At 38.0% G+C, this 72,089-nt stretch overlaps 2 protein-coding genes and 1 long non-coding RNA gene across 3 annotated transcripts; 1 reads left to right on the top strand and 2 right to left on the bottom strand.

Annotated features, from left to right (window-relative positions):
• The first annotated feature begins 37,260 nt into the window (after positions 1–37,260).
• Positions 37,261–38,373, top strand: LOC124259864. The gene is made up of 2 exons (XM_046694079.1): positions 37,261–37,592; positions 37,873–38,373. The coding sequence occupies exons 1-2, from the start codon at positions 37,363–37,365 to the stop codon at positions 38,204–38,206; spliced, it is 564 nt and encodes a 187-aa protein (XP_046550035.1). The 5' UTR covers positions 37,261–37,362; the 3' UTR covers positions 38,207–38,373.
• Positions 38,374–39,571: 1,198 nt separating this feature from the next.
• On the bottom strand, positions 39,572–41,751 carry LOC124259883. Its single transcript, XM_046694104.1, has one exon. The coding sequence runs from the start codon at positions 41,693–41,695 to the stop codon at positions 40,766–40,768; it is 930 nt and encodes a 309-aa protein (XP_046550060.1). The 5' UTR covers positions 41,696–41,751; the 3' UTR covers positions 39,572–40,765.
• On the bottom strand, positions 39,572–57,679 carry LOC124259884. The gene is made up of 3 exons (XR_006893944.1): positions 57,668–57,679; positions 52,059–52,064; positions 39,572–39,676 (listed from the first exon to the last, which is right to left on the bottom strand). It is a non-coding gene; the product is annotated as an uncharacterized LOC124259884 (long non-coding RNA).
• Between the last annotated feature and the right edge of the window lie 14,410 nt (positions 57,680–72,089).

Here is a 72,089-nt window from a genome sequence, read left to right as displayed (position 1 = left end):
GAGCTGTAGGAATTCATCATATCACAATAGCGTTAAGTCGTCTTGCTTTTGCACCTAATTTGTTCTAATATCGTGGGGTATTGTGGTCTGTAGATTTTCATACACATTTCATTTTTAGAGCCTCAATTCGTCGAGGACAGTATTTGACGGGATACGTATAACCATGAAGCATATATTTTTCCATTAGTACTAATTCAATACATATTCTTAAATGGACCCATAGCTATGAAGCATTAGGGAAATGTTCGTGAATAAAATATCAGCCAGTACAAAGATGTTATTCTTTACTATTCATCAGACATTTAATGTCATGATCTGTGACCTTGTGGCGACAGGTCATTGGACTTAATTGGACCCAAACGGGGGACATTTTAACCAACTATCAATGCATTGCAGTTCACTGTCCAAAGGGTATGTGGCCATGTGCCATTTTGCCATCTTTAAACGTATCTGTGAAGCAATTAGTTGCATCGATACTGTTGTAAAGCTTGTAGGTCTGAATAGTAAAACTGGGGGAAAATTTTCTCTCTTAGCTACGTCATTATAACCTAACTTATTCATTTGTTTGTTTTGTTTGTTTCTTTGTTTTTTGTTTAACGTCGAATTCAGTAATATTCCAGCTTCGGTCTGTGAATAATGGAGTCTGGACCAGACAATCCAATAGCATGAGTATCAATCTACGCAAAGGATATGATGTCTTGTGTCAATCAATCCCGTTAATCGCCTCTTAGTGAGTGAGTGAGTGAGTAAGTATGGTTTTACGCCGCTTCTAGCAATATTCAAACAATATCACGGCGAAGGACACCAGAAATGGGCTTCACACATTGTACCCATGTGGGGAATCGAACCCAGGTGTTCGGCGTGAAGAACGAACGCTTTAACCACAAGGCTATTCCACCTTCCCAGTCTTCTCTTACGACAAGCATAGGTTATTCAAAACCAATTCTAACCCGGGTTTTTTCTCTTGTTTTCAATTCTAAACATAAACGTGTTCAAGTGAAAGTATAACTCTCATTCATAAGTAAAACATTTCCGTGGTCTTCCGTGTATAGCCCACAATCAAACGGGACACTCTGAGATGGTTAGCAGAAGAGCATTGTTCTGGACACCTGGTGTCATGGTGTGATGCAGTCCGTGTTGGGATTTGTTCCATTCTTTACTTTCATTTGACAGCGATACCAGTACCCCTATTCCGCAGTTACTGCGTTAACCTGGATTATTGCAGTTTCTTCTCACACAAGACGGACGCGCCATGATGTTCCTGGAGTATTGATCAGTTTGGCGTTAAGTCTCACTCCTTCTCCCACTTACTCACCCACTCACTCACTACTCCTACACTTTCTAGTTTGACAATATAACCTTGGTTGACAGCTTCAACTAACATAGTCTTCTAACAACAGTAATCTGACACTTCAACAGCATGAAACATCAACTACCGTAAATACCATGAACTGTAATCAACTTAATTCTCACCACATTTCCTTTTATTTTAGGTGTGTACGGACACGACATTTTTTAAATAATTCTGGCATCGTTAAAGGACACGGTTCTCACGAGTGAAAGATTGTCCTCGGGCTTTCGAAAATAATCACCATGTGCGTGAATGAAAATTGATGGCATTGTAACTTCCTTTGTAGAAAAAGAAAGATGAACAAATCTGACCAAGTAATTACTTGGCGATAGGAGGCAACCTGTGACCGACATCACACTACGCACGAAAAGATGAAAATAGTAACTTAGATGTATGTTTGGAAACTTGTAATTTTCACTTGTATTTTTGTTATTTAGTACTGTATATTTACTTTTACAATTCCGATGTGGACACAATACGAAGCATGTGTACGAGAATTGTTCATTCTATAACGTTGCGAAAAATCGTGGAATGTAATATGAGTTGTCTGATATTGATTGACAGATTGAACAAATGAGTCATATATTTTTCGGTCGACGGTTTTACTGTCCTGCAGTGAATGGGTAAATGTAGAGGACATATTATGCATATTTGGGGGTACGGTGATCGTGGTACAGTGTAACAAATTAAAGGTTTTGGTCGTGACTAAGAACTATCATTTAAATCATCAGTAGGTACCATACTCACGTGCTTCAGAACACAATTCCGCTAATTGGACAAGGTTCAAACATACCAATAATAACTCACCCACTTCGAAGATACATAAAAACCATTCCCCATTAATGTTGCGTCGGTGACATTATGGTGGCTAATGGTATTATTGCTCTTATGGAATGTCCATACGTCAACAATCTCTTGATATTGTAATCAGAGACACCAGTAGCGGATAACGCAGCTCCATGTTCAGACTAATTCCTGTGAGAGCGACATGTTTCCTGATGGATTCCCATAACGTGATGTTTTGCTCTTTACTCTTTTTGCAGAACAGAGCCATTCATGTCAAACTCTCTGAAATCCAATTATTGAGTTTTAACGCTTAGATCGTGAAAGGAAAACCCTCCCCACAGACTTTCCTTTCCTCCCCACGATGTTGATATTAAATTTGTCGCGATCGATTACGATCAATAGCATTCATTGTTGTGAAATAGACTGACGGCAATTCCGGCTGAAATCTGCTTTCGTTGACAGAAGGAAATCCTAAAACTAACAGAAGAGCAACTAGAAGAAAGTGTGTGCATGTTTTAAACAATGATTTCTAACTGCAACCACGAGAATGTAAACAACGTTTATCGATGTGAGAAATACAGATTTCGTGATTTCTTTGGATGACAGTCAGCAGAGGTACGTAACCTTGTTCAAATGATATGCTTTATGATAGCATGTAGCGGATCCATTCACAAATATTTCGTAGGGATTTGACGGTGGTAACCCCAATATCTCAACGTTGACTTACGACAGTCGCTGGTTGCTCGACATCCAGACACTGTATCAATATTTCTACTCTATCTTCATCATTGTCATCGTTATTTTCATTATTGAGTTTACTCTGATTGTGGATACAAATATAAAATGTCTGTGAGATTATGTTGCCCTCAAGCATTCTCCATCACTCAAAGTATCGCTCAAAGACGCATTCTACTGTAGACTGAACAACCACGTCTTACCTCAGTTGATGTGTAGTGTTTTCAACAGAAGACTAATTAATATAATGCTCATTATAACTTACGTAACGCTGAACATTATACTGTGCCCAATACAAGACTTAAATATTCAGCCTCTTCATTTATTCCCTCAACTCTAAAAGCCATCAATCTCCCATCAACTATATGAAACTGTAGCTCCATTCCATCATTTAAAAGAACTATTGAAACATTGTGTAATAGTGCCCATCATACTATTCATCTGGTATACGAAAGCTAAATATTTTACATACAAGATAAGATAAGATACAATGTACGCTCAACTATGATTTGTACAAAATCAACATTATAACCGATCCATAATGTTCTTGTGGATGTCTTTGTGAAAATGTATATCATTATTTCATGGCTTGACCCCGTTTTATAAAAAATAGAGAGACTTTGTTAGCTGACATAAGTGACATTTTACAAAATAGATATTTACTAGATATATGTCTTATTTTATATGACAATGCAGACCACTCAATTGAAGAGATCTTACTATCTTAGTTGCTAATTTATTCTACCGATTATAAGATATCATTTATCTATTCACAAAACATACAAATCAAAATTTATCAATCAACTCTATTTCTTTTAAAAACTCAATTATCAAATGATAGTTAAACTTTACTAAAATGATCCTTCACAGGTTTGACATTGAAATATTTATCCCTTGTGATGGAAAAATCAATACAGTCAAGCAGGACATGCTCGCTCGGGATTCTTTCATCACAAGAGATACATCACAGAGGATCCTTATTCGTGGGTGTATCTTGAGTGGCAAATGCAACATCGTCACATGATGACTTCTTCAAATGGGATTGGCAACCCAAGTAGGTGTAACCGATAGTTGGTTTAATTTCAGGAAACTTATTTATGCCTACTTGGGTTTCCCACTTCTTTTGCATTAGATCACGAATGTAGAATCGAATGGTTCCTTTGTAATTGGAGTATGGAATAAGACGTGGTGTCACAGATTTGTTGAGTGCTGCCTTAGCAGCAAGATCGGCCATTGTGTTCCCAGAAATGCCAACGTTGCTGGGTAACCAACAGAAGACGATGTCGTATTGGCCAGAAGATCATTATATAATTCAATTATTTCTATTAAAAGTGGATGTTTACAAAAAAGATTTTTAATATCCTGAAGGCTCGAAAGGGAGTCTGAAAATATTATATATTGTTTATATTTAGGATGTTTTTATATATTTAAGCGCTGTTAAGATGGCATTGGCATCTACTGTAAAATTAGAGCTGTTATCCGGTAATCTAAAAGATATTGTTCTGGATCCAATGACAGTGGCACAGGCCACTGCGCCACCGTCCTTTTACCCATCTGTAAAAAAGGATTTGTATGTATTATATTTAGTTTTTAATTGATTAAATTCTTGTCTATATTGTAAATCACTAGTTTCTGATTTTACCACAGAACTGAAAAGACAAAGATCACTGAAAATATAAAACATGTCAGATGAGACGTTATACAGTAAGACCTCGTTAGGAAATCCTCTCTTATGGACGACCTTGATAAGAATGGCCACATTACATATTCTAAGTTAATTAGTCACTATTTTGGCCTTTGCGCTCAATGGAATCGATTTCCGCGGATGGTTGTCCTCTAGAGTTTTATATTTATCTGTATTGTATAGTTTTTTTTTATTTCTGGTCGTCATATTAAGATTACCTTACGGTCTTCCCTTTTGAATACTGGAGCCAGTCGCCAAACAGCAATTCTTACGAATCAATGTAAGAATGCGTCTTGGCACACTTTGAATATTAGCAGAGAATATCGTGCAGCCGTATATAGACCCACTAGGACATAACACCAATAAATTAACAGACAATCCCTGCTTCCGGTTGCACTGCAGTTGCTCCAGACAGGGACAATATCAGTAGTCACTTATGAAACTTGGGGAACGCGATGGCTTTTCCAATAGCAATGATTATAACATCAAAAACGCCAATTATCATGTGTGAATTATATTCAATATATGTGGTCCCACGTGGTTTTAAGAGACGCAGATTCAAGCTGAAACTATTTCCAAACACCCCTCAAGAAACGAATACCCAAATCATCATATCAAGTAAAATGCATTTACAGTACATCTGTACAATTGATGAGTAACTACTTGTTACAAACAGGACAACCACGGGCACGTTTCCAATATGACTTGCAACCTTCCTGTCATTGTCGACCAGACCCTTGAACATGTTGGCTAGAATTGATCTTAAGTAACCCATGCTTGTCGTAGGAGGCGAGTAACGGGATCGGGTGGTCAGGCTCGCTGAATTGCTTGACACATGTCATCGTATCCCAATTGTGTAGATCGATGCCCACGTTGTTGATCACTGGTCCGGACTCGATTACTTACAGACCACCACCATATAGTTCGAATATTGCTGAGTGAGGTGTTAAACAACCACACGATCACAGTATAAACAGTGAAAGCCCACTTGTCATGTACAGACAGTTGAGGTTAAGGATGACGCTATTGTAATCGTCCCAACTCGTCCCATAGATCCAACGAATTATAAATGAGAGGGTTACGGGAGAACCTGTACATTTTGGTCCAAAGGAATAATCCTGTTTGTACTTTGCATTGTCGTGTTAAAATATCGTGCCCCTGTTTCACAATGGGAATAATGGGGACCTATATGAATTTCACATCACAATAGCGTTAGGTCGCCTTGCTTTTGAACGTGATTTGTTCTAATAGTGTGGGAGAGTGTGGTCTGTAGATGTTCATTCTTGGGGTTGTCAATTTGTCGATGACAATAATAGTAGGCATGATAAACGGAAATCTATCCAAATTCTGGAAAGCATTTATTTGTCCACTGGTGATGATGCATACCATACAATATCCTTAATTGAACCCATGGTTATGACGCATTAGGGAAATGTTCATCATTATCAATACAAAGTTACTATTCTTTATCATTCATCAGACATTTCAGACTAGTTATATCACAGATATGTTTATAGCTGACAATATGCATCATGGACACATTTCCTTTGGTCAGTGAAATGCATCGAGAGATACCCCGTTTTGTAAAGTTCAATACCCTGTCACAGAACATGACATTAAATGTCTGGCGGGTGATAAAGAAAAGTAACATTCTATTGGCTGATAGATAATGATGAATAATTCCCTACTGATACGCAATGCCTTGAAGAAAGCAAAGCATTAAAAGAGGGAAGTGGGTTTCCCAGCAAGTAATTACGCGTGACAGCTCTCCGAAGCGTTGTGTTTTCATTCAAATTAACCGCCTTTTACCCGCCGTCTGTACTCACCAGATTCACTGTGACTACACTCTCCAAAGTGGAGGCAAGAAACCAAGGATTTTCTTTTTCACTTCTGTCTATAAGCATAAACATCTCCCTGTTAACCCCATCGGATCCTGTGCGATGTGGGTAGCCTGGATGTTAAAGTGTTGGATCGTCAGGTGGTAGTGGCGGAAGTTGCACTGGAATTAGTGGTGGTAACCCTACCTACAACTTGTCCATCTAGCTCGCATCACTCTACATAACCAGAGACCAAGCCACTGCTAAATGTGGCTCACCTGAGGGTTAAACATCTTGTTACGTACGCCAAGGCCCTTTAAATAAAAAGTCATGTCTTTTCAAACCCAATCCTCTTCCAGTTGGCCTGAAATTGGTGTGTGCGAGTTCGATAAGCAGTGCCTTATAAAAGGAAAAGCAAAGCATTAAAAGAAGGAAGTGGGTTTCACCGCAAGTAATTAAGTGTGACCAGCTCTCCGAAGCGTTGTGTCATTTAGCTCAACCGCTCTTTACCCGCCGTACGTCTTTTCTCACGTTCCTCCCAGTACCTCTGTGACTACACTCTCCAACATTGAGGCAAGAAACCAAGAGTCAGAATTCATTGACTTTCTTTTTTACTTCTGTGTATAAGCATAAACATCTCTCGGTCTCCATCAGTATAAAAGGAGGGTTCGAGTTTTCACCTTAGGGCGTCTGAGAAATTGTCTTGGCTTACGTGTATTGGGTCTTAATGGGTTTGAATCGATTTCACTCAGCAACACGGATCAGTCTGTAATTTAACTGCCCACTTCTACAAATGTGATTGTTCCATAGCTCAGTGTTTTTCACACTGCCCTTAATGTGGTGTGAGTAAAAGGCTCTGAAATGCTGAAGAAAGGATTGTAGATTTTCAGGCTCCGGTCACCCATGTAGATGAACCTTTATCATGGTCAACGTACATTGTCAGAGCACATTTTCTCTTCTGTTGTGTGCATAGACCCAGTATCGATTGAACATGCGGTAAAATAAGTTTTAAGAACGTTTGCATTGAATACGTATATCCTGACGTCCATGTACATAGAATATAGTAAGATTGGTCAGACATGGGGATATGGAAGCACCTGTGGATTAATTAACAATAGGGCTGACTTCAGACAGATAGTTGACTATTCTCTGCACTTGAAGTTCCATATTAGAATGAGTGCTAGCAGGTGAACAGACGAGGCTGAGGTAAGCTGAAACATTTCAACAAGCAATTTCGCCAATAATTGAAAAGTCAAGCCCTTCAGAGAAAGGGATTTCACCATAACATTGACATTATTTATTTGAATTGATGCTTCATATTTGGCATTAAGTTTCTCAAGTATTCGTCACCCTTGGGGGCATTACTTGATCACATGATGGACAACATGTTAGAATGCATTACCCGTCGCTGTAATGGTTGAAATCATCCATCATCCAGTCACCATTCACAAATTTATTATTCTATGTTGAAAATGTCGACGGAAAGATATTAAATAACTTTAAAAGTGATTTGTTATCTGAATGGGCTTTGATCTTTATGACCATCAGCAGAAATGATAAAAGGTGATGGGATTAATAATTTATCCTTGGTGCAGAAGGCAATGGCGCTCCGTTGCTTCCTTGAAGAACACTAATCCATTATCGTTGGTCTCTTGGGTTGTGCGGCTACCCTCAAGAGAAGAAAATGTGCTCAATAAGAAATGAAAATAATGTGTTGCTGTTTCAGGGCCGACATGAGACGAAACCCGTTCCCCGGGAATCAAGTGTAGAGGCTCCTTTTCAGCAAAAGAATCTTGTATCAAGATTGGAAGCATTTTCTGATTTGCTTGCTCTTTTGCAAGTATCAACAGTTTTTGAAATATAACTTTAACGAATTTCAACAGATCGTGAATATAAATTACCTTTTAGGAGTATTTCCAAAGCATTTTAATTTAAGCTGAAAGCAAAATAATGTCCGTATTGGAAAATACCAATCGTTGGGGATTACTTGACTAATGACATCAAAGTACACGATGTTTTCCCTTGATGGATCACATTTGTTAATGAACTTAATGTTTAATATGCTCTGGTTTCTCTGCACATTGCTCATTGAACCCAAATACAATAAGTGGGTATATCAGTGGATCTTACGGTAATGCACAAGGGATAAATATGTCAGTGTCAAAACAGTGAAAGATCTTTTTAATGTTAATTATCATTTAATCACTGAATTTTTAAAAGAAATAGAACTACTAGTTAAAGTTTGATACATGTTCTTTTAAATTATGGCTTGGTTACCTAACATTGCTAAAACCTGAAAGGGGGGGAAGGGGAGTAAAATCCAGGTAGGGTCCATGCAGAAACCAAATGTACTGTAAGTCCCCATGATCCCTAGTATGGTGATCTACCTTTAGTTGTTCTACCTTCAGGAATAGCCTGTTTTTACATTGTCATGTCATTTCTAGTTCAAATGTTTTAGATTTAATTACTAGTTTTAAGTGAATATCTGCGATGCACTAGTACTTTTACTGTTCTTCGTCAACAGGATTTTATTTTCTAATTTGATTGATTAATGATATAATCATTAATTGTTCTCGTCACGATATGGCTGACATTACACTACGCACGAAAAGATGAAAATAGTAACTTAGATGTATGTTTGGAAACTTTTATTTTTCACCTGTAATTTGTTATTTAGTACTGTATATTTACTTTTACAATTCCGATGTGGATACAATGTGAAGTATGTGTACGAGAATTGTTCATTCTATAACGTTGCGAAAAATCGTGGAATGTAATATAAGTTGTCTGATATTGATTGACAGATTGAACAAATGAGTCATATATTTAAAAATAACTACGTCCTGACCGATATTTCGGTCGACAGTGTATGGGGGTTCTTGACGTCATGGCGGTTTTACTGTCCTGAAGTGAATGGGTTAATTTAGTGGAAATATTATGCATATTTAGGGTTACGATGATCGTGTTACAGTGTAACAAATTAAAGGTTTTGGATCGTGACTAAGAACCACCATTTAAATCATCAGTAGGCACCATACTCACGTGCTTCAGAACACAACTCCGCTAATTGGACATGGTTCAAACATACCAATAATTCCTCACCCACTTCAAAGATACATAAAAACCATTCCCCATTAATGTTGCGTCGGTGTATTATTGCTCTTATGGAATGTCCATACGTCAACAGTCTCTTGATATTGTAATCAGAGACACCAGTAGCGGATTACGCAGCTCAAACACGCTCCATGTTCAGAATAATTCCTTTGAGAGCGCCATGTTTCCTGCTGGATTCCCATAACGTGATGTTTTGCTCTTTACTCTTTTTGCGGAATAGAACCATTCATGTCAAATTCTCTGAAATCCAATTATTCAGTTTTAACGCTTCCCTGGTGAAAGGAAAACCCTCCCCACTGACTTTCCTTTGGCCCAAATGGCGATGTTGATATTAAATTTGTCGTGATCGATTTGGATCAATAGCATTCATTGTTGTTGTGAATGCAGATTTTGTTTTCAATGCTAATTGCAAATTGTTTTTATAATTTTCTTTTCCAAAGGTAGTTTTCTGTCATTTAAATTATATTTCAATTATATTCTAACAAGTTACCAAAAAGCAAGAAGTAATTTCAGTGGTCTTTCCATGTAATCAGTATTTAATAAGAGCCTAGCAGTAAGTCTAGAGGGGAGCCAGGGCAGTGTGTGGTCATGTGACCCAAAGCATGTGCAGTTCATGCAATCCAGCCACATGGCATAACAGTGGAAGGCCTCAAGGTGTACAGATGTGTTAACAGAGATGGTCTCTGGTGTGAATGACAAGAGTGTTGGAACACAAATGTAAGTTTATTTCATGTATTTGAGGTTATCTGTCAATTCTGAAGGTGTTTGAGTAATGACTTATTTTGAGTATAGTATTTTATCATGCTTATGGTTATTGAATAAGAATTTGAATTCTAAAGTAATGTTTGCATTTCATTGCAGAAATAATTCTATTCTCAATTCATGTTTCATTTGAATTATTATTCAGCCAATGTAACTACTAACACAGCAGTAATTATGCCTTAAAGTTATGCTGCTGTAAGTAACTTGTTTCAGAAACTGTTTTATGGTATTGTTTGTCAAAGCATATTTAGTAAGGTATTTTTTGTTTCTTTTTTAGTTTCTGAACCTCGCCATTTAATGAACCTTGCCATTTAATGAACACTGGTCTATCTAAAGGCTAATGGAAGAGACCAGCTTTAATGTTACCAATTCATGGATTTGTGTAGTATTGTGCCGACAGTTTCTAACCGTCCCTTGACATGTGGACTTCAATGTCGTCAAGGTTATATTGCCAAATTGTCATCAGTACAACCAAATGCCACAACGTGAATAAATGAACATGACGAATATGCTCCAGTGAATAAACTTTGTTAAATGGTGCGAGTTTTTCGTATCTGTAGTTCTTGCATCAACAGTTGTAAAATAGACTGACGGCAATTCCGGCTGAAATCTGCTCTTTCGTTGACAGAAGGAAATCCTGAAAAGTAAGAGAAGATCAAACAGAAAAGGAATTATGTGCATGTTTTAAACAATGATTTCTAACTGCAACCACGAGAATGTAAATAACATTTATCGATGTGAGAAATACAGAAACTTCATTCCTGTAACGAGAAGAAAACGAATCTGGAGCTTGGGATTGGGGTATGAAGAACGTGATTACTTTGGATGACAGTCAGCAGAGGTACGTAATCTTGTTCAAATGATATGCTGCTATATGATAGCATGAAGCGGATCCATTGACAATTTTTTCCTAGGGATTGGACGGTGGTAACTATAATATCTAAACGTTGACTTACGACAGTCGCTCGTTGCCTCAAATCCAGACACTGTATAAATATCTCTACTCTATCTTCATCATTGTCATCGTTATAATCATAACTGAGTGTACTCTGATTGTGGATACAAATATAAAATGTCTGTGAGATTATGTTGCCCTCAAGCATTCTCCATCACTCAAAGCATCACTCAAACACGCATTCTACTGTAGACCGGACAACCATGTCCTACCTTAGTTGATGTGTAGTGTTTTCAACAGAAGACTATTTAATATAATGCTCATTATAACTTACTTAATGCTGAAAATTATACTGTGCCCAATCATTATTTCTTGGCTTGACCCCGTTATAAAACACATAGAGAAACGTTGTTAGCTAACATAAGTGACATTTTACAAAATAGATATTTACTAGATATACATCCCATGTTATATGGCAATGCAGACCGCTCAATTGAGAAGATTCTGAATATCTTCAAACATGTCAATCATTACATCAATCAAACTAAACGATTCTTCTGTTCATCTTAAACTGTTATATTCTCAAACTCAAGATCGCTCATGTATAGCTTCTTTGTTTCTGTTTTATGCATATTTCATTTAAATCATGTAAATATAATTGTTGTAAATATTGAGAGAGGGCCAATCAATTTCTTCAGTGAATAAAATATGTTTAAATAAAAAACTAATATAATGCTCGACCTCGGCGGCATTGACACAATCTGCAGGGGGCTAGGACGGCATGTCTGACGTGAAGATTATTGCCAGTTATTATGTAAGTATATTTGTTCGGCTATCTGATTGGTCTACAGGCGGTCACGTGACCGTCGACAGAAAAGCATATTGACTCCAAGCCAGGTCCGACCAAAAGTCATACTGACTTGAGTTACTAAATATAGATCAGCTATGACGTCATTCTATTGTTTACATGTCACAATATTGTTGACATAACGTCATTGGTTTGTAGCGAAAATATAATTACTTTTCTTGACTAAATGGACATGTTTTGGTTCTTAGAAGCTTTTTCGGTAATTACATAATCAAACAATTATGGACTGGTGAATTCGGTCAATACCTGTTTTTATGGACCCGTGAAAAGCAATATTGTCCGAGGACAAAGTCGGTCAATATTGCTTTTCGCGGGTCTATATAAAAAACAGGCATTGACCTCATCACCAGTCTATAATTATATATTATTCCACAGGTGCCTCCACATCCCCATGTCTGACATCAGCCTTAATGAATTCTACATACATGGACGCCAGGATACACGTATTCTTAAAACTTATTTTACCGAGGGCTCAATTGATAATGGATCTCTACACACAACAAAAGAGAAATGTGGTCTAACAATGTGTACGTACACCATGATTAAGTTTCATCTAGAAGGGTGGCCGGAGAGGGCAGTGAGAAAAAAGACTGAACTATGGAACAATCACATTTGTGGAAGAAGTGGGCAGTTAAGTTATAGAACTGCTCCGTCTTGCTGACTGAAATCGATTCAAACCCATTATTATACAACACACGTAAGCCAAGACAATTTCTCAGACGCCCTAAGGTGAAACCTCCAACCCTCCTTTTAGACGGATGAAGACAGAGAGATGTTTATGCTTATACACAGAGGTTAGAACGAAAGTCAATGAATTCTGATTCTTGGTTTCTCGCCTCAATGTTGGAGAGTGTAGTCACAGAGGTACTGGGAGGAACGTGAGTAAATAAGGCGGGTAAAAAGCGGTTGAGCTAAATGACACAACGCTTCGGAGAGCTGGTCACACTTAATTACTTGCGGTGAAACCCACTTCCTTCTTTTAATGCTTTGCTTTTCCTTTTTTCAAGGCACTGCTTATCGAACTCGCACACACCAATTTCAGGCCAATTTGAAGAGGATTGGGTTTGAAAAGACATGACTTTTTATTAAAAGGGCCTTGGCGTACGTAACAAGATGTTTAACCCTCATTAGGTGAGCCACATTTAGCAGTGGCTTGGTCTCTGGTTCTATAGGGGGCGGTGAGGTAGCCTAGTGGTTAAAGCGTTGGCTCGTCACGCCGAAAATAATAATAATAATAATAATAATGTGTCCATTTATATAGCGCCAAACTCCACACCAGGTATGCTCATAGCGCTAACAATCAATAAGGCATTATTGAAGTCCATAGAACTTTTTGTAAAGAAAGGTTTTGAGATGGCACTTAAAGTTTTCAAGGGTTGGAGACAGCTTAAGTTCATCAGGGAGGGAATTCCATTTGACTGATGCCATGTTCTGGTAAGACTTGCAGCCAAATGATTTGAGGTTCCACTTTGGTACATAGAGCAGATTAGCCGAGGATGAACGCAGAGTTCTTGTTGGCATGTAAGGAGAGAGGAGTTCTTGAAGATACACTGGTGCAATACCATGAATGGACTGATAAGCAAGTGTAAGGATCTTATAGTCAATGCGAGCCTCAATAGGCAACCAGTGAAGAGACAACAGGATGGGAGTGATGTGGCAGCGTTTTGGTTGGAGAGTAACTATGCGGGCAGCTGTGTTCTGGATTTGTTGGAGCTTTTGGATGGACTCTTGTGAAGCTGCAACCAACAAGCTGTTGCAATAGTCAAGTCGTGAGAGAATCAGTGTTCTCACCAGGGCAGCCGCAGCATCCTGTGACAGGAGATGTCTGATCTGTCCAATGTTACGGAGATGGAAGTAACATTTTCTGCACAGATCCAGAATCTGTTTCTTCATGGAGAGGTCAGGTTGGAGTAGGACGCCAAGATTTCTGACATGTAGAGAAGGCTGAATGACCATGTTTCCAACTTTCAACTCAACATGTTGTGATTTTACTAACACGTTTCTTGTGCCAACAATCATACCCTCTGTCTTGTGTTCATTTAATTTTAGTTTGTTATTGAACATCCACGAACCAATATGGTCAATGGCATCTTCAATTCTGGTCAAGTCAGAACTCTTGTCATAGCCCATGGTAATACCATCAAACAACTGAGTATCGTCAGCATAAAGATGATGATTAGTAGCTTTCTTACAAAGCAGATCACCAAGTTCTTTGGTATACATAGAGAACAATACAGGACCGAGAACCGATCCCTGTGGTACACCACAAAGAATAATAGCTTCAGCCGACTGAGCATTACGAACAGCAACAGATTGAGTCCTGTTTGATAAGTAGGACCTAAACCACAGAAGAGCCATATCATTTAATCCATACTGGAACTGAAGTCTTGATAGAAGTATTTGGTGATCCACCGTATCAAACGCGGCCGATAAATCCAAGAGAACAAGAACGGCTGAGTTCCCCCTGTCAACGCTCCACTGCAAATCATTAACAACACGGAGCAGGGCTGTTTCCGTGCTGTGGAATGACCTATAGGCGGACTGGAATTTGTGATAGAGGTCATGTTTACTCAAGTGCTGACTAACTTGCATCTTCACAGCTCTTTCAAGAGTTTTATAATATATGTATATTATAAAACCCTGTCGACGAAGGACAGTAAAACAACTAGAATTTCAGAATTACAACTAAAACTAGTTTGGGAAGTTAAAACTAATAGCACTATTGGGACTATACAATATAAAAACAGGCTATAGATCGCCAACAACTGAAGCTAGATCACCACACCAGGGACCGTGGGGACTCACAGTACCTTTGCTACCTGCATGGACCCTGGTTGGATTTACACCATCCCTTCAGCTGCTGGCGATTGTAAGAAATGTTAGCCAAAATTAGAATAACAAGAATACTACGTTTAAAAATCCTGGTAAGTTTCAATTGACTTTGAAAGTTTTGGGACTTACGTACCCTCTCAGGAGGACAATAATTTTACGATACTTCAACCCCCTATGAGGGTACAGCCACTAACAATCTAAGTTACTAATCAAAACTACCAATCAGTAAAACACATCTATCAACAGCACATATTTACAGAATCCGATGAGGTTAACTCGGGAATAGATAATATTATGATGTTTTACTGGGGTAGTGATTGTACACTGTATGGTAAGCTGGGGTAGTGGCTGTAGGTTCTGGTGGTTAACTGGGACTGTAGTAGGTTTTGGTGCTAAATTGGTTATACGTTATGGTGGTAAAGTAGGATAGTAGTAGTTGGTTATGGTGGTAAACTAGGGTAGTGGTTGAAGATTGTGGTAGTGGGGTTGATTATCATCTTTTGTGTTATCAGTGACATTTAGCGACAAGTGTTATTACATAACTATAACTAATTATATATTCAACTCGATCAAACGCAACGACTACAAGTCGTATTTGGATAATTAATTCAGAAAGTTCGAAAGATGATTTTAAGGAAAAGCAACATCATTGAAAGGTTATATTTTTCCCACTTCAGAGGGTTTTTCAGCATAAATTAATAAATTCGTGAACAAAATGCTAAAATACTAAGAGAGATTCACTAATATTTGACTCAAGAAACAATTCCATTGCAGTCAGTACGGTAGACAATTTGGGATGAGAAGAACGCCAAGAGGGCAAAAAGCACTGCAAAACTGGGTCTCACAAAAACAAGAGGATTTATGACCCAAAACTGGTATCGCCTTGGGGAGATGAAGCGGTATTCCCTCGGATGTATCACTGCAATGAAATATTGCACTATATTGCTTTGCATACCATGACGTTGAATGTAAACATCAACTACCTCTCTGCTACTGAACTTGTTAAGCTATATATTTTTTAATCTCAAGAGAGTGTTTATTATCATCATTATCATTATTATACAAAGTGGAATAAAATTGGAACAATGATTTTGGACATAAAATATTAAATACAAATCCCTTGTTTAAAACCCTGGAGATTGGAAGCTTTACTGGATCTTGTTGATATCCTTGACATCAGAAGATCTCGAAGCTGCGTTTCTCTATGTATCAAATGATTTCTGAGAAACTGTTTTGGCAAAAAACCCTTGTTACAAACACAACCATGATTGATTTCTGATAACCAAGTTTTGAGAACATGCTTTTTCGGGAACATCTGGTGTCATTACCGCTTTTCAGTGATCAGTTCGTTTTAATTTGCGTCATTATTTTCACTGTTATGACCAGTGATATCTGTTTCCGCAGAAAACCGAGACTCGTTACTCACTGGCCTTGACCTTTAATATTAAAGTAGCACAGCAGTCCCCTTTCAAGTGAAAGGGTTTAAAATGTATAACGTCAACATTACTCATAGACACATCATTTGGCCTTCACCTTTCAAAACTAAAAGTAAATCACAAGTCATCCATCACTCACAACCATGATTGATTTGTGTGAAAAACCTAGTTTTGAGTACATGTTTTATCGCGAACATCTCATATCGTCGCCGCTTTTCAGTGATCAGTTAATTTAACTTTCGTTACTGTTTTGCTGGTTGCGACCAGTGTTATGACCAGTGGAATCTGCTTCGGCAGAAACCGAGACTAGTTACTCTCTGGCCTTGACGTTTGATTTTTAAGTTGCACAGGTGTCCCATTGTTTGAAGAGGTTAAAATGTGTAATGTCAACATAGTTTCAGACAGACATTGTATTCAGTAATAGGCCACTGGCCCAAAATACATTCATGAATATGATAAGAAGTTACATGCGTTTTACATAAAAATATCTGAATATCTTATTTTCCCAACATTATATAAAAATAGGCATAAATTATTTATAACATTTATGTTTGTTGAAGAGATTATGTTGATAAAGCTGTGTTTCTGAAATAGGATGTTTTAAATGTTTATCCAGAAACATAGTTTCAGGACACATTAACTCAAAATTCAGCCTTCATCTTCCAAACCTGAAAATAAATCATCAATCACTCTTGCAATTATGCTTAATATGTTTCCACAGATAGTTCAGAGTGATAATTCTCTGTCCTTCTCTGTTTTATATTAGATTCAGTGCTAGCAGATGAACAGACGAGGCTAATGAAAGTTGAAACATTTCAACAAGCAATTTCGCCAATAATTGAAAAGTGAAGCACTTCGGGGAAAGGAATTTCAGGATAACATTGACATCATTTAACTGAATTGATGCTTCACATTTTATGGTAGTTTTCTCAAGTATTCGCCATCCTTTGGGTGCATCACTTGATCACAGTGATGGACAAGCAAAACATATTAGAATGCATTACCCGTTGCTGTAATAGCTGAAATCACCCATCATCCAGTCAGTATTCACAAATGTATTATTCTATCTTATTACATAATTATAAAAGTGATTGGTTATCTGCATGGGTTTTGATCTTTATTACCATCCGTAGAAATGATAAAAGGTGAGGTGATTGATAATTGAACCTTAGTGTAGAAGGCAATGGCACTCCTTTGCGTCCGTTAAGAACCACAAATCCATTATCTTGATCTCTTGGGTTGTGCGTTTACAATCAAAAGAAGACAATATGCTCAATGAGAAATGAAAAAAATGTGTTGCTGTTTCAGAGCTGACATGAGAGAAACCCGTTCCCAGGGGATCACGCGTAGAGGCTTCTTTTCAACCAAGGAATCTTATACAAGTTTCAAGACTAAAAGCATTCTGTGATTTGATGGAGCTTTTTACAACGAAGTATCAACATTTGATGAAATCCAACGTTTACGAATTTCAAGAGACAACACAAAATGAATATAAAGTAACTTTACGAGTATTGCCTATTTTTAAAAGCATTTTAAAATTTCAGCTGAAAGCAAAATAATTTCCGAATTGAACAATAGCCAATCGTTGTTTTCCCTTGATGAATCACATTTGTTAATGACCTTGATGTTTAATCAACTGTGCTTTCTCTGCGCATTGCCCATTGAAGCCCTAATTACTATAAGTGGGTACATCAGTGGATCTGACGGACATAAATGTCAAAATTCTTCAGCGGTAATGAACAATCTTGCTGCGCGGCGTGCCATGAATGGACCTCACAACTTGATGTTTTGAATGTTTGTTAAACGCCGCATTCAGCAACATTCTTGCTATACCACAGGGGTATGTAAATAATCAAGTCTGAACCAAGCAAACCAGTGATTGACATGATCTACCAAAATGGAGTGCAATTGCATGCGTAGACCAAGCCAGTAAGTCTAACGATCTGGTCCCGTTAGTCGCTTTTTAAAACAGGCATGGATTGCTGAAGATCAAATCTAACCTGGATTTCCATGGGTCCCACACCTGGACACTAAGCGAACATTGAGCAAGCTGAAAGTACCATATAAAGTGCTAACATTTTTCGAGTTAAAAACTTATCTTGTCATCTTCAGCCAAATGGCGATATGTTAACAGCGAGACAAAAGACAGTCGGCACAAAACACTTTCTAACAATATTGCATCTCTCAGTTCTCATGCGTCAGTTTCCACGTCTGTTGTGTCCTTGAGGTTAAGAGTAAAGTTTCAAATAGTGCATCATTTTCTCACAGGTTTTGCTAGGATTAAGCTTCACTTTGAACAGTCATTTCTTTCCCTAAGTGTTTTCTGCGTTGTAAGCCAGTGTTGAGTTTCTTATCAAAGCAACCCCAGCCTTCTTCGATTATCCAGAGTATTACATCTCCATTCTTTAATGATCAATACCCTGGATCAGGTCGTCCTCACCGCTTCTTTGGGGAAGTGATGTCGCCAGCTCATCTCTCTTTTATCGTATACGTCTTTCGTTGAACAGCCAACAACCAATCAAAAGGCTTTTTGTTAACGCAAGTTCGACATGGATCTACATACAAAATCGCGGTCACATCGGCGCTAGCTGCGGTTAGACTACTTGGTGTCATATCAGTGTTAGAATATCAGTGTTCCCATATGTTATAAGAGCTACGGACTGTAGCAGAACGTAGCAAACGTCTGCCAATATTGGATCCAAAACTCTCTTTGACAACTAGCTACGAATTAGCTACAAATCATAAAACATTTTTAAATCAATTTAACAATTTCTTTCTTAACCTAATCACAATAAACGCATGCTTTCATAGAAAGTGTGCTTCGTTGTGGTAAGGATTCCAGATTGAAACTACTTTTTTTAAGGAGCCGTCATCTTGTTTTCCCAAACCAGGATATAATGTCATAACAGCACCAATAACAGCTCTAAGCATCAACCGGAGTCCTAAAGTCCCGATTCCTGTAACTGACGTATCTAAAACAAAATATCGAGAAAAATAGAATGCATAATTATATGGACGGAACAAAAACAATGTGTTTCGCATTATCAAAGCTTTCAAACCTCTCTGAATAGAAATAAGTCGGTTATGAAAATTCATGAGCAATGTTTCAATTGGAAGCCGTGATGCTTGTGCTCCCAACAGATCGGGTTCTTGCCGTAAAAGGTTAATTATTCATTTAAGTTCTTAAATTGGATAGGGCTCTTCGGCTTTTTCAACAAGTTTGCAAATGTTTTTGCTACACAAAATGTCGAAAGCATAGCCTTCCTATTAAAGATAAGATCAATTATGTAAATTTTACAGCGAAATGCAAATCAGTTTCCAAACTAACATAATATTTCACAATCTCTGTTTGCTAGCATATTGGGCAGCTCAAACAACGGCTGCCTTCTGTCACACTTCTTTTATCTCTCAATTATCATAAGAAACAATAAAAGGAGTTACGTTACCACGAGAACACAACACAAAAATATAGCACTCTCATTATTTAGACTGATTTAGCAAAAAGCTAGCAAAGTTGAAATTTTTTGATGACATTAAATCGCCCAACCTACAACCCAACACTTCAAGACCAGAGGATAGCCGATTAGATGTCTCAATTAGAAACAGAGACAGAGGTCAATGTGCTGAAAAGGCGTTGAAAAATCTACAAATTAATCACAGAAAGTCGGATGAGACATTGCACAGTAAAACATCGTTAGTCCTCTCTTCTGTCCAACCTTGATAAGAGTGAGTGAGTTTAGTTTTACGCCGCGCTCAGTAGTATTCCAGCTATATGGCGGTGGTCTGTAAATAATCGAGTCTGGACCAGACAATTCAGTGATCAACAGCATGAGCATCGATCTACGCAAATGGCATACGATGACATGTGTCAACCAAGTCAGCGAGTCTGACCAACCGTCCATACAATGCCATATATTAAAACATGCGGAATTCATTACTATATTTGTGCCCTTTGCGCCCAATGGACGCGATTTCGGCGGATGATGATCGAAACTGGTTGTTCTCTGGAGTAATGTTATATATTTATCTGCATTATACAGCTTTAACATTTCTGGCTGTCATATTAAGATTATCTTAAAGTGTTCCCTTTTGAATAATGGAAAGCCAGTCTTGAAACAGCAATGTTTACGATTCAATGTAAAACGCTTCTTGGTAACGGTTAATATTGGCAGAGAATATCGTGTAGTCGCATATATGACATGGCCCACTAGCACATAGCGCCAATAAATCAACAATTCTGTTTGCTCGAGACAGGAACGATATCAGTGGTCAATTAGGAATCTTGGGTAACTTCACCTTTCCAATAACAATGATTAAAGCCATAAACCTGCTATTACAATATGAAAAACGCCAATTATAATGTTTCCATTTTCATTCAATATATGTGGTGTTACATTGTTTTAACAGGCGCACATTAAAGCTGAAACTATTTCCGAACACCCCACAAGAAACGAATAACAAAAATCTTTTACGGTACATTTGTACACTTGGTCAGTAATTACATATTACAAACAGGACAAAATGTGCATGTTTCAAATATGAAGACAGTCCATTGATTATCAGTAACCCGTGCTTGCCGTAAGAGGCGACTAACGGAATCCGGTAGTCAGGCTTGCTGACTTCGTTGACTCATATCGTCGTATCCCAATTGTGTAGATCGATGATCATGCTGTTGATCAGAGGATTGTCTGGTCAAACAACAAACAAACAAACAAACCTGGCCGATCACAGTATAAGCAATGAAAGCCCACTAGGCATGTACAGGCAGTTGAGGTTCAGGGGACGTTATTGCAATCGTCCCAAGTCGTCCCATAGATCCAACGAATAAGAGGGTTACGTGAGAACATGTGCACTGATGGTCCAAAAGAATAATGCTGTTAGTGCTCTAGCATTGTCGTACCCATGTTTCATAATGGGAATGACGTGGATGGGTAAGAGGGAGTGAGTGAGTTAATGTTTAACGTCACATCGGCAATATCTCAGCCATATCGGTGGATGGGTAGGAATTCATCACATCACAATAGCGCAAGGTCGTCTTGCCTTTGCAACTGATCTGTTCTAATAGTGTCGGAGATTGTGGTCTGTAGATTTTCATTCTTCAGGTCCTCAATTCGTCGATAACAGTATTGGACGGGATGATAGATACGTAAAACAATAAAGCATATATTTTTCCATTGGTACTGATCCAATGCATTATTTTTACATAGACCCATAGCTATGGAGCATTAGGGAATGTTCATGATTAAAATATCAGCCAATACAAAGATATTATTCTTTATCATTCATCAGACATTTAATGCCATGATCTGTAACCTTGTGGCGACAGGTCATAGGAATATACCAAACGGGGGACATTTTAGCCTCCTGCCGATGCATTGCATTTCACTGTCTAAAGGGTATGTGCCTATGTCCCATATTGCCATCTTTAAACGTATCTGTGATGCAATTAGTTGCATCGATACTGTTGTAAAATTTGTAGGCCTAAATAGTAAACCTGGGGGAAAATTTCTTTCACAGCCACGTCATTATAACCTTACGTATGTATTTGCAAAATGTGCGTGTGTCTTTAATTCTTTTGACACTAATCAAGTGAGTGAGTGAGTTCAGATTTATAGTCACATTGGCAATATTTCAGCCATATCGTAGCTTTAACAAGATTACAAATTATAAAAAAATTAATGCAATTAAATTATAAAAATCTTTCGAAACCAATCAACCTTAAGTCCAAGAGACTCAGAGATGATACATGAAGCCAACACTTATCAGCTTGAAAAACATTATTGCAACTACACGTATTTGCCATGCATCATTTAAAAGGTATACTCCTACTGTTGATCAATATAAAAGTATGAAAGTTAGTTTTAGTATATTATTATAATAATAATTGAATCACAACTCAAATAAGTTTACTTCTAATGAACATACAAGCTGACACATTCATAACATCCAGATATACCACAGAGGAAGGGAAAACTGCTGAGGCTTTTCTCAACTGGAAGGTATCATAATATCATCTTGCCTAATTACCGATGACACATAGCACGATTTGAAGTATTCCTACTGTTGATAAATATTGAACTTATTTTTATCGTATGATTCAAATAACTACAAATTAAATTAATTTTCTTCTAATTAACACGACATACCATACAGAAAGCGAGTCAAAATATCATCTTACCTACTTATTTATATTTTCTTGTTTTCGTAATCGGAAAAAAAATATTCTTGAAATATTTGTTAATGATTTTATTTTTAAAACTGTTGATTTTATTTATTACTGAATTTTATTCATAAAACATCCTTATTTTGCTCTTTGACCGATGTGGACCCATTGCCGAAGCATGTGTACGAGAATTGTTTCGAGAAATCGTTTATGATTTTATGTGATATAGTTTATCTGTTTTAATAACTGAGTCATATGACAGGGAGGTTCATAAAAATATATATCATTTTGATGTGACTACGGTATGGCAAATTTTCGGGCCTGCAGTGTCTGGGGATTGTTGACATCTTGGCAGGTTTACTTTGGTGTTTAATAGGTTAATTTGCTTGAAATATCATACGGTTTAAGAGGTACCATGATCCTGATACAGTGTAACAGATAAGAGGGTTTAGAGCCTGACTGAGTACCTACGTTTAAAACCATCAGCTGCCACCGTGTTCAAACATATCATTAATTCCTCATCAACTTCAGAGATATATAAAAACCTTCCCGATTAAAGTTGCGCCGTGACAGTACGGTGACTAATGGTATTATTGCTCGTCAACAGTATCTAGGTATTGTATTCAGAGACACCAGTGGCGAATTACGCAGCTCAAACACACTCCATGTTCAGACTAATTCCTGTGGAGCGCCATGTTTCCTGCTGGATTCCCATAACGTGATGTTTTGCTCTTTACTTTTTTGCGGAACAGAACCATCCATGCCAAATTCTCTGAAATCCAATTATTGAGTTTTAACGCTTCCCTGGTGAAAGGAAAACCCTCCCCACTGACTTTCCTTTGGCCAAAATAGCGATGTTGATATTAAATTTGTCGCGATCGATTACGATCAATAGCATTCATTGTTGTGAAATAGACTGACGGCAATTCCGGCTGAAATCTGAACTTTCGTTGGCAGAAGAAAAAATAAGTAAGTCTAAAAAGTAAGAGAAGAGCAAACAGAAGAAGAATTGTGTGCGTGTTTTAAACAATGATTTCTAACTGCAATATAAACAACGTTTATCGATGTTTGAAATACAAAAACGTCGTTCATGTAATGAGAATAAGAAGGATGTGGAACTGGGGTATGAAGAACAGTCGCCATAGGTACGTGATTCTGTTCAAAACGGCGCAGCATTGATGTGGCCAATACCACATCAGAGTGAGCTATATATTAGGATACATGATGATGTAATGGCATGTAGCGGACCCATTCACAAATATTTCGTAGGGATAGGAACGGAAGTAACTCCAATATCTAAATACGTGTGTGTAAGTGCAACACCAATTGATTATCATCATCATCTTTATCATTATCATCATTATGGGGGTAACGCTGATTGCGGATACAGATATATAATGTCCGTGAGATTATGTTGCCCTGAAGCTTTCTCGATCACTCAAGGCATCACTCAAGGATGCATTCCACATGAGGCGGAACAACCAAGCCTTACCTCAGTTGCAGTCACGTGTAAACTTGTTTTACCGCATGCTCAGTCGATACTTGGCCTATACATACAACAAAAAGGGAACAAGTGCTCTGACAATGTCTATGTAGACCATGATTATTGTATACCTTGAAAAATTGTAACCATAGCCGGATCCAAAGAATCTACGGACTAGACTACGAATCCTTTCTTCAGTATTGCAGGCGGTGGGGTAGCCTAGTGGTTAAAGCGTTGGCTCGTCACGCTGAAGACCCGGGTTCGATTCCCCACATGGGCACAATGTGTGAAGCCCATTTCTGGAGTCCCCCGCCGTGATATTGCTGGAATATTGCTAAAAGCGGCGTAAAACCAAACTCAGTCAGTCAGTCAGTCTTCAGTATTGCAGAGCCTCTTACTCACACCACATTAATGGCAGTGAGGAAAAGACTGAACTATGGAACAATCACATTTGTGGAAGTGGGAAGTTAACTTATAGAACTGATCCGTCTTACTGAGTGAAATCGATTCAAACCCTTTAATACACAACACACGTAAGCCAAGACAATTTCTCAGACGCCCTGCGGTGAAAACTCGACTGATGAAGACTGAGAGATGTTTATGCTTATAGACAGAGGTTAGAAAGAAAGTCAGTGAATTCTGATTCTTGGTTTCTTGCCTCCACTTTGGAGACTGTAGTCTCAGTGAATGTAGTGAGTAAAGACGACGGGTAAAAAGCGGTTAAGTTGAATGAAAACAAATCGCTTCGGAGAGCTGGTTACACTTAATTACTTGCTGAGAAACCCACTTCCCTCGTTTAATGGTTTGCTTTTCCTTTTTTGTTCAAGGCACTGCTTTTCAAAACTCGCATACACCAATTTCCGGCCAATTTGAAGAGGATTAGGTTTGAAAAGACATGACTTTATATTTAAAGGGCATTGGCGTACGTAGCAAGATGTTTAACTCTCATTGGGTGAGCCACATTTAGCAGTGGCTTGGCCTTTAGTGCCATTGAGCGAGCTGGATGTACAAGTTGTAGATAGGGTTACCAAACTAATTTAAGTACCACTTCTGCCACTACCACTTGACGAGACAACGATTATCATTCGGGCTACCCACATCGTACTGGATCCGATGAGGTTAACTCGGGAATTGATTGTATTCTGATGCTTTACTGTGGTAGTGACTGCACTGTGTGGTAAGCTACGGTAGTGGCTGCTTGGGTGCTACACTAGACTACAGGTCCTACACTGTGGTGGTAATGTAGGATAGTAGTTGTTGGCTATGGTGATAAACTAGGGAAGTGCTTGTAGGTTTGTTGCTAAACCGCACTAGTGTCTGTACTTGGTAGTGGTTGTAGATTGTGGTAATATTATGGTTGGCTATCATCCTTTCCATTATCAGTGACATGTTGTATTACATGACTATAACAAATTATATATTCAACTCAATTAAACGCAACTACTACAAGTCAGAAAGTTCGAAAGGTGACTTTTATGAACAGCAAATCGTTGAAAAAGTTATATTTTTCCACATCAAAGGGTCTTTTGAGTTAAAATTATACATTCGTAGCCCAAATGGTAAAATAAGTTAAGAGCGATTCTTAAATATTTGGATGAAGAAACAATTCCATTACAGTTAGTACGGTAGACAATTTGGGATGAGAGAAATGCCAAGAGGGGAAAAACACGTTTCAAAGCGAAAAAAAAGGTTTCACAAAAAAACAGGATGATTTATGACCCCAAACTAGTATCGCCTTGGGGAGATCAAGCGGTGTTCACTCGGAGGTATCACTACAATGAAATTGCACTACATTGTTTAGCAAACCAGGACGTTGAATAGTAACGATTTCAACTACCACATTGCCACTAACGTTTTGTAGCTATACTTTATCATCTCAAGAGATTATTATATTATTATTGTGTACAGACGGGAATTAAATTGGAATCATTATTTCGGACATAAATATTAAATAAAACTCTCTTTATTGAAACCCAGGAGATTGGAACCTTTACTGGCTCTTGTTCATATGCTTGACATCTGAAGACTGGAAGCTGAGTTTCCGTATGTATTGAATGATTTCTGAGCAATTGTTTCGGTGAAAAACCTCGTTACAAACCCAACCATGATTGATTTGTGTGAATAACCTAGTTTTGGGAACACATTGTTTCGCGAAGATCTGGTGTCATTAACGCTTTTCAGTGATTAGTTCATTTCATTTTCGTCACTATTTTGCCTGTTTTGACCAGTGGAATCTGTTTCGGAAGACGTTTGATATAAGCATTGTAGTCCCATCACGTGAAAGTGCTGAAAATGTATAACGTCTCAACATAGCTACATGCCCTAACTCACTGACCCAACAGTCAGCCTTCACTTTCCAAGCCTGAAAATTAATCACAAGTCATCAATCACACTTTCAATAATGCTTATGTTTCGACAGATAGTTGAGAGTGATTATACTCTGTCCATGAATGTTTCTATTAGATTTAAGTGTTAGCAGATTAACAGACGAGGCTAAGGTAAGCTGAAACATTTCAACAAATGAAGCACTTCGGGGAAAAGGATTACAGCATAACATTGACATTACTTGAATTGATGCTTCACATTTGGCAATAGTTTTCTCAAGTAAACTATTACAATGAATTACAAGTTGCTGTAACAGAAATCATCAATCATCTAGTCACCATTGACAAATATATTATTCTATGTTATTACATGGTTTAAAAAGTGATTTGTGATTTGATTAAAGGTGAGGTCATCAATAATTCATCCTTGGTGAAGAAGGCCATGACGCTCCCTTGCTTCCTTCGAGAACTACAAATTCATTATCTTGGTATCTTCTGTTGTGCATTTTCCATCAATGGAAGAAAATGTGTTCAATAAGAAATGGAAATAATGCGTTGGTGTTTCAGAGCTGAACCCGTGAAGATCCGGGGTAGAATAGATCTTCAGCAACTCATGCTTGCCAAAAAAGGCGACTATGCTTGTCGTAAGAGGCGACTAACGGGATCGGGTGGTCAGGCTCGCTGACTCGTTGACACATGTCATCGGTTCCCAATTGCGCAGATCGATGTTCATGCTATTGATCACTGTATTGTCTGGTCCAGAGTCGATTATTTACAGACCGCCGCCGTATAGCTGGAATATTGCTGAGTGCGGCGTAAAATTAAACTCACTCACTCACTCACATTCAGAGCCGACATGAGACGAAGTTCGTTCCTTGGGGAAACATGTATAAAGGCTTTTCTTCAACAGAAGATTCTTATACAAGTTTCAAAATTGGAAGCATTTTGTGATTTGATGGAGCTTTTATCAACATTTTATAAAATCCAACTTTAACGAATTTTAACAGATCGTGAATATAAAGTAACTTTACGAGTATTGCCAACGCATTCTAATTTACACTGAAAGCAAAATAATTTCCGAATTGAATAATAGCCAATCGTTATGGATTACTTGACAAATGCATCAAAGTATTCATTGTTTTTCCTTGAATCACTGGATCACATTGGTTAATGACCTTAATGTTTAATCAGCTGTCCTTAGTATGCGCATTGCCCATTGAAACCCTAATGACAATAACTGGGTACGTCAGTGGATCAGACGGTAATAAACGTCAATAACTAAGAAAAACCCTTCAGCTGTACTGAACAATCTTTCTACGCGGCGGACCATGTATAGACCTCACAACAGGATGCTTTGAATGTTTGTTAAACGCCGCATTCAGCAACAGTCTTGCTATCTCACGGGAGTCTGTAAACCAGTGATTGACATGATCAACCAAAATGGAGTGCAATGACATGCATCGACCAAGCCAGTAAGTCTGAAAATGCGGTCCCGTTACTCGCCTATTAAGACATGCATAGCTTGTTAGATCCATTCTAACCTGGCTCTTCTTCATGGGTCCCACAGCTGGAACACACAAGCGAAATAAACCAGACTTTTCAGCTCCATGAGCGAAGGTACGGAAAGCTGCAAGTACCATGTAAAATACTAATATTTTTCGAGTTACAAAACTTATCTTGTCATCTTCGGACATAAAGCTGGGTAGTTGTCATTTCAGTATATCAGCCAAATGGCGATATGTTAACAGTAGAAAAAGACAGTCGGCACAACAATATTGTATTTCTTAGTTCTGACGCGTCAGTTTCTACGCGTATCGTGACCTTCAGAACACGAGTAAAGTTTCAAATAGTGTATTATGTTCTTACAGGCGTTGTCAGGATTAAGCTAACTGTCATTTATTTCCAAAATGTTTTCCTGCGTTTATTGTCAGTGTTAAGAATGTACACGTTGAGTTTCTTATCAAAGCAACCGCAGCCATCTTCGATTATCGAGAGTATTACATCTCCATTCTTTAATGATCAATACCCTGGATCAGATCATCGCCATCGATTGTTTGAGGAAGAGATGTCGCCAATTCTATATCTTTAATCGTATACTTCTTTCGTTCAACAGCTTGAAGTCAACAACCAATCAAAGTCATCTTGTGAAGTAGAGTTCAACATGGATCTAGTCAAAATCGCGGTCATATCGGTGCTAGCTGTGGTTAGACTATCTGGTTTTCCGTTTCCCGTCATTGTCCAGTGTCCCTATGCGTTATACAAGCAACGGAGCGTAGCGAATGTAACCAACGTCTGCCAATGTGCAATGTTAGATCTACAATGCTCTTCGACAACTTCAACTAGTTACAAATTATAAAATATTTACAAATCAAATTACCAATGTCTTTTTAATCACCTGGACACAACAAACGCATACTCTATTTCACCGAAAGTGTACTTCGTATCGGAGCTACCTTGCTTTTTCGAAGGAGCCGCCATCTTGTTCTCCTAAACCAGAATATAGTGCCTGAACAGGGACAATAACAGCTTTAAGCATGCAAGACAAAGTCTTCCTTTAACTGGCGTATCTAGAACAAAACAGCGAGAAAGTAGTGCCGACAGAATCAGGTCATCTGTGTCAATTCATTTCCCAAATGGCTTTGTGGTGTTCATTTTGAAATAGTGGCAATGCACGGTCTTAATGGTAAATGACATTAAGCGTCATTCTTCCCCTAATACCGCACTTCTGTATCCTCGGATGACTATGCCTTTGATCCTGCCAGTCATCCTCTCCTGGATCAGAGCTGGAACACACAGGAATAAGACATCGAATTTCAAACCGTTACCATATAGCATCCTTGATATTATGAATGAGTGGCGACCGCATGTTATATTTGATGAGAAGAGACAATACAGGTTTTCAATATTTTTAAATGCACATATTAAAATTGAACTAATATTGAAGTATGTCTGCATTTTTCTGTTAGTTTAGTTTATACTCTGCTACTTGTACATGACACGCAATGGTCGTGTATTTTCAACGGTATCCGCCATGTAACGGAACGGAGCAGCGGTAAAGCATCCTCGATAATCTCCAGGGTATACGTTACGATCACTCTCCACTATACCCTGGATGCATCCACGGCTTAGCCCGATAATTATATTACCTCCCTTTGCTGGCTCCGCATTCTCACAGTAGCCAATCAGCTAAGCCGCCGTTACATCCGAGCTTGCCAGTGTCAACAAAATAGTGGTTGCAGTCGCGAAGGTTTGTTCACAGCGCCACTTGGATTTTTGTGGGGGAAATAATACAGACAACTTGACAGATCTGAAACTTTAAAAGAATGTATGAAAGAACTCTTTCTACCTCTTTCAGAGTACCTCTGCATCAATTGTGTTGCCAAGTTTAAACGGTTGATAATTTAAGAAGCAAAAGTGAGTTGTGATTGTCCGTCAAAGCGTAGACACCTGGTTGGATCAGCATCATCGGACCAAGCCGTGGATGCATCCAGGGACATGATGTAACCAACCCTGGAGATTATCGAGGATGCGGGTAAGGCGAAGGTTGTAGACATTGTCCGTAACAAATATCACATTGCTGCTGACATGCTGCCAACCTGGATTACTAGGTGTATTCACCCTAATGGTCCAGTATAACTTTCCGAATATGTACAGTGAAAACACCTAAAAGACCTTCTTTAAGTGACATTTAGAATCTCTAATGATAAACAGGAACAAGTCTTTTTGTTGCCAACTGCTTCATTGCAATATATGTGACGTTTCGGTATAGATGCAAACACTTGTTCGTACATAAATCGCGTTCCGCTTCACCAAATGGTCCTCTATAACTTCACGGATATCTACAGTGTAAGCACCTACTGGTCCTGTATCACTTCAGGTATATCTACGTATAGCACCAAATGCTCCTGTATTAATAACTTCATGGATGTCTGCAGTGTTAGCACATAATGGTCCTACATATATTCCACAGACAAACAAAAGACCAAAACGAAAAGACTGCAAGGCAGTACAAAAAAGAAACTTGAGACAAAGATTATTTCCTTCTTCGATTACAGTGATGTGTGTTTTTATCAACTGGAAATTCGTTCAAGTATTTCAAAGAGCTGGGTGATTCATTTTCAACCAGGCAAGTAAGAGAATGTAAAAAACATACACTTTTTATTGAGACGGTTATCTATGTCTGGATTCGGACTAATGATATAACTAAAATGAAACTTCAACCTTTCAATAACTTCGTTCACTCCCAATAGAGGCGCGTGGTTTTTATTCGTGAGAAAACGAAAAATTACTTGTATGATACTAGTGTTAACTATCAGATAATAGTTTTGCTATTTTTTAAAATCACTAATTATTCAGACTGTGATGCAGACCAAAATCCAAATAGGAATTATGAAACACAGGGAACGTTAACTATATGATATTGATTTTTAAACACAGAATAGGATACAAATCATAAAACATGTAAACATAATTACATAAATATATGGACCGAACAAAAACAATGTGTTTTTCGTTATCAAATACATCTTAAAGGATATAAGTCCATTATGAAAAGTCATGAACAATGTTTCAATTGGAATTCGTGATGCTTCTGCTCCCAACAGATCGGGCTCTTGTCGTAGAAGGATAATTATTTATTGAATTTCTTAAACTGGATAATGCTCTTCGGCTTTTTCAACAACAAGTTTGCATATGTATGTGTGAAGCAAAATGTTGAAATACCTAAACATGTTCAAGTGAAAGTATAACTCTCATTCATATCAACACAACGTCTATATAACCCATGTTCTTCATTGCATACCTCATACTCAGACGGGACATTCTGTGATGGTTAGCAGGAGAGAGGTGGTGTCACACCTGGTGTCATGGTGTGGTGCAGTCCGTGTTGTGATTTTTGCCATTCCTTACTTTCATTTGACAGAGATGTCAGGGCCCGTAATACTGCGTTCACCTGGACCATTGCAGTTTCTTCTCACACCAGAGTGGTAAATGTTCATCCTACATTAAGCTGACACACTATGATATACCTGGAATACTGTTCAAAGTGGCGATCACTCATTCACTCCCTCACTCACTCCTCCCACACCGTAGTTAGACACCTTGGTAGACAGCTTCAACTAACATAGTCTTCTGTAAACAGCGATTTGACACGAACACAGCATCAACTGCCGTAAATATCATGAACTGAAAGTAACTTGATTCTCACAAGACTTTTCTTCTTAGATGTTTGCGGACATGACATTTTTAAAATACTTCTGGCATAGTTAACGGACACTGCTCTCACGAGTAAGAAAATTATTCCTGAGGCTTTTGAAAATTATGAATGAAAATTGATAGCATTGTAACATCATTGTTACTCAGTGGAATAAGAAAGATGAGGAAATCTGGTTCATTGCAAGTAATTACTTGGTGATAGGAAGAGAATGTTTCGTACAAGAAGAATTCGTGTCCGATTTAGGGCAGGGCTGTAGTACACAGGCATGCTGAAATCCTTTTCCCGGATTCCATGTAGCCTTTCAGGGTAAAATCCAAGCAACTCTTTCACACACTCGTGTTAGGTAGGGTTGTCTAAGAAAACGTGGTTACCGTTTCATTGCTTGAGATTTTTGCATAGTAACTAAGAAAGAGATATATTTTCCTCTTCACATTCAGTATTTGCATCCTTGATGCATCGCAAACGTTTGAGACGTTTCATTCATGGTCGATGTTATTTAATGGTATACGATGCCTTGCATGGTATCCTTGTGACTGATTAGAAAGGGAATATAGTTTAAACTGGTGCCTGATTCTCACAAGCACAAACGTGGTTTCCCCAAATTCAGTTCATTAACCATGTAGTACTTCCGGGCTATAAATGTTCCACAGTAACGTATTCTTTTCGTCCGACAAGATGCACTGCTGGCTCCAGAGTAGTGATTACATTTTAACTTGTATAGATAAGGTTGTCAGGGAAACGTGGTTACCGTTTGAGTTCTGGAATTAATATCACAGAATATTCTGCTCATATTAACTTCTAAACATTATATCTGTCATATTTCCCTCTGGGCACAGTATTTACATCTATCATCAAGTCTTGAGAGCTCAGAGTTTTTATTCAATATTACTGTTAACTGATAACACGTTCTGGCTAATCAGGTAAACAGTGTTGCTTGATAATGAAATGTTGTTAAGATCAACCACTGTATGTCTGGTCCAAACCTGATTATTTACAGACTCGCATTATACATCTAGAATATGTCTTTGTTCTGCATGTACACCACACAAAATGACTGTATTACCCAAATTTACTAACTTTAGGAAATATACGTTTCATCCGGCGGCCATATGAACAACGTTTGAAATCTACGTATCATCTGGCTGTCAGATTTACACACGTTTAAAGGGGTGTTAAAATAAACGAACATTCAACTCTGTATTTACATGGATTTCACAGGTGTGTAAATTTGGCCATTGTTTTCATGTTTTCTAGCATGTGTAACATATGTAAATGTTGTGAGTGATTGAAGGACATGCATTTTAATACCTTTGAAATCTCGTATGACCAGGGTTAGGTTTGTCATATATTTAGTACACGCGCAAATGGTTGGTAATGGGTAAATATAGTGTTACAAGATTAACACTACTTTAACATGTATTTCAATGGTTCTGTAATGTAACTGTCACATCGGGTTCGTTAGCGCGTCGGACCACGCCATAATGCACGGAGATCATTAGAAACACATGGCGAAGTGATACCCATGACTGAGCAACACTATTAACGTGCCTGCCTTTCTTGACATACACATGATGTCTGCTTAAAAGGTTCAAATATTGGGTCTATGGACCAGAGCGATATATATGTTAGGGAGTGTGTGTGTACATGTGTGTGAGAGGGAGAGGGTGTGGGATGAGGTAGGCCTAGGGTGGGTTGGTGGCGGTGGGGTACAGATAAGCCTTTCCGATTAGTAGGTAATACTTTTTGTGATGGAAATTACATTATAGTTTAAATAACTGACCTTAGGTACACTCCTTATATATGACATACAAGGAGAGACTGCTTCTTGCAATAAAACACAGACAGGTGTGTTCACACAGACATGATCCAGTAGGTCCCTAATTTTAGTCCACACTTGTATGAGTTATCATACTCATGATCATAGCTGCACAAATTTTATTATCTATACTTTCAAAAATGATGATTACAATGTATTAATGATTCCCGATGTAAATTACTGTTGCAAATTGGTAAATATGCACATACTTGGTATTAGAGCTGTGTTTCGTAGTCTAAGTGGGGAGACGATATATCCTGATACCAGTTTAATGAGGCGAGACGATATATCATGAGTGAGTAAGTGAGTGAGTTAAAATTTATAGTCACAGTGGCAGTATTTCAGCCATATCGTGACTGAAAATAGTTCTAAATTCATTAAAACCTGTGTTACATTCACACACACACTTAAAGAGCTGTTGATCTAATAACATTTCATCATTTCATGTTGAAGAAGGTACAGCCAAATATGTTCAGCACACCTGAAAATAAATTTGAAACTGAAGTTTCCTTTGGGAAGTTGTGTTTCTACACCAATTATTTCACAAACAATTCAATGTAATTTATATCAGATTTCAAAACTCTTAAGTCTGCTGTCTAAATTGTATCTTATCTTTGTTCTCTTTCTCAACAAAGCTAAGACATCAGTCATAGTTGTGAATAAATGGTGTTATTTGTCAAACAACTATATAGAACATATTTCAATTACTTGTACTTGTAATTACTTGAAGACAAGTATTTTACAGTTCACGGAGTTTGACAAAATGTTCACACTCTATCACTTCTACACCAACTCCTTTGTTTATGTAACAAATACAAACAAATTCCTATAAGGCTCAGTTTGTTTTTAGAATTCACTAGACTCCTTTCCTATTCCTAATGCAATATTCCTTACAACTTTAAGTAGTACTTATGTAGTATCGGGATATATCGTCTCTTGTGGCGATACATCAATGTATCACGGACCGTCGCGCGATATAAATATCCTGATGTATTGCCTAAATGTGTTTTCTATTGATGCATTCGTATCGCATAGTTGACTATGCAAACATCGATAATATCGATGAATCGTTACACCACTACGTGGGATGGCCCCTTTTTGATTCGGAATACAGATATTGTCCCATACGGACGTTTTCTCAAATTTCAGTTACCCAACAGAATATACTGTACACCTATTTTGATTCCATCTCTTGGGTAGTTTATAGAAAACTCTAGTGATTGCAATTAGTTCATAAAGTTAGATAACTAAGCAGTTTCAATAATTATTGAAAGCTTACTACCTGACATCATTTATGTTGCTCATGCGTTTTTAATTTTTGCATTTTGCTGTCTGATTTGTTATATAATATATTGTGAACTTATTAATCTATCAAAGTACCAAAACGTATTATCTGTATGCTTTACTGTTATTGGGTGAAACTGTTAAATGTACCTTCGTACAAAATTTCCAGGAAATAATACAAACTGAAAATTGCTAAATAAATGGAAAACTAAATTGGGTAAAGATTGCAAACAGTTATTATTTTTATACCTGTTTTAATTTTTCAGTGTGCATATCATGTCACAAACATGAAGGATGGGTGTGGAAAGAGTGGGGGAAAACACGTGCAAAGTCTCTGAGTAAGTTGAGATTATCCTTCAAAAACATCATTTGTACATTTAACAATCACTTATCATTAAGTACAACCAAAGCATTACAAAAACGCCATATTTCCAGACAGCATTACATCACCTTTGGCCGGGGTTCCAAATATTTGATACCGAAAGCCTGTCAGTTAACTCAAAGGACATAACCCTTGTGTTTTACAGTGATGGCTTAATCATAGTCACACTGAATTATAGGTTGCTATGTGTTTTCCAATGTGTCAGTGAAATACTAATATTTACCAAATAAAATTTCTAAAGGAGCCTTTCTTCAAGCAGTGACTTAAAGCTTTTAGCTAGACTTGCTTAGATTATAGACTTCATATAAGGCATCATAGATATTTCACAAACATGGTACAGGACCCTTAGTCTCATTGGCGTATTGCCTCCCCACTTGCAAATTCAGAGTTGGCAGATGTAAATGTTACTGAAGATGTCCCCCGCAAGCCATGGGTGTTTGGTATGTTTAGTCTGTAACCCGAACCCTGCAGTGAGTTTTCCGCTGAACCTGGGAATATCTAAATATGCTTCATTTAGGGCGTAAGCATTACAGTAAGGGCTGGGCGGAAGGGGAAATAATATCGTTCTGTGACTATGATACAGGAGAGACAATATAATAGACTATTATATGGTCTCTGGATACAGATTGGGACAAGATATGGAAAACAAAATATTTGGAAAACAGACCATTGTTTGGGTCAACTAGCTTAACCTAGATTTCGTTCTCCGTCGTATGTACATTTGGTTGAAACTGGAAGTATACATTTATCCCGTGACAAGGACGAATGTTTACTCATAATTCAAAAATATAACAGCACGTGTATTCATTTTGTCTACCTGTGGTTTTACCTGTCCCTACATACGCTCAATCACATGTGTCTCCAGGTCACGGAATATAAGTGGTTTAGGGGCCCGTATTGCAATTCTCGTGCGTTTCCATGTGTTGTTGACGCGGCATGGATGCCTTGTAACATGACTATTTGATTATGATTCACAAACACATGCTCATGATATGGTTGGAATCGTGCCACGGATTAGCAGATATTTATCATGAAGGTTTTTTAGGTGGCTTGAAACTCGCCTTTACCAAGGCCTATAGGTTCGATCACATTAATATTCGTTTTACAGCTTCTTTTCTATTATCATGCTCACGTCAAAACTGATTTAAATTCTAATCGCAGATAAAACAATAAGACAATAAATAGTATGTCAAATTATCGTTACCATGACAACCCTGTGATATTTCACCTTATGTAAGAGAGTAATAAATACGATGCTATGTATGGCAGTACTACTGCAGATGATAGTGTATGTCGTAAATTTCAATAAGTTGCAATTGCTGCAGCGCTATCCCTAATCACTGGGTATCTAAACAATTATATGTGTCATGGAGGGGAACATGCGTCGCTATTTTTCTCAATAATCTAAATACATGTATGTAGCGTGAAACCGGCAGATACCTATAGAAGAAAGTGTTTGCCCTACCTGTAACAACCATGTCCCGTGTCTATAAAAGGATATAATGTAGGAATGAATTACATGTACCTTTATCTGGGCCCGTTTATGATGATACATATTGCGATCTTTCACAATAATCTCACTGGCTATCGGATTGAGGGTACTTTTCAAACACAGCGGTATTTCTATGATTGTATTTATACAGCAAGATTCTTCGAACTTTCTCCATATACGTCCGCAAGATACTAACCAAGTTGGGAGAATCCTGGTCAAAGTAGAAAAGCCTTAAGACTATTCCCTACAAATCTGTAACATACACATTGTACCCTAAAAGGGTAGAGCTTCCGTTCGGGGGAATATCAGAAGGACAACAATACCATTATCTCCAATGTTGTAGAAAGCACCCCACTTACTTAGGAAAACAATAACCCACTGTAATCTTGCATTCTTGTCGGAATCAATATTTTCGGCACCTGTCAGATCTGAACTTGAACATGCGAGGTCTGCGTCTATGTCAGGATAAAGGTCTGCAAGATGTTTAGCAACACTGGGGCGTAATTGGCCTCTCTCAAAACGTGAGTTATCTCCCCTTCCTATTTACTCCGGCGCGAAACACCTCCAACTTCCGGGACGTACTTAGCAACAATGGCGTCTGTTGATACGTTGCTTGGTGACCGAGATAGAGGTCATGAAAGTTACAGAGCTGAAAGCGTACCTCCGCGATCATGGCCAATATGTTACTGGTAAGAACTCTGAGCTTGTTGAGAGGGCGAACGGGGTAAGCAGACTTTGTTATCCAACAAATGCAAGCGCGACAAAGCTTGCAAATCTACCGACTCGACCACTTCATAACAAGTTGATAACACCCCCTCGGCGAGAGTATTCCTGATCCGCAGAATCTCACAGTCTGGATACGGGACACTAGTGCCATTCCTGATTTTTCAGAGACTGAAGTCTATAACTACTTTGTTCTCACCATGAACGTGAAGCCACAGCATAAGTCTTTCGTATATTTTGAAGACGGACATGTTCATTCACTTGAGTTTAGCCCCGTCTCAGACGTATGTAGCCATGCCATCGTGCGATGCAAAGTCATACCATCACTGCCTACGAGCAACAAGAAAGAATGCCCAGACCACATTGCATGGATTTGTTTGTCAAAGGTTACAGGCAAGATTCACTCTGCAGACTGCACTTGTGCAGCTGGGTAAGTGGTCCTTCTTTGTCTTTTTCTTATTTAATATTATACCTTATATTTCTGCTCCCTCCATAAAGAATTTCTTCAGCCACACCCCACCAGGAGATATAAATTTCAAGGCAAGCAAACCTTAACAGTGCCCAGGATATGTGTAACATATAATTTGTACTCATAAGCATGAGAATTCATTTCTTAGTAAATAGTATGAAGAAAAGATTTCAAATAATCATGATGTAAACAAAATTTGAGATTTGTTCCTAATTTATTTATTTTTATATACATATTTCAGGGCTGGTGAGGCTTGCAATCACATTGCAGCACTGTGCCACTGTTTAGTTGATGTGACAACAAGGAGGAAAGCCGGTACTACATCATGCACATCCCAACCATGCAAGTGGAATAACCCACGCAAGAGGAAACTTAGTCCAAAAAGATCACAAGATGTTAATTTTAGAAAGTCATCTTCTGTTCTACATGAAAGGAAAGCAGTGATAGAAAATTGTTCAAATTCAGAGAAGTGTGATAAGATTGGTAATGAAAAGCAGATTACATTAAACCCATTGTCAACTGTCAGAGATTTAAACAGAAACTTGAAAGTAAGAATTCCAATGCTGCCTGGTTAAAGTTTTATGCAGACACTTCTACGCCATCAAACATGAAACCCTCTCTGCCTCCCCTTCATAACATTTCCTTTTCATATTGTGACCATGTAGATCTTCATTCCACTGATTGTCAGCAAAAAATGCAGGTATTATTTGATTGTATGCATGTGTCAGAGGAAGATGCCCATTGTATCAAGACATTAACAGGAGGTCAGCATAAAAACGACTTATGGTTAGCTGCCAGAAGTGAAAGACTTACTTCTTCTAATTTTGGAGATGTTGTGTTGATGCGCAGTGACACAAAGCCAGATAATCTTCTTAAAGATATTTGTGGCTACAGAGACATTTCTGATGTTACTTTTTTGTAAATGGGGAACCAGTCATGAACCTGCAGCACGCAAGGTCTATCAAACAGCAAACAAGAACTGTGTCTGTGTGGAACAATGTGGTCTTATTGTTAATCCAAAGTATCCACACCTTGGTGCTAGCCCTGATGGTTTGATACAGACTGATGATGGACATACTGGTGGTGTTCTTGAGATAAAGTGTCCTGCACGCTGTGACTGGAAATGGATGGAGCCCAAGGAGTGTGCCAAGGATCCTAGATTCTACTGTTCCCTAGATGAGAATGACCGTGTTCGTCTTAAAAGGTCTCATAGATATTATTACCAAATTCAGGGTCAAATGGCTATTACTGAAAGACTGTGGTGTGATTTCATGATTTGGACTTTGAATGGGTGGACTGTTGACAGAATCAGATTTGATGAAAAAGTCTGGAATGACATGCTGCCCCAGTTGAACAAATTTTACCTGACTAATGTAATTCCAGAATTATTCTCAAGAAGAGTGAAAAGGGGTATTCCACTGTATAATTAAATAAGATTTCAAGTGTTCCTATAAATGTATCAGTGATTGCCTGTGCTGACCAGTTCACATTCATTGTTGAAACAGTATGGCAATGTTTAATGAAAAAGAGTTCATGCTTGCTTGAAAAGTGTTTGAATACACAAGGTGAAAATGACAAGTGCATATTTCTAGAATGTTTGCCTAAAGTTCTCAAAAGAGTGTTTGAATTAAATGTAGCATGTGCAGAATACCAATCCACTGAGTAGGTTCAAGTGCTTGAATATAACCAAATATAAATATTTTTTCCTATTGTACATTTACAGTGAAAGCAAGTACCATGAAATCACTTACACTATGACACAAGAAACAGACTTGTCTGTAACTAAATTGCTTCATCCCTTGTATTTAAGTGCTTTTATTCTGCATGCTAAATGTTCTTAAAATCTTTTGCCATCTTATTTGATGGCTTATAATAATTATCAGCTTTGAAGATCAATTAGTAGTGTTTTTAAATATGTATATATAACAAAAACACAAACAGATCACTAAAATTATTTTATTGGTGAACTGATAACTGTGTGCAGATCAATACTGACTCACTTTCAACAACATGGATAGCTGTTTAACAGCTAGAGAGATAATATACTTATGGAACTTCCTGAACCATTCAGTGCTACAGAGTCAAGTGAAATCTTTCTTGTAGTATTGAGGCCTCTGTACCAGTATATATGTTGTAAAGACAAACGTTAATAATATGAAACATCACAATTTGGTATTTGCATATGGATACCTAGAGCATCACTAAAACCTGCCACAACTGAAAACGCACTACAAAGTAGTTTTGCTAAATTATCTCCCTTTAAGGTTAACTGTTCACAGTTCACATCCTTTCATAACTGGTGCATTGTATAATAAAAATAAAGAAAGGCACATTTTCAAGCACACTATTATTTCAGTATTTAACACATTTGTCAATATTACATTTGTTGAATGACATGCTCTACCAATAAAGCTACAAATTTGTCAGCTTTATAGTAATGTTCTAATGGCATTCACATACTACAGATAAAGCAAAAAAAATAGGTTTCTTGTAAAAAATGTAAATGTTCTTATTGACAATATATACCTGTGTGTCATTGTACATATGATGGACAATGCGGATGTTGTGTAAAACAACTTACCTGACACTGCATTCAGACAATGTGTCAAGACAGGAATTAATATATTTGTGAATGTAAATAAATATAGAATCTTCGTATTTGTTTTGTCAATTATTAGCAACAGTGATCATCTACTGATCAATAATGATCACTGAGCAGTGATGCTCTATTATCTATACCTATCTATAAGTTCTGTTAGACACCTACTCACAACCAACACCTGACCTAACAAGTTAGTTAATAGTAGTAGTTAATCCAGTTGCAGTGGAGTGAGTACAGCTAACAGAACAGGGCTTGAGGTAATAATTAGTAGCTTGTAATAACAGGGGGTTACCTGACCGTTATCAAAATATTCCTAAGCGTTTCAAAGAGACCAAAGTGAAAAATGTCTGAAAAATATGTTGCAGGCCTAATGAAGGTCTAAAAAAAGGCTGACTATGTCAAACAAACTAAAATAATTCACCAAGTCATTATGTTTAAGTTTTTTTAAGTCTTCTAACATTTCAAGAAATAATCTGCAAATCATTGAAGTTACATGTACTCCGAACCCCGAACAAATTCATTCAAATTTATATCATTTAAGAACAAGAGGTGGTTGCAAATTTGTCAAACAAACACATATATGCCATATTTTTGTTACCTGGGAAGCCATTGTGATGGGAATAGTACCTTGTAAGATGCGAAAGTTTTTAATTCGTTCCATTTGCCGCTCAACATGAATCCTCAAACTGGCAATTTTCTTGGTTACATTCACCTCATGTTGAGTCATTTGTTGCTTTTTAGTTTTAAATGGGGGAATGATTAGATCAATACCTCTAGGTGTAGTAAAATCAGAGATGAGAAAACCTTTGTCTGCCATGATAGCATCACCTTCCTCACACAATTCAACAAGGCCACTAAGTTTGGTGATCTGTTTGTCACTGATACTACCACAATACAAATCTGAAGAAAATGTTACAACACCAGCTGGACTTATCCCAATCAAAGCCTTGTAGGTCATATGTGACTTATAGTCACTGTATAAAAGTGACTGTAGCTGAAGTGAACTAGGTGTCTCTGTCCATATCTCTGTGCAATCTACGACAACTCTAGTGGTTGGGTAATTTGTACTAAATGAATCTGGCATTGTTGCATTAACATTCTCCCTACTTGGCCATTGCACCAAAAACGAGAGTTGAACATACAAATAGTCAAACCACTTGTTGCAGAGTCTGCCGCATGTTGCACGTGAAATTCTAAATCTGTATGCCAAATCATCTAGTAACAGTCCTAATCTCAATCTCATTAGAATCATGAAAAATTCATCTATCTGCCTCAAAGCATGTGGTCTCCCACCATCAGATGTGTCAGAGTAAACCTGCTCATCATCACACATTTCATCAAACAAAGCCTCAAATGTTGATGAATCTGGAACTCCAGTGTAGAACATAACACTTTCATCAGAGCACCTGATATCCTCATAGGTCAATGTTGGTTTGTCAACTTGAATACCAACACTGTGCATCAATGAATCATATGTTTGAGTGCTTGCATTGCAATAGATAATTTCATTGTCAAATGTCTGAGCTCCAGCTGATGTAACAGGTTCCGAAAATGTTTGGGTACATTTATTCACAGAGAGACTGGTCAACATTTGGGAACCACAGTAGTCATGGTGACTAAGGGAACGTTCAAGTCTTGATAAAAGTCCTGCAGGAGAATCTGATTTCTCTGCTGACACATCACACATACTTGTATCCTCCATATGCAAAGCAATCTCATTAACATCATCAATATCCATGTTCTCACCAAGACCATGATCCAAATCGGTCTCACATGTAGTTCCATGGACAAGATGGGACACATTCTGTAAAAGAAGATAAAATGATCACCAATCAACTCTCATTTTTTATTTGGAAATGTATGCAGTAATCAGGGGAAAATGTCAACTAATTTTCCAGAATTTAGAAAATAATAATGACATGAAGGAATTAAAACCGTTTTTTGCAATGCCAATGTTTGGATGGATTCATTGAAAGGAATAAGGTTACCAACTTACCAATATTGTTCTAATAACATGCACGTAATTATTTCATATTTCATTTGGAATTCACATAATAAAGTCAAATTTATCTCAATTCTTGATCTGTATGTGTACTAGTCTACATGATACGATACGACTAACCTCCTAAGCCTTGCTTTATCACTTTGATGGATAATACGAAATACCATCTGCTTTTAAGCTAAATTTTTTCACAAACAATCTTACCGAAAGTTTGAATGTCTTCTTTGGGAAAACAGTTGGCAAGGATGAAGCTTACTCGGTCCCTCCCGCCGTAAAAGTGTTCCGAGCATAATCTGGTGCTGTCATTTCTTGTGTATTTGAAGTTGGAACGGACAAGCTTGCATCTTTGAATCCAAACCCTTCTCAGTCGTATATCTGCAGGGAATCCTGCATAGTGATCTTCCGGCCATTCGCAAATTTCTTACAATGATTACTACAAATACAACAGTATCGCTGTTTTGACAGCATTCTTGACATTTGCCGCACTGGCGCGACACTTCCCGGAAGTAGATACGCGTTGACCAGCACATGCGCATTATCATAGGCCTGCTCCAAACAACGGAATATATATCTTGTGAGAAGGACTTCTCCGACAGGGAAAATTACAGCAATGGAACATCACATTTACGTGTGTGACATTTCCTTTCGGAATCTGGGTTTATGGATCGTCAATCTAAACAGGCCAATCAAGACGAATTTCACAAAAGGCACGGAGGTCCAACATGTCTATGGTATACTCAGAGAACGCATCCGCCTGTGCTATCCGGCCATAATCGCTACACGATAAATGCTATTTTTCATTTCATGTCTCAAAGAATATAATTTTAAATGGCGTTGTTTGTTGTCGTGTACGTTTGTGTTAATGAAACAAATGTGGACAACTTTAATTTTATGTATGGCGTTATTACAGCAAAGGCTGAACGGAAGGAGACATAACATGGTTCAGGCACTGTGAGACTATTAAGAAAGGTCACATGCAGTGCAATAATATTCCAGTTATGTACTGCCAAATAATATTTTACAGTAGTGATGCGACAGCTGAACAGACTTATGAAATTACGAGTTGGTTCGTGTAGCGTATTTGGCTGTGCTCCAGGAGAGATAAAGTGCTATTCTGTTGGGACAGCTAGGGACACTTGCAAGGACAAAGGGGCTGCTCATCGCCCTTTTGTTCACCACTCACAAGATTTGCCAACACCGCAGACAAAGCGTAACTGATACTGGTAGCAAGAGCGAGTGCAGCTTAATAAGCCATGTTAGCTTGCGCAATACTGCTTTCTTAGTCAGGTGATGGTAAGAATAATGAGGTCACGTGAACGTTGATTTCAAACGTACTAAAATGTGTGAAAATGAAATTACATGAACCAAGTAATTCACATGATGGAAACAAATGATCATCTTGCCTGAGCGCATGTAACATGAAATTGTATGAACCGTTCATATACATACCCCCGAAATCCGGTATGATACATAAATATCTATAAGTGTGTAAAAATTTGCAAATTTGAAAATTTACATGTTTCCAACCTGAGTAAACTCGGAATCGGAAATGTCAGCACCCATTGAAATTCAAAGGAATGCATCGGAAATATTGTATGATCATGTATTTACTGGGGTATCTGTTTTGCAATTCATGTTTGTAAATACCTGACAATCCGGTCATGGCATACATGAATGAGGTACTTGTGCATACGAAAATGTACGATGAGCATATGTTTCAATAGTATAGATTCATATGAAATATATGCCCGAAATTAGGAAATATCTGAAAACATACGTAAATCCGGTCATGGCATGTATTTCCTACTGTATTTACGTTTATTTCAATGGTGTACTATCCGGCTTTTGGTGCTATGGTAGCAGCAAACAACATAAATGTACATTTTGTGAAAATTGTATTCCCTTCTTGTCAGTAAAAAATATATCCATATATCAAGTATTAAAAAAAATAAGTTATCACTGGATACATTTGTAAAAATATTGAGTGATATTTTCAAGACAGAAAAGTTTATTGCCAGTAAGAATCAAAACATATTACAATTTGACAGAAAATGGTCATCTCTACTGCACACATTCCCAGCTTAATGAAGATTCCAATATGTGTAATGCCAACCCATATGAATTTCTGTTTTACGGTGTAGAAGTGTTGTTGCATCATGTACTTTGTATATTTGTATCTACTGATTTTGAATGAATAATAAAAAAAAAAAATTAAATATAAAAATGTATTCCTTTTTTATGTGTCCCCGACTGCCTTTGACCTCGCTGCTGCTGCTGCGGTATTGCTACATTTCCCAAGCTCGAAAGTATTAGGGATGGTGTACTGAACACAGTTTGGAGGATTTAGACTTCTTTTCCTTCATGAGAGGATTTCTCACTATGAAAGAAACAAGGTGTATTTTTATCTCTGTCGACACCAGTCAACCAGAAGCTTTAACTGCTGTGCCATGATTGATAAAGCCTACATTTGCAAATCAGCTTGTAACACATCACTGCTACAACATGTCACGCGTCATTTGAAAGGTCTCATTCTACTGTTGATAGATATATGAGAGATATTTTTATCATATCAAATAATACAAGGCACCCGTGAAGAGCCACCTCCTCGTGGTGGGTGCTGGGTAACGCTAAGCGCTCTTCGACCCCCCGTTGTGGACCCGGGGGTATATTTGGTCCACCAACCCGTTTGCCGTGGGTTGCGCCCCTGTGTCGGTGGAGGACGGGATTCTGGTGGTTGAGGGCACTGGGAGCCTGGAACCGTGTTCCTTTTGCCCAACACACCACTTTGGCCCTTACTTCACCTAGACGGGTGGTAGAACTGGCCCGGTTCTATCAATCGGCTGGTCACGCCAAGCCCTGTGCATGGTGACTATGTTTGCACAATACGATATCATTGGGTTTTGGTTATTTTGATCTACATTGTACTAATTTTTGATAAATTTAAATTGCCTAGAGTCCTATGCCAGAAGGCGGTGGCTCATGGGCCAATCTGGTGGTATTAGATCTCTGAAATCTGTGATTTTTGGGAATGATATCATCGGCCGAACCAGCCTGGCATTTATTCTTTTAGTTTTTCATGGCTTTTCATGTCTTTATCTCTGGAGTATAACACCCCTGTATCCCTGGTGTAAGCATCTAGGAGATCCGGTGCTATTCGACACTGTCCTTGTTGACACTCCGTGGTGGGTGGGGAGCAGGGGTGCCGAATCTATTTACACTTATCATGGATCCCACTCCATCTGGTTCATTGCGAAACGAAAAAAGCGACGTTTCGAACATGTTGATGACCCTTCAAAACTGTTTCTTCGAATTCTGACTCATGGGCTCGTTTCCTTGTGTTTGAGGCAACTGATTTTCTGCCTATAAAACTAAATCCTTTTGCGATATCTAAGGCTGTTTCTGGATTTTGTGGAGATGTTAAGAACGTCACCCGTCTCCGTAGTGGTTCACTTCTGGTGGAATGTGCACGGAGACAGCAGTCTCTCAATCTTTTGTCCATCAAAACTTTTGCCAATATTGAGGTTGCTGTGTCTGTGCACAGAACATTAAATTCATGTCGAGGAATCATTCGCGACAGAGCTCGCTGTTTGTTCGACATGTCAGAGGATGATATTGCTGCAGAGCTTGTAGATCAAGGTGTAACCGCTGTAAAACGTTTCGCCGTCAAGAGAGAGGGTACCCTTGTGAAAACTAATACCTATCTCTTGACGTTTGCCCGTGCATCTTTTTCCACAGTCAATTAAGGCAGGATACTTTAATATCGGAGTGGATGTGTATGTCCCCAGTCCACTCCGGTGTTATAAATGCAAGAAATTTGGTCATGGGTCCAACTCTTGTCGTGGCTCTGTGGTGTGTCATCGCTGTGGTGGCAATCATGAAAACACAGACTGTGACCAAGAGTTTAAATGTGCAAACTGTTCTGGTCCACATGACTCTTCATCCAAATCCTGTCCCGTTTGGCAAACGGAATCAAAAATAATGAAGCTAAAATGCGAAAATAACATCCCATACCTTGACGCTAAAAAACTCTTTAAAATTGAGAATTCGACCCCATTACATCTGTCATACTCTGCTGCAGTAACTCGGTCTGTAGTGACATCCTCTGTTACCTGTCAAACAGATCTGACTTGGGTCAAGTCAGAGAAGCCCATGAATTCTGCTTCAGTCTTACCATCGACATCCCGAGCCACTCAATCTCCATCTGCCTCTCAGGATTCATCTGGATCTCAGACTTCATCTGGCTCTCAGTCTTCATCAGACTCTCAGACTAAGACTCAGCCAGAGACATCACAAGCGTCAGCTAAACAGTCTAACACTGGTCATTTGCCCCAAAAGAAAGCGAAAAAATTAAACAGGAAACAACAATTACCAACTGTCCCAATACCTTCAGAGGTTCCTTTTGACAACCCCTTTGAACCTCTAGATATGGAGGTGTCACCGTCCTCTCAGGACACACGGAGGAGCTCCACTTCCTCATATTCACGCGGAAGATCACCAATTGAAGCACCATGACTCAATTGTCCACTTTAATTCAATGGAATTGCAGAGGACTCAAAAAATAATTTCAACGAGATTCAATTACTAACACAGGATTTTCAACCGTCAGCTATATGTCTCCAAGAGACATATCTAAAACATATAGATAACTCTATTCTGAGACGGTATAGTGATTATCCCTCTTTCTCTCCTCCAGGAGACAAAGCAACTGGAGGTGCTTCCATTTTGGTACGGCAAGGGATAATACACAGCCCTGTCCATCTTAGTACAAATCTTCAAACTGTTGCTGTTCGCATCACCCTGCATATTGCATTGACCCTGTGCAGTTTATACATTCCTCCCTCTTCTGATATTAGACAGTCGGATCTTAAAAACCTATATGACCAGCTTCCGAAGCCATGCCTCATCATGGGCGATATGAACGGTCACAACCCACTTTGGGGAAGTGACCATACTAATACAAAAGGTAAAATCCTTGAGGAATTCGTTTCTGAAAATAATCTATGTATTTTTAATGACTCAGCCACTTATTTACATCCAGCTACGGGAACATATTCTTCCCTGGATCTATCACTCGCCGATTCCAACGTATATAATGAATTTGAATGGGGGGGTACATCATGACCTATGTGGGGGTGATCACTTCCCCACCATTTCTCAAAGCGGTCAACCCTGGTGATGATCCGCCTTTATGACGACGGAATTTTGCCAGGGCTAACTGGTCATTATATCAGACACTATGTACTGATCACTTAAAACATGACATTTTTGCGAACAGCGAAGATCCTATACAGTTATTTTCAGATATACTGAACAACATTGCTGACCAAACTGTACCAAAGTCCTCTGCAATTCCACACATTCGTAAGCCATGGTTCAATAATGAATGTAAACAGGCCAGAGAGTGTAGGAAGAAAGCTGAAAAGTATTGTCGCCGACATCCTACTGTCCATAATCTAGACAAAGTTAAAATTTTAAATGCTAAGGCTAGACGTGCTTTTAAACAAAATAAGCGTCAGTCTTGGCGAAATTATGTTTCTAAAATAAATTCACGCACACCTATGTCAAAGGTGTGGAACATGATTCAAAGAATAAAGGGCAAAGGTTCTAAATCTACTGTTCACCATCTGAAGGATGGTGATAATTTATTAACTAATAAAACTGACATTGCCAATAAACTTGGTGAAACTCTCGCCAAGCACTCATCTTCATCCAATTATGTCCCTGAGTTTCAAAAGTTTCAGAAACAACAAGAGAAGAAACGGTTAAATTTTAACTCAGACAGTGGTGAAGATTATAATGAATTACTTTCACTACATGAGCTACATACCGCCCTTGGGCAAGCTCATGATACAGCAACAGGGGCTGACGATATCCACTATCAGCTCCTGAAGCATTTGCCCGAACCATGTTTGGAAACATTGCTAAATATTTTTGATTCAATATGGACTTCAGGGAATTTCCCAACTTCATGGCGTAATGCCATTGTCGTCCCTATTCCAAAACCCGGCCGGGATCATACTGATCCATCGAATTACAGACCAATCTCTTTAACGAGTTGTGTCTGTAAAACCATGGAACGAATGGTAAATAATAGACTAACATGGTATCTTGAAACCAATAACCTTATAACCAATATTCAATGTGGTTTCAGGAAAAACCGTAGTACCATTGATCATCTGGTACGACTAGAATCCTTTGTTAAAAATGCAATAGTAATTAAACAACATGCCGTATCGATATTTTTGATCTCGAGAAAGCGTACGATACCACCTGGAAGCATGGCATTTTAAAGGATTTACATGATTTTGGTTTGAGGGGTCGTTTACCTCTTTTTATATCACACTTTTAACCGACAGGCAATTTCAAGTCCGAATGGGTTCATCCCTGTCTGACAATTATAATCAGGATCAGGGTGTGCCACAAGGCAGTATTTTGTCTGTCACATTGTTTAGTATAAAGATAAATAGTTTATCAAAAGTTTTTAATGATTCAATTGATGGATCATTATTTGTGGATGATTTTAATATCTCTTGTCGCGGTAAAAATATGCATACTATTGAACGACAACTGCAGTTCTGTTTAAATAAAATAAATAAATGGTGTCTTGAGAATGGCTTTAAATTTTCTAACTCCAAAACTAATTGTATACACTTTTGTAGGAAATATAAGCCTCATAAGGACCCAGAACTATTTTTAAATGGTATTCTCATTAAAGTTGTAAAAGAGGCCAAGTTCTTGGGTCTAATTTTCGACTCCCATTTGACTTTCCTTCCACATATCAAATCCCTAAAAACTAAAAGCCTGAAGGCACTCGATTTATTGAAAGTCGTTTCTAATTCAAAGTGGGGAGGGGACCAAACTACCCTCCTATTCCTATATAGATCACTGGTCCGCTCGAAGCTTGATTATGGCTCCATCGTATATGGTGGAGCCTGTAAAAGCAACCTAAAACTATTAGATTCTGTCCACCACCAAGGTCTGAGACTTTGTCTTGGGTCATTCAGAACATCTCCTATTGATAGTCTCTACGTCGAGGCAGATGAACCATCTCTTACCCAACGCCGTATAAAATTATCATTACAATATATTACCAAACTATATTCTAACGAGTCTAATCCTGCATTTCACAGCATCTTTAATCCTCTTTATGAGCATTTGTACAACAAGAAATCTTCTTTTGTTCCGCCTCTTCGGCTCAGGATTAAGCCATTCATTACTGCTGGCGGCATTGAGCTGGAAAATATAGCTCCTTCCCGACTTCTTTCTTCTCCTCCTTGGCAATTGGTTAGACCACAAGTTGACCTTACACTAACATCGTTTAAAAAATCAGAAACTAATGACTTGCAATATAAACAAGAATATAATCAATTAAAAAGTAAATATAATACATATAAATCCTTATTTACAGATGGGTCCAAGGATGGTGGCGCGGTTGCTTGTGCCACTGTCATTGGGTCCAAAACAATATCTTCCAGATTACCCAATGACAGTTCAATTTTCACAGCAGAAGCAAATGCAATACTAACAGCTCTTAAATATATTAATACCGTAAATATAAACAATATATCATCTTTTCATATTCTCTTTCGTGTCTTCAGGCTATTAAAAATCTTTCTTGCAAACATCCACTTTTATTAGAAATTATTGAATTGTACAATGAACTTGCTACTGGCCAATGCGACATCGTCTTTTGTTGGTTACCCAGCCACGTTGGCATCTCTGGGAACACAATGGCTGATCTTGCTGCTAAGGCAGCACTCAACAAATCTGTGACACCACTTCTGATTCCATACTCTGATTACAAAGCTAGCATTAGCACTTACATCCGTGATCTGATGCAGAAGAAGTGGGACACCCAAGTAGGTATTAATAAATTACATGCAATAAAACCCTACATTGGTTACACCTACATGGGTTGTCAGTCCAGATTTGAGGAGGTCATTATAAGACGATGTCGTATTGGCCACACAAGATATACTCATGAGTACCTATTAAAAGGTGAGGATCCTCCGTTTTGTATCCCTTGTGATGAAAGAATCACGGTCAAGCATGTCCTGCTTGACTGTGTTGAATATTCTATCACAAGGGATATCTATTTCAAATTCCAAACGATGAAGGATCTTTTTAGTACTATAAGTTCTCATTTAATTATTGCATTTTAAAAAAAATTAGATTTGTTAACAGATTTGTAAATAGATACATATTTTATTATTGGTAGTTTAGATTAGTAACTGAGATTGTTAGTGGCTGTACCCTCAAAGGGGGTTGAAGTAGCGTAAAATTATTGTCCTCCTGAGAGGGTACGTAAGTCCCAAAACTTTCAAAGTTAACTTTTTGCTTACCCGATTTTTAAACGTAGTATATTTGTTCATTTAAATTTTGGCTAAACTTGTCCTACAATCGCCAGCTGCTGAAGGGATGGTGTAAATCCAACTAGGGTCCATGCAGGTAGCAAAAGTAATGTAAGTCCCCATGGTTCCTAGTATGGTGATCTACCTTCAGTTGTTGGCGATCTATAGCCTGTTTTTATATTGTATTGTCTTCGTAAATAAAATAGTTTTACATGTTCATGCTAGTTTTAGACTCCATCTGTGATACTCTAGTTATTTTACAGTCCTGCGATGACTGATTATTTAGCAACTTTAATTAATTGTTTATTTAAAACATTTATCGTTACTATATGGCTGAAATATTGCCGAGGTGACGTCAAATTCTAACTCACTCACTCACTCACTCAAATAATACAGCCACAACTTAAATCTGATTATAGCTAATGAAAATGCGAGATAAACCATTGATGAAGCAAAAGCTGCGGCGATTTTTCCCAATTGTAAGATATTATAATATCCTCTTACCTATTTCTTATATATTTTCATGTTAACCTAATCGGACAAAATACTATTAAATATTCTAAATACGTTGTTTGGTTTGCTTAATTCCCAATAACAGTGGCTTTCCGCTTGGTAAGATGAGACGACACTTGCAAATACCTCTCTTTTACCGAAGTTTCTATGAATAATACCCGAGAAGATTCATTTGATGTTGGGCATTGTTTGAAAGCTCTGAACATCAATAACATTACCGTTACCTTGCCTGGAGTATTTTAGCACTTGTAACAAATGACGTAAAGATTAGTTCTTTCTCCATCTGCTATAAGGATAGTGACTGGTCAAGAACTTGATCTAAGGCAACCAATCACATTACAGCAATAGATACCGACAACTTTTAGATTGAAAGCTTTGAGTTAAATCGTCTTATCATCAACTTTATAATCAAATTACTACCTGTACTTAAAAATGTAACATAGCTGATGTATTGTGCTGGGTTGCGACCTGTGACCAACACGAAAGATCGCACGGAAAGATGAAAATAGTATCTTAGATGTAAGTTTGGCAACTTTTATAATTTTAACATAAATAAACATTTTTCAAAACATACTTATTTTGCTCTTTGGCAATTCCGATGTGAACCCGCTGCCGAAGCATGTGGACAAAATTTCATATTTTTCAGCAACAATGCGAAAATTGTTAATAACTTTATATCTTTATAACAAATTTGGTGCACTAAAATGTAATATGTGTTGTTTGACATGGAGAAAAGTGGTAGGTTTATTAAATGAGTTTATTAAATGACAGGTAGGTTCCTAAAGATACATATCATTTAGATATGAATTTGGTCCGACCTGACGTGTCTGGGGACTTTTGATGTCTTGGCGGGTTTAATGGGTTAATATACTTGACATATGCGTGTTTTATTAGGAAAATGATCCCGTTACAGTGTAACCCACAAGAGGTTTAGCATCGTAACTTAGTACCTTTAAAACCATCACCTACATTTCAAATCATCAGCTGGCACCATACGCACCAGCTTCAGAACACAACACTGCTAATCGGAGAACGTTCACACATTCAAACAATTCCTCACCCACTTCAGAGATATATTGATAAAAACCTTCCCAATTAAAGTTGCACCGGTGACATTACGGTGGTTAATGGTATTATTGCTCGTCTAGATGGTCTGTAACTCACCAGTCTGTGGGTATTGTATTCAGAGACACCAGTGGCGAATTACGCAGCTCAAACACGCTCCATGTTCAGACTAATTCCTGTGAGAGCGCCATGTTTCCTGTTGGATTCCCATAACGTGATGTTTTGCTCTTAACTTTTTTCGCGGAACAGAATCATTCATGCCAAATTCTCTGAAATCCAATAATTGAGTTTTAACGCTTCCCTGGTGAAAGGAAAACCCTCCCCACTGACTTTCCTTTGGCCAAAATAGCGATGTTGATATTAAGTTTGTCGCGATCGATTTGGATCAATAGCATTCATTGTTGTGAAATAGACTGACGGCAATTCCGACTGAAATCAGCTCTAAAAAGTAAGAGAAGAGCAAACAGAAGAACAGTTGTGTGCATATTTTAAACAATGATCACTAACTACAATAAACAACGTTTATCGATGTGAGAAATACAAAAACGTCGTTCCTGTAATGAGAATAAGACGAATGTAGAGCTGGGGATTGGGGTATGAAGAACAGTCGCCATAGGTACGTGATTCTGTTCAAAACGGCGCAGCAATGATGTGGCCAATACCACATCAGCGTGACCTCCTATCTATTAGGATAAATGATGATGTAATGGCATGTAGCGGACCAATTCACAAATATTTCGTAGGGGATAGAGCGGAAGTACCTCCAATATCTAAATGCTGTCTTGCTACAGTCTTGCTAAGTGGCATAAGATCCAGATATGTTTTAATATTTCTGCTTTGAGCAAAGAGATAAGTGCAACACCAATTGATTTTCATCATCATCTTCATCACTATCATCATTATTGAGTTTACGCTGACTGTATACTATGTACAGGATACTCGTTTTCAATGCAAACGTTCTTTAACTTATTTTACAGCGTGCTCAATCGATACTGGATCTATATCCACAACAGAAGAGAAAATGTGTTCTGACAATGTGTATGTAGATCGTGATTAATGTGCATCTATATGTAAGGTAGCCGGAGCCAAAGAATCTACGGAGCCGGACAATCTACAATCCTTTCTTAAACATTGCAGAGCCTCTTACTCACACCACATTAATGGCAGTGAGAAAAACACTGAGCTATGGAACAATCACATTTGTGGCGGTGGGCAGTTAAGTTATAGAACTGCTCCGTCTTGCTGAGTGAAATCGATTCAAACCCTTAAATACACAACACACGTAAGCCAAGACAATTTCTCAGACGCCCTAAGGTGAAAACTCGAACCCTCTTTTTAGACTGATGAAGACAGAGAAATGTTGATGCTTATAGACAGAGGTTAGAACGAAAGTCAATGAATTCTGATTCTTGGTTTCTCGCCTCAATGTTGGAGAGTGTAGTCACAGAGGTACTTGGAGGAACCTGAGTAAAGACGGCGGGGAAAAGCGGTTGAGCTGAATGTAACACAACGCTTCGAAGGGCTGATCACAATTAATTACTTGCTGGGAAACCCACTTCCCTCTTTTAATGCTTTGTTTTTTGTTTTTGTTTTCCAGGCACTGCTTATCGGAACTCGTATACACCACTTTCCGGTCAATTTGAGTGAGTGAGTAAGTTAAGTTTTACGCCGCACTCAACAATATTCCAGCTATATGGCGGCGGTCTGTAAATAATCGCGTCTGGACCAGACAATCCAGTGATCAACAGCATGAGCATCGATCTGCGCAATAGGGAACCGATGACATGTGTCAACCAAGTCAGCGAGCCTGACCACCCGATCCCGTTAATCGCCTTTTATGACAAGAATGGGTTGCTGAAGACCTATTCTTCCCCGGATCTTCACAGGTCTCCGGTCAATTTGAAGTGGATTAGGTTTTAAAAGACTTAACTTTTTTTTAAAAGGCACAGGAGTACGCAGCAAGATGTTTAACCCCTACTGCCAATATCGCACCGGATCCTATGAGGTTATCTCAGGAACTGATTATATTTTGATTTTTTTTTTTCTAGGGTAGTGACTGTACTCTGTGTGGTAAGCTAGGGTAGTGGTTGTAGATTGTGGTAATATTGTGTTGATTATTATCCTTTACATTATCAGTGACTATGTGTCCCAGTCCACCCAGCTGTGAATGGGTACCTCGTAAGGATGGAAAAGCCACATAAACTCGGTGCGCCTAGTAGGCAGCAAGAGTTGTATGATCCCCAGGGAGTTGAGATTGAAAAAATACGATGTGCCGTTGTGATGGATATCCAATGATCGAGGGAAAACAAAGCGCCTTTGAGCAGTTGTACTGGATATCGGCGCTATACAAATGTTTGTATGCATGTATGTATTTTGCAACAAGTGATATTACATTAAAAAAGTCATATTCAACTCAATTTTGCAACAAGTGATATTACTGTAACAAAGTCATATTCAACTCTATCAAACGCAACTACAACAAGTCATATTTAGATAACGTATTCGGAAAGTAAGAAAAATGAACAGCAAAATAGTTGAAGCGGTCATATCTCTCTCACTTTCAAGGTTTTTGTTACTTTAAAATTGTAAAGTCGTGATCCAAATGCTTAAATATTCGAGATAATCTTTTATACTTGATTCAAGTAAACAATTCCATGCCTCTCTGCCACAGAAGCTTTTAGCTATACTTTTTAATCTCAAGAGAGTGGTTGTTGTTTACAAACTGGTTTACGAATTAGAATAATTAGAATAAGTATTTTGAAACCCTGGAGATTACAACTTTTACTGGCTCTTGTTGCCCATTGTTGATATCTAAAGACTGAAATAAATTACTTGTGAGAAATTGGTTTGGCGAAAACCCCTCGTTACAAACACAACCATGAATAATATGTGTGAACAACCTAGTTTTGAGTACATTGTTTCGCGAACATCTGGTGTCATCAGCGTTTTCAGTGATCAGTTCATTTAACTTTCGTCACTATTTTGCCTGTTCTGACCAATGGTTCTGAAACCAATGGACTGGCCCTGTCGTCATGAAAGAAAACCGAGAGTGGTTACTGGCCTGGCCCTGCCGCTTGATGTTAAACAGCACAGAAGTCCAATCATGTGAATATGTTTAAAATGGTTATAACGTCAACGATAACTCATAGACACTCACCCTTCACCTTCCAAGCCTTAAAGTAGATCCAAAGACATCAATCACTCACAACCATGATTAGTTTGTGTGAATAACCTAGTTTTGAGTACATGTTTTATCGCGAACTTCTCACATAGTCGCCGCTTTTCAGTGATCAGTTCATTCAACTTTCGTTACTGTTTTGCCGGTTACGACCAGTGTCATGACCAGTAGATCTGTTTCCGAAGAAAACCCAGACTGGTTACACTTTCTGGCCTTGACGTTTAATATTAAAGCAGCACTGTAGTCCCATCATGTGAAAGGGATTAACATGTATAATGTCAACATAGTTTCATTACACATTGACCCAACATTCAGCCTTCACCTTCCAAGCCTAAAAGTAAATCATCAACCACTCTTGCAATAATGCTTATGTTTCGACAGATAGTTGAGAGTGATTATGCCCTTGAAGTTTTATATTAGATTTAGTGTTAGCAGATGAACAGACAAGGCTAAGGTCTGCTGAAACATTTCAACAAGCAATTTCGCCAATAATTGAAAACTGAAGCACTTCGGGAAAAGGACTTTCAGCATAACATTGACATCATTTAATTGAATTGATGCTTCACATTTGACAATCGTTTCTCAAGTAGTCGTCATTATTTGGGTGCACCACTTGATCAGATGATGGACAATGCAAAACCTAACATATTAGAATGCAGTGCCCGTCGCTGTAATAGTTGAAATCATCCATCATCCAGTCACCATCCACAAATTTATTATTCTATGTTGGCAATGTCGACCGAAAGATAAGGTAAAGGCGCTCCGTCGCTTCCTTTGAGAACCACAAATCCATTATCTTCGTCTCTTGGGTTGTGCGTTTACCATCAAGAGAAGAAATTGTGCTCAATAAGAAATGAAAATAATGTGTTGCTGTTTCGGAGCCGACATGAGACGAAACCTGTGAACTCAAGTATAGAGGCTCCTTTTCAACCGAAGATTGGAAATATTTTGTGATTTGCTGGAGCTTTTTGCAACGAAGAATTAACATTTGATGAAATACAACTTTTACGAATTTCAACAGATCGTGAATATAAAGTAACTCTACGATTATTGCCAGAGCATCTTTAATTTAAACCGAAAACAAAAGTTTACAATGTTTGACCTTGGTGAATCACATTTGTTAATGACCTTGATGTTTAATCAGGTGTGCTTCTCCACGCATTGCCGACTGACACCCTAATTACAATAAATGGGTACATCAGTGGATCCCAGGAGATCAAGTATAGAGGCTCCTTTTCAACCGAAGAATCTTGTACATGTATCAAGATTGGAAGCATTTTGTGATTTGCTGGAGCTTTTTGCAACGAAGCATCAACATTTCATGTAATACAACTTTTACGAATTTCAGGAGACAACACATAGTGAATATAATGTAACTTTACGAGTATAGCTTATTTTTAAAAACATTTTAATTTCAACTGAAAGCCAAATAATTCCCGAATTGAAAAAGCCGATCGTTATGGATTACTTGACAAATGCATCAAAGTTTACAATGTTTTCCCTCGATGAATGACATCTGTTAATGACCTTGATGTTTAATCAGCTGTGCTTTATCTGTGCACTGCCTCGTAAGAGGCGACTAACGGGATCGGCTGGTCAGGCTCGCTGACTGGGTTGACACATGTCATCGGTTCCCAATTGCGCAGATCGATGCTCATGCTGTTGATCACTGGATTGTCTGATCCAGACTCGATTATTTACAGACCGCCGCCATATAACTGGAATATATAACTCACTTACTCAATGTGCACTGCCCATTGAAACCCTAATTACAATAAATGGATCTGATGGTACTGAACAAGTTTCTGCGCAATGGACCATGATTGGACCTCACAACCGAGGTCCATTAACAAATTTTTGTGTGTTAAACGCCAAATTCAGCCACATTATTGCTATCTCACGGGGGTCTGTAAATAATCAAGTCTGGACCAAACAAACCAGTGATTTACTTCATGCCCCTTGATCTACGCCACTAGGATGCATCGACCAAGCCAGCAAGGCTGACCATCCGGCGCCGTTATTCTCCTATTAGGACAATGTAGCTCTTCATGGATCCTACAACTGGAACACACATGCGAGTTTTCAGCTTCGTGAGCGAACATACTGCAAGCTGAAAGCATTGTGTAATATTAATATTAATATTTCCGAAAACATTATCTTCAAACATAAAGCTTGGTCGTTATCATTTCAGTATATCACCCAAATGACGATAATGTTAACAGCGAGAGAAAAGGCAGTCAGCATAAAACACTTTCTAACAACATTGTATTCTCAGTTCTCACGCGTCAGTTTCTATGCCTATCGCGTCCTTGAGGTTAAGAGTACAGTTTCAAATAGTATATTATTTTCTCACAGGCTTTATTGGGATTAACCTTCACTTTGAACAGTCATTATTTTTTCCTGAATGTTTTCCTGCTTTACAAACCAGTGTTAGCAACGTACACGTTGAGTTTCTTATCAAAACAACAACAGCCATCTTCGATTATCCAGAGTATTACATCCCCATTCTTTAATGATCAATACCCTGGATCAGTTCGTCGCCATCGCCACTCTCTTTTATCATAAGTCCCTGGTATGGTGATCTACCTTCAGTTGTTTGCGATCTATAGTCCATTTTTATACTGTATTGTTTTTCCCCTATAGTTAAAACGTTTTAGATTTAATTACTAGTTTTACAAACATATCTGTGATATTCTAGTTGTTTTACTGTCCTTCTTCGGCAGGTTTTTTATAATATACATATATTTCATTTCAATACCAAATGTTCTCGTCACGATATGGCTGAAATATTGCCGATGTGACGTTAAATATTAACTCACTCGCTCACTTTTATACTGTATTGTCCAAATATAAAATCCAATTTTAGAAAGAAATGCTAGTTTTATTTCTTGATACTGTGATATTCTAGTCGGTTTTACTGTCCTTCGATGACAGGTTTTTATAATTTACACAATTTATTTATGGTGAACTCTAAACTTGTTTTAGTCACGATATGGCTGAAATATTGCCGATGTGACTTTAAATTTCAACTCACTCACTCACTCACTCACTCTTTTATCATAAACCTTTTTTGTTCAACACCTTAAAGTCAACAACCAATCACAAGTCATCTTGTGAACGCAAGTTCGGCATGGATAAACATTCAAAATCGCGGTCACATCGATTTTGGCTGCGGTTGGACTATCTGGTGTTCCGTTTCACGTTAATGTCAGTGTTTCTTTGCGTTATAACAGCTACGGATCCTGGCGAACGTCTGGCAATATGCAATGTTGGAACTACAACAAATCCAAATCTCTTTCTTTATCACCTAAACACAAAAACCGCATGCCTTATTTCACAGAAAGTGTACTTTGTATTAGAGGTGCCTAGCCTTTTCGAAGGAGCCGCCATCTTGTTTACCCAAACCAGGATATAATTTTTCAACAGCGCCAACAACAGTTCAAAACAAGAACTGGAGTCATAAAGTCATCCTTTCTTAAACTGACGCATCTGAACTGAACATCGAGAAAGTAGAAGCGACAGAATCATGTCAGCTGTGTCAATTCATGTCCCTAATGGCAGTGTGGCGTTCATTTTGCAATGGCGGCATTGCACAGTGTTAATGGTAAATGACAGTCAGCATCATTCTTCCTCTAATACCCCACTTCTGTATCCTCCCGTAAAGCATCCTTGAAATCAAATTTGAGTGGCGACCGAATGTTCTCTTTGACAAGACGAGGCAATATGGGATTAATGATATTTTTAAATATCGAAAATTGAAGTATTATCAAAGTATGACTGCGATGTCAATCTATAAACTTTGTTCTTCACCAGACAGCCCTGAAACACACGGATATCTACAATATAAGCAGCAAATGGTTCTGTAAAACAGTGTCTACAGTGTAAGCACCTAACAGTCCTGCATATAGTCTACAGACACACAGAAGAAGACGAAAAATAGGGAAAATAGCTAGGCGGTAAAAAATGAAGCTTGAGACAAATATAATTTCCGTCTTCGATTACAGTGAGGTGTTTTTTAGTTACTGGAAATTCCGTCAAGTATTTCAAAGAGCCGGGTGATACATTTTCAACCGGGCAAGTAAGCGCATGTAAGAAACTTACACTTTTTATTGAGACAGTTATTTACTGTCAAAGAATGGGAACAAATGGAATAATATAAATGGAATGTTGGTTGGTTGGTTGGTTTGTTGTTTAACCCCAGCTTACATTCCAGCTATATGGCGGCGGTCTGAAAATATTCCAGTCTGGACCAGACAATCCCGTGATAAACAGCATGAGCATCGATCTACATAGTTTGGATACGTTGACAAGGTGTCAACAAAGTCAGCGAGTCTGGTCACCCCATCCCGTTAGTCACCTCTTACGACAAGCATGGGTTGCTGAAGACCAATTCTAACCCAGATCTTCACGGGTGGAATATTATAGACTGCCAGAAAAAATCACTCAATGAATACTGTTTACTAACATATAAGTAAAATAGGCTGCAATATGTTCTAGCTTTGGGGAAAAACTATTTTCAGAGTTTCTGATGCATTTAAACGCAAGATGGAAACCTTGAAATACCGGTATCGTTCTTATGTCGAAGTGGTTATTGATTCGATGAACAGTTTCTGAAATATCGTTCAATGTCACATATGTTCTCGTCACGATATGGCTGAAATATTGCCGATGTGACGTTAAATAACTCACTTACTCACTCACTCACTCACTCTGAAATATCGGGATTCGGACTAAATGTAATAACTATACTTAGACCTTTCAATGACTAACTTTAAATCTGTCAGAAGTCGGAGGTTTTATTCAGGATTCCTGTTAACGACGAGGAAATTCATAAATTGAAGAACCTTTCTGACTAATGAGCAAGTGACGTGGTTTGATTATGGCTTGATTTCGCCCCGTAGGTCTTCCGAGTTAGAACTGGTTCTCTGCAGCCAACACCGTATGCCTTTGTATACAATGCGACTCCGTGCATCGGCGGATCCAGTTCGGCTATTCAGCGTGTACTAACTCACTCACTCAGACACCTTAAATGTTAACTGCAACCACTTCCCACCCATCGTCGTCACCTCCTCAAAACCCTTGCCCCACCTCCACAGTGGATCGAAAGTTCTGGCTTGGTGACATTTATATCAAAGTGTCATGGTAACCGGATGATGAAGGTTGAGGCTGTTAATATAAAGCTTTTTCCTGCTAAGACACCGAGTTCCCAGAAACTAAGATGACGACTGCATTTATCTGCTTGTAACGCATCATTGTTGCCACATGTCATGTGTCATTAGAAAGTCCTAATTCTACTGTCGAGAAAAATGAAAGTTATGTTTACGATATTATTCAAATAATACAACCACAACTTTAAAAAAGTATATCAAATGAAAATGCAAGCTCACAGAATTTTAGTTTCCAGATAAAACAAAGATAAAGTGAAGCCCATGGTGTGTGTTTTTTCAACTGTAATATATCATATCATCTTACCTATTTCTTATATATTTTCATGTTTACGTAATCGGAAAAAGTTCTATAAAAATATTTTGATTAACATGTTTGTTGCCTAATTCCCAATAACAGTGGCTTTCCGCTCGGTAAGATGATACAACACTTGCAAATACCTCTTTCGAACTCTCTGTGAATAACACACGGGAAGATTTATATCGTTTGAACTCTGAACATCAAAAACATTAATCTTGCCTGGAGTATTTTAGCACTTGTAACAAATGACTTTATTTATAAAGATTAGTTCTTTCTCTATTTGCTTTAAGGATAGTGACTGGTCAAAATCTAGAACTTGACCTCAGGCAGTCAATCACATTACAACAATTGATTTAGATTTCAGATTTAGATGAACTTTGAAACTGAAATCGTGTTATTATGAACTTCATATGCATTACATTACTTCCTGTACTTGCAAATTGAACACCGTTGATGCATTGTGTTGGGTTGCGAGCTTCGACTGACACGAAAAGATGGAAAAAGTAACTTCGATATAAGTTCGGCAACTTTTATAGGTATTTCGTTTTAGTTATTACTTTTTTAATTCATATAAAAACAATATGTTAAATGGGTCAATTTAGTGGAAATGTATATGTAAAATTATCCCGTTACAGTGTAACCGACGAGAGGTTTTGGATCGTGACTTAGAACCCAAACCTAAAACCATCAGCTGGCACCACACCCACGTGCTTCAAAACACAACACTTTTAATTGGACAGCCTTCAAACATACCAATAATTCCTCACCAGCTTCAGACATAAAATAAAACCTTCACGATTAAAGATGCGACGGTGACATTGCGGTGGCTAATGGTACTATCTCTAGATGCTTTTCTAGATGGCCCGGACGTCAACAGTATCTGGGCATTGTCAACGAGTGGCGGATTACGCAACTGAAAAAACGCTCCATGTTCAGACTAATTCCTGTGAGAGCGACGTGTTTCCCATGATTCTTACAACTGATATTTTGCTCATTACTCTTTTTGCGGAACAGAACCATTCATGCCAAATTCTCTGAAATCCAATTATTGAGTTTTAACGCTTCCCTGGTGAAAGGAAAACCCTCCCCACTGACTTTCCTTTGGTCAAAATAGCGATGTTGATATTAAATTTGTCGCGATCGATTTGGATCAATAGCATTCATTGTTGTGAAATAGACTGACGGCAATTCCGACTGAAATCTGCTCTTTCGTTGACAGAAGAAAAGTCTAAAAGTAAGCGAAGAGCAAACAGAAGAACAATTGTGTGCATGTTTTAAACAATGATTATTACCTGCAACCACGAGAATGTAAACAACGTTTATCGATGTGAGAAATACAAAAGTCCATTCCTGTAACGAGAATAAGAAGAATGTAGAGCTGGGGATTGGGGTATGACGAACGTGATTTCTTGGGATAACAGTCGACATGTGTACGTAATTCTGTTCAAAACAGCGCAGCATTTGATGCGGCTGATACCACTTCAGCATGACCTATATATTACCATAAATACCGATGTAATTGCATGCAGCGGGCCCATTCACAAATATTTCGGGAGATAGGAAGGTAGGAACTGTAAAATCTAAACATTGATCAGCCTTATTGTTAATTATTCCACAGGTGCCTTTGAATCCACGTGTCTGATATCAACCTTACTGAATTTTATATACATGGACGCCAGGAAACACCTTCGGAAACGTTCTTAAAACAAATTTATCGTGTGTTCAATCGATACTGGATCTATACACACAACAAAAGAGGAGTGTGTTCTGAAAATGTGTACATACACCATGATTAATGTTCATCTATATGGCCCGTTACAATCTACAATCCTTTCTTAAATATTGCAGAGCCTCTTACTCTCACGACCTTAATGGCAGTGAGACAAATACTGAACTATGGAACAATCACATTTGTGGAAGTGGGCAGTTAAGTTATAGAACTGATCAATCTTGCTGAGTGAAATCGATTCAAACCCATTAATACACAACACACGTAAGCCAAGACAATTTCTCAGACGCCCTACGGTGAAAACTCGAACCGTCATTTTAGACTGATGAAGACAGAGAGATGTTTATGCTTATAGACAGAGGTTAGAAAGAAAGTCAATGAATTCTGATTCTTGGTTTCTTGCCTCAATGTTGGAAAGTGTAGTCACGGAGGCACTGGGGGGAACGTGAGTAAATAAGGCGGGTAAAAAGCGCCTTGAGCTGAATGAAAACACAACGCTTCAGAGAGCTGGTCACACTTAATTACTTGCTGCGGAGACCCACTTCCCTCCTTTAATGCTTTGCTTTTGCTTTTTATCAAGGCATTGCTTATCAGAACTCGCATACACCAATTTCCGGTCAATTTGAAGAGGATTGGGTTTGAAAAGACATGATTTTTTATTTAAAGGGCATTGGCGTACGTAGCAAGATGTTTAATCCTCATTAGGTGAGCCACATTTAGCAGTGGTTTGGTCTATGGGGCTGTAGAGTTTGGCAGCATTGTGATCAGCGAGCTGGATGGACGAGTTGTAGGTGGGTTTACCAACATCACTTCCAGTACGACCACCACTTGACGAACCAACACTTTAACATCCAGGCTACCCACATCGCACTGGATACGATGAAGTTAACTCGGGAATTGATTATATTCTGATGCTTTACTGAGGTACTGAATGTACACTGTGTGGTAAGCTAGGTAGTGACTGTACACTGTTTGGTAAGCTAGGTAGTGACTGTACACTGTTTGGTAAGCTAGGTAGTGACTGTACTCTGTTTGGTAAGCTAGGTAGTGACTGTACACTGTGTGGTAAGCTAGGTAGTGACTGTACACTGTGTGGTAAGCTAGGTAGTGACTGTACACTGTGGTAAGCTAGGTAGTGACTGTACACTGTGTGGTAAGCTAGGTAGTGACTGTACACTGTGTGGTAAGCTAGGTAGTGGCTGTCTGTTCTGGTCGTTAACTAGATTACTGGTTATACATTGTGGTGGTGAAGTGGGGTAGTAGTTGTATGGTATGGTGGTAAACTAGGGTAGTATTTGTAGGTTTGTTGCTAAACTAGACTAGTGGTTGTACTTTGTAAACTAGGGCAGTGGTTGTAGATTGTGGTAATATTGTGGTTAATTATCAGTGACATTTAACAACAATTGTTATTACATGACTATAACAACGTCATATTCAACTTCATCAAACGCAACTACTACAAGTCGTAATTAGATAACTCATTCAGAAAGTTAGTAAGATGATTTTAATGAACAGCAACATCGTTGAAAAGGTTATATTTTTCACACATTGACTCAAGTAAACAATACCATTACAGTCTGTATGGTAGACAATTTGAGAAAAACGCCAAGAGGCAAAAATCACGTTTCGTAGCAAAAAAGACTTTCACAAAAAATTTAAATAATAAAATAATTTAAAACCCAAAACCCAATGGTGGTATCGCCTAAGGGAGATCAAGCGGTAGTCGCTCGGAGGTATCGCAGCAATGAAATTGCACTACATTGCTTTGCTTTGCAAACCATGACATTGAATTGAAACGACATCAACTACCTCTCTGCCACTGAAGCTTTTTCATCTCAAGAGAGTGGTTATAATCATTATTATTCACAAACTGGAAACTGATAAAAGAATCATTTCGAACATTAAATATTAAATAAATAACCATAGATATAGAAACCCTGGAGATTTGAACTATTATTGACTCTTCTTGGAATTCCTATAACAAAAAAAACTCTTTACAAATACAACCATGAATGATTCATGTGAATAACCTAGTTTTGAGTACATGTTTTCCTTGAACATCCAGTGCCATCACATCTATTCAGTCAGTAAGTTTTATATAAGACTCAGTGCTAGCAGATTAACAGAAGAGGCTAAAGTAAGCTGAAACATTTCAACAAGCAATTTCGCTAATGAAGCACTTCGGAGCAAGGGATTTCATCATAACATCATGTATTTGAATTGATGCCTAACATTTTGCATTAGTTTTCTCAAGTATTCGTCATCATCGGGTGCATCACTTGATCACATGATGGACAATTCAAAAAGTAACTTATTAGAATGCATTGCCCGTCGCTGTAATATTTGAAATCATGCATAATCCAGTCACAATTTATCATTCTATGTTGGCAATGCCGACGGAAAGATATTAAATAATTTTAAAAGTGATTTGTTATCTGAATGGGTTTTGATCTTTATGACCATCAGCAGAAATGATGAAAGGTGAGATGATTTATAATTCATCCTTGGTGAAGAAGGCAATTTCGCTCCGTCGCTTCCTTTAAGAACCACAAATCCATTATCTTCGTCTCTTGGGTTGTGCTTTTACCATCAAGAGAAGAAAATATGCTCAATACGAAATGGAAATAATGTGTTGCTGTTTCAGAGCCGACATGAGACGAAACTTGTGAACTCAAGTATAGAGGCTCCTTTTCAACCGAAGATTGGAAACATTTTGTGATTTGCTGAACCTTTTGCAAACGAAGAATTAACATTTGATGAAATACAACTTTTACGAATTTCAACAGATCGTGAATATAAAGTAACTCTACGATTATTGCCAGAACACTTTAATTTAAACCGAAAGCAAAAACTTCCGAATTGAAAAAAAGGCCAATGATTGTGGATTACTTGACAACTGGCATGAAAGTTTACAATGTTTGACCTTGGTGAATCACATTTGTTAATGACCTTGATGTTTAATCAGGTGTGCTTCTCCACGCATTGCCAACTGACACCCTAATTACAATAAGTGGGTACATCAGTGGACCTGATGGAAATAAATGTCAATAACACAGAAAAACTCTTCAGTTGTACTGAACAATCTTTCTACGCGGCGGACCATGAATAGACCTCACAACTGATGTCCATTAACAAATGTTCGTTTGTGAAACGCCGTATTCAGCAACATTCTTGCTATACCACGCGGGTCTGTAAAGTCTGAACCAAGCAAACCAGTGATTGACATGATCAACCAAAATGGAGTGCAATGACATGCATCGATCAAACCAGTAAATCTGACCATCCGGTCCAATTAGTCGCCTATTAAGACATGCATGTGTTGCTGAAGATCAGTTCTAACCTGGCCCCACAACTAGAACACACATGCGTAACAAATCAGAGTTTTCTGTTTGATGAGCGAACATACAGCAAGGTGGAAGTATCGTGTAAAGTGCTAATATAGAAAAAAACTTATCTTGTCATCTTCAGACAAAGATCGGTCGTTGTCATTTCAGTATTTCAGCCAAATGACGATATGTTAACAGTAGAAAAAAGACAATCGGCAAAATACATTTTCTAACAACATTGTATTCTCAGTCCTGCGAACGTCTGCCAATGTGTAATATTGCATCTACAACGGTTTTCAACAACTACGATTAGCTGCAAACATTTTAAAATCAATTTACCAATCTAGTTCTTAATCACCTGGACACAACAAACGCATGCTTTATTTCACACTAAGTGTACTTCGTATCGGAGCTACCTTACTTTAGAGAAGGAGTCGCCATCTTGTTTTCACAACCAGGATGTAATGCCTCAACAGCGCCAATAACAGCTTTAAGCATGCAAGAACTGGAGTAGTAAGAACAAAACCTTCCAGTAACTGACGTATCTACAACAAAACAACGAGAAAGTAGTGCCGACAGAATCAGGTCATCTGTGTCAATTCATTTCCCAAATGGCTTTGTGGTGTTCATTTTGAAATAACGGCATTGCACGGTTTTAATGGTAAATGACAATAAGCATCACTCTTCCTCTAATATGTCACTTCTGTATCCTCGGATGACTATGCCTTTGATCCTGCCAGTCATCCTCTCCTGGATCAGAGCTGTGTGCACTCAGGAATGAAACATCAAATTTCAAACCATTCTGTAAAGCATCCTTCAAATTGTGTTTGAGTGGCGACTGCATGTTTTCTTTGATGAGATGAGACAACATGGGATTTAAAATATTTTTAAATGCACATATGAAAATTGAAGCAATATTGAAGTATGACTGCATTTTTCTGTTTGTTTAGTTTTTATTCTGTTACTTATAGAGGACACCCAATGGTCATGTATCTTCATATGTGTCGGCCATGTAACGGAGCAGGGGGTAAAGGGACGCATGTGAGGCTGGGTTGTTAGACATTGTCAGTTACAAAAAAATACATTGATTATTGGGCAGCTCAAACAACCACTGCCTTGTGTCAAACTTCTTTTCATCTCTCAATTATCTTAGGAAACAATAAAAGGTGTTATTTTACCACGAGAACAGAACACTCAGAAATAGCAGTCTCATTATTCAAAGACAAGAGAGTGGCAAGTGTTTTATCATCTCTTCTGTGGTATAACCAACCGGCGACATATACTTGGGTTTTTTCATCCTCCAGACTCTCAACTATCAATAGTCGTTTCTCTTCCGTTTCATTATCAAGATAGCAGATTTAATCTCAAGTATATAATTATATCCTAAATAATGGTTAAGCAAAAAATTTGCACATTTGAACTCAATGACTTAATGACACCCTTACCTAAGTCGTCACTCTACTGCCCTTTGTGCCAAGTGGAATCGATTTCGGTGGATGATAATCGAAACTTGTTTTCTGGCGTGGACATGTTAGATCTAACTGTAATGAACAGCTTTAATATTTCTGGCCATCATATTAAGATTATCTTACCTTCTTAGCTTTTGAATATTTGAAAGCCAATCTCCAAACAGCAATGCTTACAAATCAATGTAAGAATGCATCTTGGCAACTTTGAACATGGGCAGATATTATGAAATATCGTGCAGCCGCATATACGACACGGTCCACAAGGACATAATACCAATAAATAAACAGACAATCCCTGCTTGCGGTTGCTCCTGATAGGAACAGTATCAGTAGTCAATTAGAAAACTTAGGCAACGCAATGGCTTGTACAATAGCAATGATCAAAGCCATACAGCTGATGTTATAAATGAAAAACGCCAATTTTCATGTTTGCATATTTAGTTGATATGTGTCGTGGTACGTGGTTTCAGCAGCCCCACGAAAAATCTTTCCAAACACCATAAAATATTAATCTGAATCTGAACACAGATGGTTAGTAACTACAGATTACAAAGAGGGCAACCACGGGCATGTTTCCAATTTGAAGACAGTACAAGGAAAATAACAAAGGCTAAATGTGCTTGCCACCTTCCAGTCCTATTCCTTCACTGTATAAGCAATGTTAGCGCACTCGGCCAATAGTGCATGTACAGAGAGTTGAGGTTCAGGATGACCTTCTCGTCCCAACTCGTCCCACAGATTTCTCTCAGGTTTAGATCAAGCGAATTAGAGGGCCACGAGAGAACCTGTACATTGTTGGTCCAAAGGACTAATGCTGTTAGTTGTCTAGCATTGTCGTGCTAAAATATCGTGTCCATGTTCCTTAATGGAAATAACGTGGAGCTTTAGGAATTCATCACACCACATTGTCTTGCTTTTGCACCTGATTTGATCTAATAGTGTGTGAGATTGTGGTGTGTAGATTTTCATTCTTGGGGTTCACAATTTGTTGATGACAAGATTGGTAGGGATAATAAATGCGTTAATAGATACCAAAAACTCTAAATTTTACCACTGGTACTGATCCAGTAGATTATCCTTAAACAGACCCATGGCTATGGGGCATTAGGGAAATGTTCAGGATAAAGATATTAGCTAATATAAAGATATAATTTTTATCATTCATCAGACATTAACTGTCATGCTCTGTTACTTTGTGGCGACATGTCATAGGACTATATCAAACGGGGCACATTTTAGCCACCTGTCGATGCATTGCAGTTCACTGTCCAAAGGGAATGTGCCAATGACGCATATTGTCATATTTAAGCGTATCTGTGATGCAATTAGTTGCATCGATTTTGTTGTAAAGTTTGTAGGCCTAAATAGTGTAAGTGGCGAAACTTTCTTTCCAAGCTACGTCATGACTTCGACTTTCAAATCAAATGTGTGTATAAGAAATGTTAAACTTGAAAGTCAAACGTTCAACCGATAACAAATTTCTTAATTTCTAAATTTCAATATTTTTTTAAGTGAAATTGACTTATTTCTTCATTTTCGTCCTTCTTCTTCATGTTAGCCTTACCTTGTTTGGTTGGCTGTTGTTTCACGTCGCACTCAGCAATATCCCAGCTATAAGGCGGCGGTCTGTGAATAATCGTCTGGACGAAATAACCCAGCGATCAACAGCATGATCATCGATCTGGGATATGGTGTCATGTGTATACTAAGTCAGTCAAGCAAGATTTAATGGTAAACCATTCCGTGTGTGATTCCTCATACAATATTCTGCACATATCAACTTTTAATTTGTCATATTTCCCTTTATACACATCATTTTCATGTTAGATCTATATCATCAAATCTTAAGAGCTCATAGGTTTTATTCAAGATTCATGTTAACCACAAGTAAATTCATAAATTGAAGCTCCCTTCTGACTAATCAGAAAGAGAGGGTGGTTTGATTATATAAACGCTTTGCTCCTACTCCAGTTCGCCCCATAGGGCTTCCAGGTTAAAACTGGTCCTCTGCAGTTTGTCTGGTCCAGACCCGAGTAATTACAGGCTCGCATTATGTATCTGGAATATCCCTGTGTAATGAATGAAACAACCATCAACCCGAGGTACAAATTGTAAAATTTGTATTCCTTTTTTGTCTATGTTTTCCGACTGTTGTTGAGCTCGCTGATGATGTTGAGGTATCGCTACTTTTCCCAAGGTCTAAAATATTAGGGGTGGCGTACCGCATACAGTGTTTTCCTTTATGAGACAAGACAAGACAAGATTTTTATTAGGTCAAAGACCAATACAATATATATATATTGAATCTTTGCCTGTGCACATGGCGATGTACGTATATAAAGAGAGCAATCACATTGTTATTATCATTATAGCCCAAGAGTGAGGATATGTATGGACGATTTACAAAAATTCAACTTTGTTTCTTTCATTTAAGATATGATAAATACACTTTGCAGCTTTCAGTACTTCAAAACTGTTTTCACCTTTTAACAATTTGATAAACTTAAACATACTTATATTTTCCAATAAAGTATTACTTAAATGCTGTTTAAGTATTTCTCGATATTTTGGACAAATCAAGAGTACGTGGTACTCATCTTCTATTTCGTTAGTACAAAAGGGACATAATCTATTGGCAAATGGGATTTTAGGCACACTCCATCTTTCTTTTTCAATCATAAGCATATGTGAACTAAGTCGGAAACGTGTAAACGCAATTCGGTACTTCCTAACATCAATATTAGTTAAATATTTCTCGATGCACAGAGTTTCCTTAATATGGAAATACAATCTAGTTTCACTTAAAGTTGATAATTGATGTTTCCACATTTGAGAATAAATGTCCTTAACCCTTTGTGTAAATTCTCTCACAAAATCTCAACTTTCAGGAACATATTGGGCAACCCAAATATAGCCAAAACCAAACCTGAAGAGCGTATCTCTCAGTAAACTTGCCCAGTTTTCAACATCAGGGTTCTCATTTGAACTATTCAATAATGAATTATACATCAAAACTATATATCTATCTGGTTTACTTCTCAAAATCTTAAGCCAATATTTGATAATCCTGACAAGACGAATAACTTTCAAAGGGAATGTACCCAATTCTCCATATAAGAAAGTTGATGGAGTTGACATTTTGACATATAATATGTGTTTCATAAATTTCAAGTGTACCTTTTCAATAGCATTAGCTTCCATAAAGCCCCAAACTTCGCAACCATATGAGAGAATAGGAGAAACAACTGATTGGAATAACTGATACTGAATATCTGGAGTAATGTACGCATTATCATTGAATATATTGTACAATGAACCAAGTGCCTTCAAACCTTGTTCTGATAAGATTTTCTGAGCTTGTGAAAAACTGCCACCTGTTGAAAATATTAAACCTAGATATTTAAAATTATTGATTACCTCAAGAGGTGAACCATTATGGGACCATTTTTCAGCCTTGCTTTGTCTACCCCCTTTACGAAAAATAACAACCTTAGTTTTTTCGGTATTTATGGTCAAGCCCCATTTCGTGCAGTAAGTAAACATCCTATCCAAACCGTCTTGTAAACCTTTAACACTATTGCTAAAGAGCACCATATCATCAGCAAATATCAACAGAAGTAAACGTACATAAGAAATAACAACTCCCAAGTCATCAATAGAAGAAAGTTCTTCTACTATATCATTAATAAATAATGAAAACAAAATCGGCGACAGATTTTCTCCTTGCCTGACACCAATAGACGACATGAAAAAGTTTGAATGAATATTACTGGACAGCCTCACACAAGACTTAACCCCCTCATACATACTTCGAACTAGAGTTAGAAGTTTTGAACTTATCCCAAGCTTATATAATTTACACCAAAGTGCATGTCTATTTACATAGTCAAATGCTTTTCGATAGTCAATGAATGCACAATATAATTTAACTTTATTTTTAATTGCAATATTAATTAATCCATGTAGAACAAATATACAGTCATATGAGAAGTATCTCACTCTGAAAGAAACAAGATGTGTCTTTAACTCTTTCGACACCAGTCAATCAAAAGCTTTTACTGCTATGACACCAGTTCCCAGAAACTGAGATGACGCCTACATTTAGCAGCTTGTATCGCATCATTGCTACCACACGTCATATGCCATTTGAAAGGCCTAATTCTATTGTTGAGAAATATGAACGTTATTTTATCATCAATGCAAATGATACAACCACACTTTAAAAAATTCTATCTCATGAAAATGCAATCTTACACATTCATACCTGTGGTGGTTGTTTCCAGCTGAAAGATGTCATAATATCCTCTTGCCTATTTCTCATATATTTTCAGGTTTACGTAAACGGAAAAGTACCATTTAAATATTTTAATAAGTTGTTTGGCCGCCTAATTCCCGAGAACAGTGGCTTTCGACTCGGTAACAACACCTGCAAATACCTCCGTTTTTGAAGCTTTGTATGAACAAATTCGAGCAGATTCATTTGATGTTGGGTATGGTTCGAAAGCTCAGAACATCATTAACATTACCTTTACCTTGCCAGCAGTATGTTAGCACTTGTAACAAATGACTTTATTTATAAAGATTGGTTGTTTCCTCATCTACTATAAGGATAGTGACTGGTCACAATCAAGAACGTGACCTCACGCAGCCAATCACATTACACAATTGGACACCAAAATCAGATTAAGATGAAAGTTTTGGATTAAATCGTGTCATTATGAACTCTATAAAAATTAAGTCACTACCTGTAGTTAACA

The sequence above is a fragment of the Haliotis rubra genome, unplaced genomic scaffold, assembly GCF_003918875.1.
Source record: "Haliotis rubra isolate DU_JTF1 unplaced genomic scaffold, ASM391887v1 Scf74, whole genome shotgun sequence".
NCBI classification, from domain to species: Eukaryota; Metazoa; Mollusca; class Gastropoda; order Lepetellida; family Haliotidae; genus Haliotis; species Haliotis rubra.
This window is presented reverse-complemented; position numbering and strand designations above follow the sequence as displayed.

Bases quoted from the DNA above. Each gene is read 5' to 3' on its own strand.
- LOC124259864 (XM_046694079.1), top strand. From the start codon at position 37,363: ATGAACGTGAAGCCACAGCATAAGTCTTTCGTATATTTTGAAGACGGA. The intron at 37,593-37,872 runs GTAAGTGGTCCT...TACATATTTCAG, and splicing joins GACTGCACTTGTGCAGCTGG to GGCTGGTGAGGCTTGCAATC.
- LOC124259883 (XM_046694104.1), bottom strand. From the start codon at position 41,695: ATGCACAGTGTTGGTATTCAAGTTGACAAACCAACATTGACCTATGAG.